We start from the raw sequence: 71903 nt of genomic DNA, 5'->3' as shown, positions 1-71903 counted from the left end.
TAAGATCTACCGAAATGAACTTCATGAGGAGCTCCCACATTTATGTTACGGTAAAAGTTGCCGATACCTTCTCTCTGGATATGTACAAACAGCTAAAAAATTGTTAAGCGCCAGAAAGAGCTCCAGAAAGACATTGCGGGACAAACGATTTTCATAAAAACGCCATCGAAGCAAAACAGCGCACTTATCCACAGAATACCCCCCTGGGAGCAATATACTTGCGTAAAATAAAAGGGAAGGAAAGCGAGAACGAAGCCCTCCCTCCGTCTTTTCTTTATTTTTTGGTCAGTGTTGCCACCATGTTGGACGTCTTAAAAAAAATGAATCTGTCTGAATACATTACAGGAGCATAGGTGCCTTTTCAAATTTATATTATTTGTAGCGTAACAATAGTTTTTATTTGAAAAAGTATTGTTTTGCCATGTTTGCACTCGATGATCTTGTTCCACGTTTACATGAAAAAAAAAAAACACTCAATTTGAAAAAGTGGTAGCAACCACAGTGTTGCGCAGCCGCGGTTTTTCGTTTCTTTTCTGTGTTCCACCATTTTGTGTAGGTGTTTTATAGTTCCACTGTGTGCTCTGTGGATTCGTGCGGCAGTACTAAAGTATTCGCAACTTCCAGGTACCGTGGCGCCGCCGAGCGGTGGCCGCCGGAAGCTCTGTTGAGATTATTGAAATGTTGGACCCGCTTGAGTCAGCGAATGTTGTCACTTGTCTTGTCTCGTTTGGGGTCGTTTTGCGACGGTGTGCACGGTCTCGATACGTGACACTTTCGGTTCCTCAATGTGAACGGAAAATAAAAGAAAAAGGCAACTGATTTTACTGCGGGCCTCGGTGCTCACAGCGTACAGCGGGAGACAAAGCCAAAGCCTCCCCTTCAGATTAGCGCCTCGAAAAGCCGTGAGTGGTTAAGCGGGTTAAACTTCGCAAGCAAATAACCAAGGCCCATGAATGTATGCAGAATCCCATTTTGTGTTTGAGTATATGTCTACTACCTCATATCACCTTTCTCGCGCTTCGTTCCTCCGCTCGACATAGTCGCTATGCAGACAGTACCAGAACTGATAAGGAATGCGTTCCGCCTCTAGAATATAATGAAAAGTCCGCTTTCAAAGCGTCCATTGCACCATTCCACGTCTGAAGCGGCTGTGAAGTGCCTCCGTGACCTTCACATCTCCAGCTCTTTTTGTTCTGTATTACTTGCTGATGGCGCTGTTTTTTCGTCCCTGTCCCGTACGATGTTACTTATTGCACTTCTCATAAACACCGAAAGCGTAGGATGATAACAGAAACGTCCCTTCTTAAACGTGAAAATTGCGTCTTGCGCTGGTTTCATTCGCTGCTTGTCGACTCATTGTGGCATTCCGCTGGTTTTTTTTTTTCTCTTTTTTACCAAGAAAGCGCAATAAAATCGTATTTCCGATAATCGCACATGCCTCAAGTGGTTCTTGTGCTTCGGTCTCGAAGGGCAACGCATTTTTTTTCGTTTACTTACATTACTTCGTGCTTTGAAGGAAGCTGAGCTAGCTACGCGGCAGAATGCAATGCAAGCAAAAATGAGATAAAGCATGTCTCCGAGAACGTCTCTGATATTACTGAGACATCTTTACTGAGTCTTTTACTACCATATCGTGCTAACAACACAGCGGGGGTTGCAACGCGCGATTAAGCGCCGCAAGCAACGCGACCAGTGTGTTTGCTTTATTTACAATTGTGTGCATATTTATCTTCCTAATGAGGTTCCAATCACGTACCCGACATTCGTTTACTTATTATAATATGTCACCGCAACCCTGCTTTCACTAAAACATAAATCGGAGTGCAGCCGAAGCGCAAAGAACTGAACTCTTTCGCCAAACATGTACGTTCCTAAATCGTCTGCAGCGGGCCGATAATCTCAACGACCGCCATGTTGGATGTACAGTCGCGCCACCTATAGGCCGTGAAAGTTGCGAATACAAGTCAAGCTCGGAGGCTTGTTCCATGTTTACATGAAAAAAAAAAACACTCAATTTGAAAAAGTGGTAGCAACCACAGTGTTGCGCAGCCGCGGTTTTTCGTTTCGTTTCTGTGTTCCACCATTTTGTGTAGGTGTTCTGCATGTGGTTCCACTGTGTGCTCTGTGGATTCGTGCGGCAGCACTGAAGTACACTCGTCAAGCTCGGAGGATTTGTGTGGGTTTTCATCGCTACAAAAGGTATGTACGTCCATCTCGATGCGACGAAGTTGCGATCGGATATTTGTGCTGTGCGTGAAATCTCCTTTGAAATGTCGCAAATATGCTTGACAACCACCCGTCTCTCCCCTCTACTAAGAGAAAAAAAACTGCACTGCCCAGGGAGCCTTTGTATTCTCGAGCAACTTTTCAGAAAAGAGGTGCCTCCTCTCTCTCATGGAAAGGTAGAACCACTGGTAGAACTATTTACGATAGAGCGATTAGACGCTGAACCATGCAGTAGGAAGGGTTGCAGGAATAGTGGTTCTGTTTCTGAACCAACCATATAATGGCAGTTCGCTTGTGCAGTGACTTATTGGAGAATGTTTATTACTGGCCCCGAACACCGGCATTGTTAGGTCGCGCAGAAGAACCGGACGGCGACGCCAGAGTGCCTTTGTATGCTCCCGGACCACGTGCACATGCATACAAAAATTGCAGTTGTTCGCGCACCTGCGAGTTTTATTGCAAGAAGTCTTGGAATTCGCGCTTTTTATCTTACGAGGACGGACTGAATACACCACAAACACAGTCCGTCCTCGTGCGATAAAAAGCGCGAATCCAAAGATGCAACGCCAACTAGCCCCTGTAACTGCTCTTATTTTCAAGAAACCTTCATGGCGTTTAGTACGTTGACTACAATGAGCAGAGGTACCAGACGGTACGACACTTTGAGAGAGAAACACATTTCAAGCACTTGCATGCGGACCTCGTGGAGCTTTACACGGGAAACGCAGTAAATGGATTTCAGGAACTTGCCTTAAGATGCTCTAGGCAAAATTCCGCTTAAATGCCACTGGGCAAAAATGCGCAAAGCCTTTGGTGCAGGTGTGAGAAAACTACAAAGGACGAAAGAGAGAGAACACGACAAAGGGTAATGGCAGAGAATAGGGGGCCAAACCAACTGCTGCTTCAAGAATGCGTATGCTAAGCCGCGCATGCCCTCAGCGATCACCTGCCCAGTCGCACACAAAAGCACTCTTTGCTTCTCCCACCACGGCCACCTGGATCGGGGCGCGCGACGCCCCGATCCAGGTGGCCGTGCTCCCACTCAATGAACAAAAGCTTGACGATGCCGGGGGGCGCCACTGTGCTGCGTCCTAGTCGATGTCACGAGTAGCACATCCTTGCCCTCGTCAGTTTGTCTTGTCTGTGGATGAGGGAAGCAGTCCCAGCTAGCTGCGTCGATCGATCGCCTCGTCAAAGCATCTGACCGTGTGTAACAGGAGACCTCTGGTTGTTCCCGAGGAAAACCAAGCACATTGTCGGCAAACATGAACGTGGAGAAAAGTTTGTCCTCTGGCTCCTGCATCGACTACCGCGCCCCATGTACGAGAAAGGAGGGTCGTCTGTGCGACATCTTTAGACACCTTCCTGTGTGGAACGAATTCTTCTGGCAGGCGCAGCTCGAACTCCAGGAGCTTTCCCCGGGTGAACTTTCCCTCGTCAATACATACAACAAGCGCATTGGATACCCCGGCTTCCATATGACGCAACAGGTGCACGAAAAGACGGCCACACTCCTCTGCCACTTGTTGACACATCATCACTGCATCGTTTCGGTGGACCTGACGAGGTACATATTGAAGACCAACATCGAGGTTATATGCCACGCGTTATGCAAGTCCGCGAGCCTCAGAAAGCTCAAGTTGAGCCTTTGGCACTTTACGACGAACTTGTCGCTGAGCTTCACCGCAGCACTTTCGCAATTGAACCAACTGCAAGTGTTCGACTGCAGCGACGTGTTATTTGACCATACATTCTCGGAGGGCCTATCGAAGTTCTTGGCAAGCACCCGGTCTCTGACGACGCTCTACATGAGCAAATATGATATCAAGCACAAGGACGCAGCACTCATCATTCAGGGACTCAAGCGGAATGAGACAATCACGACGCTGGCCATCACCGGATCTCTGATCACAGACACGCCGGAGTGCAGCGTAATGTTATCAGAGTACTTGCGCTGCAACCAGACGCTGCGCGTCCTCAGCGTATATTGGGCTTCATCGCATAACAAGCTTCATCCGATAATCGGGGCTCTATGTCACAACGGTACCATCTTCGAGCTGAACCTCATCAGCTGTGGTCTGTATATCGAGTACTTTAAGCTCATCGCCGGAATGCTGAGGCAGAACCAGACCCTGAGAAGTTTCCACATGATCGACTGCACATTTTACGAGCATGATTCCGACCCGCACTGCTGGAAGCCTGAATTCAGGAGTGAGTCAAGCCTGATCTCTCTATGGTTGATGACGCTTGCGGAGAACAAGGCGCTGAAGGAGCTGACCTTGGATCTGCGGTGGATCCAACCTGATGAATGCGGTTCCCTTTTCAAGGCGCTCGCGTCCAACACGTCTCTGGAGAAGGTCACCATCGACACCTTCAACAACATGGACGTGGTCCACATATGTCAGGCCCTGCGGGACACCGGCGTGCCGGAGCGCTTCTTCGTCGGCAAACACCACCTCTTGGAGGACACCGCTGCAGCGCTCCCAGAGTGCAAGGAGCTTTCCTGTATTTGCGTGGATTATTGGTTTCCTCTCGAATTAGAGCCGCTGCACACCACACTGTGTGTGCTTCCAACGTGCGATCACGTGAAATCCCTGTCTCTTAAGATGGACGCGGTGATGTTCAAAGAAAACGCGGGCTCCTTGGTTGCCAAGTACATCACCAACACGACGGCGCTAAGGGAGCTGCGTCTGACAATCATCTTCGAAACACTACACGGTGATGACCACCCCGTGTGTGACTGGTACGCCGTCGACAGGCCAGAACGAACACTGCTGCAAGCGCTGTCCCTCAACAAGGGCATACGTAGGCTGTCACTTAAGGGTCTCTGCATCACCGAAGCCGAGGCACAGATGCTGGTGGACACTTTACAGTCCAGCCGTACGATTTGCCACTTCTCCTTCTATCCGAAACGTGAATGCCTCACATCGGTCATCCCGCTGATCCGGAAGCTGTCGGGTAACGTCTCAAGCAACTACATGCTGCTCGGCATGCGCACTTTGTGGCACAAGCAGCACTGCGGCGACACGTTCACCGTCGCTGACGTTGTGCGTCGCAACAACTCGCTGGTAACGCGGGCGGCGGACTTCGTGATGGGGACGAGGCACAGATACTGCGGGGCTGCTGCCGAGCTGGTGCAGTTCAACCCCGGTCTTGTGGAGAAAGTGCAGGAACTCGCATCGGTCGATGAAACCGTTGCAGCGTCGCGAATCGAGAGCAGCCTGAAGAGCTTCACCGAGTTGGACGACTTCATGTGCCTGGCAGGTGTCGTCAAATACAGTGTGACTTGTCCCAGGCGAGAAGATTGTCAGAAGCAGTTAGTCGACCTCAATCGCGACTGCTGGCTGTACATACGGCAGTTCCTGAAGGTGGGCGACATCTTGGATCCAAAGTAAGCGCAGAATCTTGTTGCTTTGTCATTTCTACTGCGATCAACGATGGGACGATACGTACGCAACTTTCTGTGCGTGTCTGCAACATTTGCTTATGACTTCTTCGGGGACGGGGGGGGGGGGGGAGCGGTGACATTTGGGAAGTTTTCCAACAATGGTTGCCTATAAAATTGTCATTTCGTCACTTTTTTCTGTTATATTCTTTCAGAGTTTTCGAATCAGTAGCTTGGCTTTCAACGAGCGAGTGAGTAGTGGGAGAAGAAATATAATGAACGAGCGTTTCGAAACTTTTTGTCCATTATTGAAGTAATGCATGTGTTCATGTTGAGTATAGATTATTAACTTTCGCGAGTTGATATATTACAGTCATGTGACCATCTTGCGCGTTGATAATTAGATCAGTCTCTCGAGAACTTTGTAGCTGGCACAATTTTCGCAAATTTCCACGAATTGTTGCACTGGATTTTCGCGTTGTTTCATCTCGAAGAAGCATTGCCTTCCGCGCAGTATTGTCGTGAATTAGCTCTCTAAATGTAGGCATTCGATTGTCTAGAGATTTCTTGACTCTGACTGCTATTTTAATCTGGCCGTCCGAATATGCATACTCACACACATACACACGCGCACGTTGACACAGACGAGAATTTGGATGGCTTGCACGTGACGTCACAGACAGGTTCTCCGCGCTTGTTCACAAACATGGCGGCCACCGTGACTTTTTTTATCTCATTAGAGTGTCATTTCAGCCGCGCGGACACCCAGTCGTTCCCTCCACGCGCGTTCTCTTGTGCTCTCCCCGCTTTCTTCTGTTCGCCAGCTGCGACAAGGGGGAACACAAAGGATTGGAGGGGGCAGCGGAACTAATCTGATGGCACCGTTTCTTGCTCCGCGCGTTCGAACAAGGTTTCACCCTGCGTCTCAACCAGTTTCACGGCCGGTTTGGAGGCGCGCGCCTCTAGACCGGCCGTGCCAGTTTGTTCACAAAGATGGCGGCCACGGTGACGTCAATGCAAGCTATGTAATGCCGCAAATCTGAATATGCAGCTTACGCTGAATTGTTGCTAATTGTCCTAATATTTTGCCAAAGTGCGACTCGTAGATCGTGGATTAGTGTAGTACCTTAAAGTGTCTGTTTTTCTTTAACGGCTTGGTAAAGGTCAGCTCCCCAGAGTTGTACACCATGTTCCCCTGTTATAATGATGCTTTAAAGTGGGAGTTCAATTGTTCAGTGTTACAAGTTATTTTTGTAAAAAATGCATTCTATGAATATTCTACTTACTTTCAAATGGCGTTCTGTTTGTGAGCCTGTGCTAGTTGTAATGATCTTTCTGTTAACTTACTTGTGCGCACTGAGCCTTTTGCTACGAAATGTCTGTAATGATTTCATGCTGTACCGTGTTACATAATTAAAAAGAACAAAGAACAAACATGCTGATTGAATGTGTAACCTCTCCATCCTGCAGTGCACCAAGCAACCTTGTTCGAAGAAACCTTTATTGCTCCGAATGGTGTCGCTTGTTTTCGTCTCCCTTCTAGCTGGTACTGAAGCTCATTGACCTTGTCCACTGCGGCTTTAGGTGACCAAGCTTGATGCATTCTGTGGCTTTATCTGGTACAACAACCTGTTTTTCAGTAGATTGCTTTTCGCTTCTTTAAGGATTTCGGCAGGGGCATAAAAAAAGTGTGCCGTTCAGAGGCATCCGAAAGATGTTTGGAGGTGCAATACACACCTTGCACGTCACGTGCAAGGTGTGTATTGTCTCTGAACCTGTCCCTGTGCCCCAGCGCAGAGACAGGTTCTGTCTCTGGGTCCCCAGCTTGGCGGCCACAGTGACTGTTTTATCCGCGCGAAACAGACGGTACGATTTTGTCTCCGATCCGGCGTGCGGCGTCGGATGCCCGGCATGCGGCGTACGACGATTCAGCACACACGGGGCGAACGAGCAATCAGCCGTAGGCTCCGCCCACATACGGCGCCTCGGCATGCACACTCGAAGGACTTCGTATCATCGCAATGAAGCACAAAACAAACAACTTTGCACAGCCACGCTTTGTTCTAATTGAAAATAATCACTAAAACTACGCCTTCGCGAACGACAAGCACATCGCAACAGCTCGCCGTCACTCACGACCACGAGAGCTAGACCTATCATGGCGGACGCCGGCCGTCATCTACGCCGTTCGCGATCACACGTGAGCTAGTCATAGAGCGCTTGTTTTTGCCAACACGATTAAGCTTTGTACTCGCATGTAACGCGTTAGCATACGCTATTAACTTTCTCGACGTCATCGATGTGAAGAGCAAAGGTGGAGGCGAAGCGAGCCGGCTCGCCGAGACGACGGTGTCGCTGTGTTTACCTGCGAAATGGCCTTCCATCGCTGCTCGCGATCTCACTAGTGGTTTGGAAACGGGCACTGTCTTGCAGAAATGGCACACTTCAAACATCACTTTATTCAATCAGGAATTACTTCACGTCACAAACAAAATGTACTCGATGTTTATCACGCCGCCGCGAGCGGCGATGTCGGCAAATGCTCCGAGGCTCGACCAGCTCGACTCCACCGACGCGCCTTGGCCACGGCAATGCCTCCTCTAGAAAGATGCCTGCGACGTGAGCCGAAGAGCTGGTTCCCGGCCCTCTCCTGTTCTCTCCTCCTCCGCTCCCCCAAACAGTGTCGGCTGCGAGCGCTCGCTGCGGCAGCCACTTTAAACCTTGCAGCCTCTGAGATTAAAGCATTGCCTACGGTCATCCCGGAGGCAATGCTTGCTGAAGGGGCCAAGCGGTCGTGTCGCCGGCTGCGATAGCGTCACTTCCGAATCCAGCGGAAGTAGTAGTGTCAGCTGCGAGCGCTCCTTGCGGAAAACGCACTGAACTACGAGGAACCTCCCGTCCCCATGGGAAATCGTGCGACGTCGCAGGCATCTTTCTAGAGGAGGCGCTGGCCACGGTGACCGGAGCGGCGACATGGAGAGGGCGCCATCAGCGGAGTGACGACACACGTCTTCCGAGCTGTCATTGGCTGCGGCCTTCCGACGGTCCGATGCGGCGGCGAAAATATCTACCCGGTTGCATACACGCCGGACATGCGATGCGGCGATCCGATGCGATGAAACGTCACCATTCCGGCTGCCGCATCGCCGCGCCGGACGCCGCATCGGATGGAAAACCGTACCGTCTGTATCGGCCTTTAGAGTTTGTCAGTGCAGAGGAGGACACCCAGTGGTTCGGTCCCCGCGTTCTTTCTTGCACTCCCCGCTTTCTTCTGTTCGCCAGCCGCGCAAAGGGGGAACACAAAGGTACGCGAGGGTATGGGTGTTAAATATGCTTGGGGGCACCGGCACTAATTTGATTGGGAGCCCTCACCGTTTTTTTGCTCGGCGCGTTCGAGCAAAAACTCACGTAGCGTCTCAACCGCTGTTACTCCAAGATGCCCGCCATGGTGACGTCAATGCAAGCTATGTATACATAGAACTGATAGAACATTAAACGAAAACAGGTACATGTTCTCGAAACAGGGAAGAAGTGAAAAAAAAAGTTTCAGGAGACCAGACATGGTATAAATGAAATTACAGTAATATGAATACTTTCTGCTGGAATAACTAATGTGCTGAATTACTTTGTGCTGAATAACTAATGCTAACTAACGAAAGCGCCGACAACTGTCCAGAACGTGTGATTAGATTCTGGAGGAAATGAAAAGACTGTGAATTGTAGATACAGATTCAAACGTGCTTTGCCCGATTTGAGTGGGATTATGTCTTTACTTACCAGGGCTGGTAATTTAGTAATGTAAGAAATTTAAAACACGCAAAAAAAAAGAATAAAATAGTTTCAGCGGAGCAGATATGGTAGTAATGAGATGACAGTAATTCATATACTTTCTGCTGTAATCGCTAAACTAAAGAATTACATTTATTGGCTGGTAATTCAGTAATGCAATAAATTATTTCGAACGGGCAACTTAAGAAACCTACTTATTGCTTCCCATTATCCTTGACCAAAATATAACACGTGCACTTCCCTGATGGCATTAAAACTGACACAAAAAAGGTAAGAGAAATAACAAAAGCATGTTAATCTAAGGATCAAACCTCAATCGCGTGATGTTAATCAAAGGTCTCCGTGATTTCAATGTATATATGTGCTCTAAGTTACGCGCACATGAGCTATGGCATGAATAGCGAGCTTATGGTAAAGTCATTGCGAAGTAATTTTACTACGTCCCGAAAGTAGCATCAATGCAGTGTCATTTCTTCTGGGCAGCCGTAGTAGGTATTCTACTTTAGTTGCATCTAAATTTTCAGGCTACTTAGCAACAACAACAAAAAAAAAACTTTCAGGAGTGATTTTGCCATCTCTGAAGGGTATCAATCTCTACAGTGAAACGTAGAAAACAAAATCATTTTAATCGTCTACACTGAAAGCGCCGACAACTGTCCAAAACGTGAGATTAGATTCTGGTGCAAATGAAAAGACTGAATTGTAGATACAGATTCAAACGTGCTTTGCCCGATTTGAGTGGGGTTATGCCTTTACTTACCAGAGATATTTTCTTAACTTGGAATGTAGGGATGTTTTTAAGCAGGAATGTACTAATGCATTTTTATGTTGCCACATGTTTCGTAGATCACTGTGCGTCATTATTTGTTAAAGATTTTTTTTACTGCCACATACTGAGTGTAGTGCGGATATTATAATCCCCGCTAGACTTGCCAAAATATATTTGTAAATAAATGCTAAGAAATAATTTCATTATTTTGCAGATATGTTACGTGTCGGTAATGTAATTCAATCGTTGAAATCATGTGAACACCTGTAGCAACTTCCGAGAAATACGTATCAACAGATAAGACACAAGTGCGCGGAGGTCATGTCCGTAACCGCTAGCTAGTACCTCTACTGTGGCAACATCATATGCTGTAATTGTGACTGTCTAATGGACAGTTTCGGCAAACAACAATTGTCTTCATTGTGCGAAATAACAGTTCGGCGCTACTTCATGATGAAGTAGCGCAGAGTCCGTGACGCATGTGTGAAGAAAGTAAAATATCTGAAATATTGGTCGAGGACATGACACATTGCCCTGAATTCGATGGCTACTCGCCCGTAGATTTGCTACTGCAATGTAGGCCCCTCCCTTGCCTTGAAGTTCTTGTTGGGGTAGACGTGGTGTGTGTAGAAACCTTATTATTCTTTGTCTGGCTGCATGTGGGTTCCCGTTTATGGTTTTGACAGCGAAAGCTGTTATGAGATCATTTCACCGGCCGTTTTTGGCGCCGTATTTGTCCGCCGCCGCCGCCGCCGGTGTCCGTAATCAGTATCGCTCGAAATAAGAAAAAAAAAACAAAATAGAGAAAATTCTAGGATGGAACGAGGTTCGAACCTGGGCCCTCTGCGTGGGAGCCCAGTATTCAACCTCTGAGCCATGCCTGTGCTTGAAACTGCTTTGCAAAAAGGTCCTATACAGGCTTCATATCGGGAAGGAACCACATTAGCATTAGCAATATAGCGTGGTAGAAGAGTAAAATAAGCACCAAGCGTCGCACAACGCGAATTCTGTAACCAGGCGTCAAACAATGCGAATTGCGCAACGAGTAGGTTGTTGAATGCTTCCAACCCATTACAAAGGGATCTGCCATAATTCTTGATCGTCATCAGGCACAGCATCAACAAAGTGCGCATAATGCCTTATATGCGTTTAGCGGGTACCACGGCTCTCTGTAGAATGACGAAAATTGGCACAGTGCCTGCTGCCCTACTTCTCAAAAGTTAGAATGATTTATAGCGTAGTGGGTTCTTCGCAAGTGCACTTGTATTGGTTGCCAAGGAAGCCCATAAGCGCATGATCCATTTTCTCGGGGTCTCAGTAAAGTTCTTCGCCCCCCCCCCCCCGTCTCTCTCCCACGTCAACGTATGTTATACAGCATGACGGGAGAGGGAAATAGCGACCGGGCTTCACCCAATGCAAATTACATAACTGGTGGGCCGTTTAAAGCTTCCAACCCATTACAAAGGTCTGCGCCATAATCCTTCATCGTCATCAGTCGTCGCGTCAACAAAGTGCACATAATGCCTTGTAGACGTGTAGCTGGTGCCTCGCTTCTCCGCCGAATGACGAATAATGGCGTAGTAGGTGCTTCCCAACTTCACAAAAGTTGTGATTTATGGCGTAGTGGGTACCTTTCTAGTGTACTTGTAGCCCCAAGAGAGCTTACAACGTGCTCTAGAAACCCCGCTCTTCCAGCTTTCGCTGTGACTGTGCTGCGGTTTCAGCGCAGGCCTGGCGTTTTTTTTCTTGCCTTCACGTACATTTTCAGCTGAACATGTCACTGTGACGCGCATTTACCAGGCTAATTGCATGTAATAATTCGCGATGATTAGTGCTAGCAAATAATGCCTCGTGATTTCGTTTTGTCCTAATTTCCATCTGGCGCTTTTGAAATAGAATCGACTTTATATGGCAGTGCGCAGGACAAGTATCTACCAAAAGGACACATATAAAGCAAACAAGAATGACGCGCACCATTTCGCCACGCATGCCGCCATGAATGCTTGCAGAGACAAGAAAAAAGAGCAATGGCCGATCTCCTAGAGTAGCAGCTACTCAGCGTGGGGATAGGAAAAAATATGCTGGGCACAATTATCGCTAGAGAAGATGTACACTAAGCAGGCATTCGCCTAGACGTTAATCTGTTTGCGCCAAAAAGAAAACACTGTCAAAGCTAGCAGGCACAGTGTCAATCTCGTCGGCGGGTGCGAGGATGCCGAGTCGCCGATGATCGCTATCTCAAGTTGAGGAAGTGTGAAGGTTTCTAGATTTATCTAGCCAGACAACTGTATTGTTTTCTCGACATTTTTATCGTGTCGGCAATTTTAGGCGGTGTTTTCTTTTTCGCACGAACGGAATGTCATGTAGAGAACTGCATGCTTAGCATTAAGTGACGTACTTTAAGACACAGAGCTGTGTTCGGCAGTTTCTTCGCAGCAGTGGCTTGCTGGGACATTCAGTTAATATTTTTGCCAAGGGCTGCGTTTGCTTTAAGAGTGCTCTAGGAATTAGGGGTCATGTATCAGAGCGACAGTTACCATGGTGAGGATCTATAGTTTTACGCTACACCTTTTCTGCCAAATAAAGTTATCGAAAATTTGACGAGATGGAATGTTACGCGAATTGGTCCGGAGCGTAACACTATACTGAAAATGTTGTCAGGGATTTGTTTTGTTCCAATATACAGGGTGTTTCAGCTAAAAAGCACCAAGTAATAAAAAATTAAGCATAGGCGCTACGCGTCTGCAATTAGCGCACTATTGTTCTGAGCCATATAGAACACGTCAGATTATCTTTTTCAATCCGCCAAGCTCGGCAATTAACAAACATTGCTTAATGAACTTTTTAAATAATAACTCTAGAGAACAGTTTTCAATACAGAAGTTGTACCGCTTGTTCAGAAACATCGAATATTTCAATCTGTGTTAAAATAACTGCCCTGCTTAATTTTTTTCTGGAGTTTCTTTAAAGCGCGCGAATTTTAAAAAAATACCACGTAACTGCCACCAAACGCGCGGCGCTTTCAGTGTCCTCAAATGTAAGTTGAACGACTTATCAAAGGATGCTTTTACTTGACATTCGAGAATCATCGAACCGCATTGTAAGGCTGCCACCAGAAAAGGACACGCAGATTTTTTAGCTCGGCGACTTTTTTGTTTTAAACACTTCGCAGCGCAGAAAAAACAGACACAAAGAAAACGACACCAGACAACATACGAGCGCTCGTATGTTGTCTGGTGTCGTTTTCTTTGTGTCTGTTATTCCTGCACTGCGAAGTGTTTAAAGGGACACTAAAGGAAAATAACAATTTATGTCAGAGTGAAAGCCCAATGTATGACAACTTCTAAAACGGCAGTATTATCAACAGCAGTGCCCTACTTACCGAGAAATTGGGCTAAATGTATCACATGATGAGCGCCACGAGTGGGACATTTTCGAAGTGATCCCGATGACGTATGGAAGTCGGCCTACAATAAATCACTAGTAATCAAACTAGCAGCAGTAAAAAAAGAACATTCCGAGCATCAAAAGACGTAATAAAATGCTGTTCGTTCGTTTCCGCCTGATTCATGGAAAACAAAACCTCCGTGGCGTTGCCATGGGGAACGGCGCGCGTGGTTCAAAGGTTCCGTTTTCGCCGAACTGCGCCTCGCCCGTCTCAGTGGTAGTTTCGGGATCGCGTACTGCCGTGCGTGTTTTGCGCGCTCGTGAAAGTCGCCCTGACAGAAAGTTCGACAATATGCCGCATGCGTGTGATATTGCCGGATGCCCGAATGGTGCACAACGCCAGTGCTGCAGCAAGGAAACCGGTGTGTCTTTTCACTGGGTGCCGCGGAATGAACCCTTACGCTCGAAGTGGCTTAGTGTCATGCCATTGCGCCAGTGTGCTAAACAGTCAAAACCTCTGCGTGTGTGCTCGCTGCACTTTCGTACTGAGGATTACGAGACCAACCGCAACTTGGTGAAGGCTTTGAATGTGCCCATCCGAGCAAGTCTTTGCCGCAGCGCCGTTGTTGCTGCTGTGGGTCCCGCTACTTCCGCTCGGCTGCTACTAGTGTCGGCGGCCGCGCAGTAAAAGCGGGCAACATTGTGCACGGCAGCAGTGACGTACGAAAGTCGTATTTTCAGGCGGGAGATTTGAAGCGCGCTAACGCGATGCGGATCACTAAAAACGTGATTTTATTTCAAAATAAGCACTTCGTTGGCACAAAAGCAGCACTACGAGGTTTCTGGGCCGCTATTTCAACAAGCAACGTCGACTTAATATTTGCCTTTAGTGTCCCTTAAGATGACCAACCAACAGGCCCAATTCGCCACAATTCTGACTTTTTTGTTTGGCCAACTCGAATGTAGCTTTTGTGTGTGTGTGGGGGGGGGGGGGGGGCTGCGTACTTGGGTTGGTTCTGCTGCACGTCCCCGTGGCCTTGTCGGCATAGGGAAAAGTGCGGTTCCGGAAAAAACGTCCCCGGAATAAATGTCCCCGGAAGATACGTCCCCGGAATAAACGACCCTGGAACAAATGTCCCTGGAAAAAATGTCCCCATTTGCGTTGTCGGAAAAAACATCCGGGGGCCCTCAAACTTTGCGCCTTCAAGACGCCAGTTCTTTATTTGCCACTGCAATAAAAAAGATCCGCGCGAAGATAGTAGTTTACTGAAATTCAAGTTTACTGCTATGTGGAAGGCCTACTCGGCCACTGTTCATGGAGGACGCAGGACGAACAATCATGGGCAGGCCTGAAACACAAGGCTGGGAAGCATCGCGGCCTTGCGCTCTGAAGAAGCTACCGTGACACTGAAGATGGCCCAGTCTCGAGTCGGTGCACCCCTAAAGAAGAGGCGCAAATCAACGGTCAAGGCCATGCAGCAGTGTGTTCACAACCTGTGTGAGAACTATGCTGCCGGGACGACGAAAATTGAAGATTTCCTGAAGGTTATCGGACATGCGATTCGGTTTTACCTTCATTCTTTTTTTAACACAATGTGGCCGAACATTTGCGAAGGGTCGAATACAGAATGCAGTGTTTTGTCAAGTGAATTCGCACATGATTCTTTTTGCGGTTATTTTTCACTTGGGGACTTTTTCTCCTAGAGAGCCATGCCAGCGGGGACCTTTCTTCCGGGGACGTTTATTCAGGGGACGTATCTTCCGGGGACGTTTTTTCCTACACCCGGAAAAGTGGGGAGCCGACTTACCGTGGTCGAGGCGCCTACGCGTGGTTCCGCGGAGTTTTCGAACGGCGTGAATCATCGTCGCGAATCTGGTGTTTGACGCAAATGGGACAGAGGGGCCAATCACAACGACAGAGGCCGCAGAAAATGAGTGAAGCACCGACGTGCCAATCACCGAAATCCTGTGCGGTGGCCTCCCACTGTGCATGATTGGTCTTACGGCCCCAACATAACGGTGGCGAAGTTACACATTGGTTCCAACCATTGGGAGCGAGCGCGATGAGCGCCTTGCCGCGTGCAGCGTCCTCTTCCGACGTTTTATTGGTTTTATGTTCGCGCGCTGCCGACTGCGAAGCTTCGGCCCAGTTCCTGGGAATGTTTCTCCCGTCGCGTAGTCTTTAGCGGCTGGCTCGTTCGTCCATTTAGTATCTTGTGCATGCCGCCTTTAGCTATCGACAAATCTCTCTTTCGACACCCGGTTGCGTGGATTCATTTTATCTATATATAACCTACTGCCGGCGATGACAAACTCTCAAAATATATGTAGCTAAATGTTAGCTTTAAATTGCTCCCTTTATTTCGCATCAGGGTTATCCGGCACTATATTTTGATTAAAAATTACGTCACTACAGCAGATCTGGTGTGACGTCACTACAACTTTCGTTGCCGCTCCTATAGATCTACGTCAGAGTTGGCGCGCTAGCGATGCGTTTCGATCGGGAGAATGGGCATTTAGGTACACTTTGGAAGTGAAATAAAACATATTCTAAACGTTAGTTATGTCCGACCCTTCGTGTGGAGCGTCCTTGCATACAGAGGAAACCCACAACAGGCTTGTTATAGCCTCGAAATTTGATGACACCACCCCTTTAAGGTTGCGCTAGGGCAACCTTCATGCCTCCTTGCCTCGCTTCTCGCACTGAAGGGGTGCTTCTCTGTAGTGCTTATCAGTGACACTGTATCCGATTTCTCATTTTCAATCGATGCCTTGTACTTGTGCACAAGCTTCTTTTCGTGGTCGCTGAATAATTGCTTGCCAGGCATGTTTTCGAACGTGAGGCTTTTTAACGGCTGTCAAAATTTTCTCGTTAAGATGACGCAGCGCGAAGGGCACAAGGTACACAGCGACGATCAATGCGGAACGCTCGCTGCCAACTCAAGCTTTATTCTTTTCTACAGGTGTTTTATATGAAGAGAGCAAAAGCAATGTAGGGACACAAGGCACGCGAAAGGCCCATTCATCGCCCACCGTTCGTGCTGGTGTCTTCCGGGAATGACAGTTCTCGCTTGGACAAGGCTAACGATGGTTTCTTGCCCTGTTCACATGTAATGAGAGCTGCTTCCAGGATGGTGCAGGTGCGGTCATATGTGCAGGAGAAAATAACCTTGGTCCGAGCGATCGTTCCCACATCTGCCACTTTGGGTCAAACAACGAAACGTTCCTTTCCTCAGTAAGGAAGCCTTCATTTTGGTGAGGCCGCCTTATGTCACTCTGAAAGCTTCCTCACTAAGGAGCCCTCGGTGAAGGCTTCCTTGGCGCTTTCTCAGCTTAAGGTTGCCTTGGGGGGGCTACCTTCGTGCGCCCTTAGGTCCGCTCCTGGTCCTGAACGAGCGCTTCACCTCACAGCTAGCCCACGTGATGAACTAGCCCACGTGATGCTTGTTTTCGAGGCAACCCTCCCACCCCGCCTCTGCTGGGAGACGCGAGCGTGCGTGCACGGTGAAGTGTGACTCTGTAGTGTGACTGACAGCGTTTAAAGAGGCGGGCGTTTCAGTGTTGCTAGAACGCACCACGTTTTGCGCTCGACTACGGTGGCTTTTCACATTTAGTAATCGCAGTTCGAAGAAAGCGTACACGCGTTTTATATTAACACTTCAATTTGGAAATGATGTAGTGACCCAACTTTTTTTACAGAATAAACGCTTGTGAGCAAAGCTTATATTTGATAATCTCGAACGCAGGAGCGCGGCAACCATTCCTCCCGCGAGGACGGGTGAAGGGAGCTTTCAAAGTACGCTTGCTTCCTCCGTCGGTACTTGGCTCTAAGAAGGCCTTACGTAAGGTGAGGGCGCGGTCGAAGGAAAGGAACGTTTCGTTGTTTGGCCCTTTGACTTACGTGGCAAGCACCACAGCTCAAGGGGATCCTGTACACCAAGCCCCTCGCACATGCCACAAATCATTTACCGTAGTTCACGTCACAATGAGATTCTTGTTTCCTTGTATATGGAATGTTTCTCCTCGAAAGAAAAAAAAAAACGAAGCTTGTGTGGGCAGAAAAAAGTACATTTACCCCGACCCGCCGACATATTTAAGTCAATGGGCAACTTAATGCTTCTACGGAATCACCGTGACCTTTCGGTTCTTTTGCGCCGTCTGCTTTCAGTTGACCGTAGCCTCACTGCTACCCTTCCTTTCTTTTCTGCGGATTATCTCAGCCACTGAGATTAGTAATCCGTCGTGATGCAGGAGAGTGAGCTGTGCGTGAAAGCCGGCGCCGACTCTGTGGCAGCAGGACTGGTTTAATGCGTTGAAGAAGCAAGACTGAACAATATGCTTTCTTTGAAGTTGACTGCGCGCAGGTGAGGACAGTAGGATTAGCCTGTTCGCGCGTGGTTCCGCAAACATGATCACTGATGAAACCTCACGGAATCCTTGTATGGAATATCATACGATATACTAGGGGAGATAAAATTTCTTCAAATATTACGACCATTTTGACAACTCAGAATGCAACCCCGAGGCACCACACTACGACTAAGTAGTGATATCTCAAAACTCTCAGGACTTGGATTCCTCGCAACGTCTGCTGTAAGACTGTCTCGTTCTTCTAGAAATAGGTCTCTCTACAAAGGCGCGATGCACGACCCGATAGGCATGCCCTTGTTTTGAACGCAAACATAATCATTTGCTTGTACATAAGCCGATTCGAGATGAAATTGCGCGAAAGCGAGGGCATTTCACAAGCTTAACACTGCTTGGTTATGAACATCAATCTGATCTATACATCTTCAATTCTTTAGGCGATCTTTATTACTCGCTCCCACATAACAGGCCGTTGAAAGGCATCAATGAGCGCAACGAGCCCCAAGGTTGCTCGACCATCCTGTTTTGCCTGCTGCAACAGGCGAAAGTTAAGTAAACTGAAAAGGCTGTGCGCCTACATCGCGAAAATGCAGTCTACACAATACTATTCCTGGTTATCAAAAAAAAAATATTACTTATTCTTGCTTGAAAACGGACGTTTTAGTCAGTATTTGACACGTACTCTCGATCCCACACTTATGAAACACGCGCCTTAAAGTAGTACTGACACGAATTATAAATTTTCTCGGACTTTTGCTCTACATAAAAATACTGGTGTCGAGAAACCTAAAAGGAGCAATGTGGTGCCTGGAAATGCATCGCATATATTTTATTTACCACTGCCTTAAAAAGACACTTTCGGTTTCGATATCGAGGGCGCAGCTTCTCAGTGACGTTTCATAGCAGTGTGACGTCACGGGGATACAGAAACTCGCTACGTACTAGCGGCAAAATCCGCCATCTGCTCGTGGTGCACATAAACAACGATGAGTGAATTGTCGTCCAATGACCCTGACAATGATTTCTACAATTTAGGCTGCTTGCAGGACGCAGAACTCACAAACTCGGGGGAACTGTCTTGACTCGTCGGGATAATGTCCATTGCAGTGAGGCTCGCGTGCTGATGCTCAGCGACAAAAACTTCAAAGTCAAACTAAAATATTTTATACGTGTTCTCCGACTCCTGTGTCTGGACAGCATTGACGCTGCATACTATGGAAACGAAAAATGTCCCTTTTGCGATGTCTATTGCTTCTATAATATACAGAATATTTCACGGTAATCTCAACTTACTGTCGGGGTGTCTTCGTCTGTCACCTCGAGTTAACGAGTGTTTTTCACACTGCCAACTTTTATTACCTAAAATAAATTCTAATTATGGTCTCGTCAAACTTTGGAATTGAGAGGAAGTGTAATTTGGAGTTGCCTTACTACTAACCTGAAGACAGCCCTGTCCCTCCAGTCTTTCCTAGCACAACTAAAAAATTCACTCCATATCAATTCGTCCTGTCATAATAATTTGTAGTCAATATTTTCACGTTTTCGGATTCACACCTATACATATCACACAATAAACTCCTTCTGTTTTACTTACATCAAATTATAGCGTCATTTATGTTTTTATTGTTTCATAACAGTGACCATTTGCTGTCAAACTATATTAGGTGTTAATATCTCTGTTTACTTGTGCTTTTGATAACAATTCTTAATTGTTCTCCTCCCATGTTGTCGCCATTTAGTGTTTTTAATCTTCTAATGCGGATAGGGACCCTTTCACAATTTTGTTGGGTTCCTAAAAGTGTAAATACATGTACTTCATAAAAAGAGAAGAACAAACTTCAACTTCAACTTCAAAACCGGAAGTAAGCGCTCGACCGGAAGTCCTTGGAAGAGAGACAAGAGTGTCGCTCGTTGCTCACGTTATTAAAAAAAGATGGGAAACAAAGAAACTATCCAATTACGAGACGTAAACAACTCAAATTGCTTTATTGACGAGTGATTTCAGCTGCGAGGCGAGAGAACAGAAAACGTGCGATTGAGTTCAGCCATGTGGGGAGTTGAAAGTGCAGCTCGCTGCTGGAATGGAAACGATAAACGACGATGGCACTTCAAGAGACATACCAAAACGGACGTTGATTCACGTTCTTTTGTTCATCCCTTAAGCTTTTTCCAGTTTCAGCCAGATACCTTCCTTGGGATAGCCCAGTAACGTCGTTGCAGCATATTTTGGCGGCTCCTTAAGAAAAACGAAGATAAAAAGAAGAAATGAAGTAAATATTTTGCAAACGTTGATATTCATACAAGAATAGACGTTTTCCTTATGAGACATCGTAAGAGCTAGGGAAATATTGTAATTTTGTCATGGAATGCTTTAGTCTTTGTAGATAGCGGCACGGGATGGTGCTAGGAATTTATGTGAAAATGTTATTCCTGACTTTCAATTCATCCGTGACTTTTAACATTGAAGCAATCGGTTGTTACGTTAAGCGTGTACGACCGCATTGCAAGAGAAATCCGAAGTAGCTGTTGCAAACTATTGGTGACATACTATGCGCATGCGAAAAATTATCAGACTTATTTTTACGACGATTTCTCGAAAGCTAAGACACTGTCAAGTAGAGCTTTACGGAAAGAAATTGAGTGATGTCTCAGTTGTACAGCAGCCAGAGAAAGTTGCTCGGCGTCTATTGATGCGGTGATCTTGCATGCACCAAACGTGTGAATACTGAGGTGATTGCTTTACATTTCTCGTGGGGAGTTCTAGCATGAAATCCACAAATAAGCGCTCCGATCTATCCCTTATAAAAGTGTTTAGAAGCAAACTGCACCTTTTCTGCCTTCTAGCATAGTGCAGAACAGTAAGCGCTGACGTGCTGGAGACATGAAAATTAGAGTGCTGAAGTAGACAGTGAAATTTGTTATTCCTATTCTTTTACTTATCTACTATACGCTCACAAAATCTCCCATGAACGATAAATAAGCCCCTGACGCAAGGTAAAGGCAGAAGCGTTTCCAAATGCGTGCGCTTCGCTATAGTTCATAAGGAGCGGATATGTGGTTCCCCGAGGACGACGTCTTTTGTGGTGGCTCCTTTCAATTTGAAGATGAGCTTAAGCTATGAGTCGACGCTGATCTTCTGCTTCGAGTACGCGTGCAACGAAGAAATACTTGTTTCAGACAACCAATGAGCCAATTTGAGTAAAATTTGTCGAACTTGAGAAAAACCGCCAAGCCCGAGACGAAGAAGGGAGCATAATTTAAATTGTGGATTTAAGAAAAAAAAAGATTTTCCACGAAACGTGAGCTTCAACTAAAGATAAACACATATTTTTTCTTTAAATACGTAGCCCCACATATATAAGAGGTCACATCATTCTGAGATGTTCTTGTTAACTGACAAAAGTTTTGAATTTGAGTTCTTGAAATTAGGAAACTGTGAAGTGCTTGTACATTGAACATCTCTTCTTCATGTGCGCCACAGCACATGACATGACTGCACTAACGCGGAGTGTCCGCTGCGCGCCATAGCTTTGATAAAGGCTGCTATGTACCTTCATAATATAGAAGGCCTGGCAGTCTCTGTATATATGTCAAGGGCCCTGCAACACTTTTTGAACACAGTCACAATTGTTGCCGCAGTGTAGTAAAGGCTCCCATGTACATGTAAATCGAACGTTATATCAATGCATGCAAGAGAGTGACAGTGGCCGCAGATTGGTTTGTTTTGAAGATTGGTACTCACGTCTTTGTACTTGCCGCTGGGCAGTAACCTGTACCTCGTCACAAGAAGGGCCATTGCGAGAGCGATCACCACTTGCGACAGTGCCGACGCTAGGCACTTCCGCGGTCCGAATCCGTAGGGTAAGTACGACATTGGATGTATGTTAGCCTTGTTGGCCTTGCTGAATCTGCGACACCGTATAGAGCCGAGAGTAAAAAAAAAAGATTAGCATTGCATAGCGAATTGACATATAAACGTCGACTCCGCGAGACCTGAAAGTCTATACAATATATTTTTTGCAGCCTTGTGTGTGTTTACTGCGGTCCAGCCACGCGAAGTTTGTCGAATGATCTCTTGTGGGGCTGTAGAACGAACGTCGCGCTTTCGAAGCACAGATCGAAGCACGCCGGCGTTGGCATTGTACGCTGTTGGCACACTCTACTGGCACAATCTACAACATGATGAATGAGAGGTGTAAACATGTGCGAAACGCAATTTAGAGCGCAATTTAAATTGGAAACGCGAATTCAGAGTATCCTGAACGAATACGACTTGAAAATATTTAAAATACATAACGTACGTTCTTACATAGCAGTCTATAACTTTCGTGTGCTCATACTACCTTATGACAGCTGTCGTAAACGAGTCTTGCAAATGGCTGGTGCAAGCTAATATTTTTGTCATCTGTATTGAATGACTCTCAAAGTAACATTTTCTTGTCTGTAGGGCGGAAGCCCAGATTATGCAAGTAATTCGGTTTAATATCAAAAGAAAAGGTACTACTGTCCTGGTAGATTTATTATTTTTAGCATGTTAACAGAATCAGCTGCTTCATTAGACCATTAACACCAATATTTAATTTGAGAGATATGATCATACGATGCAGTGCACCAAAATTTTGCGAAGTCACGAAGTCACATTGTTGCGAAGTCACGATTGTCTCCCAGTTGCAGACTGTCTTGGGGAGATTCTCAGTGCTAAGCACCGACTTAACATAAATGCTGAACCCAGCCCAATGACGGCCTCATATAGGCTAGAGACGAACACTTATATAAACACCTCGCAAACACGGCGGTTTACTTATGCCCGGCTGCCTCAATGGCAACCACTCATGGGGCGATCCAGGTGCTCTCTGTTTAACGGCATGATGTAACAGAGAAGTAGGCACGTTTAGAAGGGACCAGGAATCCATGCTCGCATTCGTAACAAACAAAAACTCCCATATGCCCGAAGAACATCGATTACATTGAAGCAACCGGAACAGGAGATCCTGCAGACTAGTCCATGGCACCACTAAAATGCACATGCACAATTGTACAAGGTAAATACAAAGACTAGTAATTGCCATATGAAAGTCCACACTTTTGCATGCCAGAGGGCGAAATGAAAGTGCGCCGGCGTTACATATACGCAAATATGTACAACGTAAGCTGAGACAGCGCCTCCTGGCTGAGATATGCGTAACGCAAATATCCACTGTATATATAGCCTCGTGACGTTTACGTGAAAGGGATTTAAAGTTTATTATCAAGATATCTTGCATTAGATAACTATGAAGTGCTGCTGCGTTTTCAGTCTTCTACGAAAAAAATTCCAGACGATTGTATTATGCATACATCAAAATAGCTGTTCGACAATATTTTTGCGCTCTACGTCTCCGGTAATGGACAGACGGGCGTCGCGTATAATATATTGCTTTTCTGTCAGCATTTCGTTCTTATTCTTGAAGCGTACTGTTTTCAAATCTACTCCGTGCGTGTAGCGCACGGATCTCAGTAAAATCCAGGTGATAGCGCACGTCTTCTTCACGTATACAGTGCCATATCATAGGCATTGTTCGTAGCGTTGAGAAAGGAAGATATAATAAAACGATGGTTGATCCCTCTGTCATAGGAATCGGTATAACAAGAAAGTGAAATGTGTCGCCACAGAAGTAGTTGATTGCTTTAGTGCATTGGTATATGAGAGCTTGTATAATGTCTATTGTTGTTTGGCAGATGTAGCACCGCCTGATGTGGACGCGCTCACGTTGACGCCTAGTGGCACACCTCCGTACCGACGACTGATGCCCATGATCATGATTTAGCCATTGCGGTAGCTGAAGTTCTTAACATATACGTGGACACCGTAAATGGTGAATCCCGCGCAAATATCTCATCGACAAGCACATAATAAACACTGATATTCGATACACACTCCTTCAAAGCGTCGTGAAACGCGAAGATAAAACATTACGCGCGTCGTGTCTTCCCTGTAGACTGGCCGTACTTCCAGTTCCCACAGGGCGAGCGGGGAACGCGGTGCGAGAGCCAGGCGAGCGTCGGAGAGCTATTTTATGATATGGATGGATGCTATGAGAGGGTTGTTCTAATAAACATCTATTGGAAACGCGCTGAATGGGATGGCCGTAGTAACGGCGCGTTTTTTTGTTCTTTTTTCGAGCCTGGCGGCACAGATGTCACCGCCCCATTATAAAGGGGCGCTCATAGCATCCATCCGTCCATCCATCCATGCAAGAGCGCTGTGAGAGGAAAGTGTGAAATGTAAAAGGCGTGTTCATGTAGCCTCCGTTATGTGTTTTGCGGTAGCTCAACAACAAAGGAAGAAAAAACGTTTGGTGATAGCTCAGTGGGCTAAACGCCCGCCAGCCATCATCGCGGACCATGAGGTCATGGGTTCGACTCCTGTCAATTGACCTTTTCTTATAGTTTTTTTCTTTGCCATTTGATGGCGTTCATTTTGCTGATGTATTTCCGTGACGGAAATACGTCATGAAAATCTTGGTGGACCCCGGCATAAAACACTTTCGTGTTAAAAAATCTTTATTTGGGATAACGCGGTAGTTCTAGTTTACTACAGGTGCTTACTCTAGTCTTAGGGCTGAGAAATTATCGCTTCGTTACCGTTCAGGGTCAAACTTTTTGGGTTCTGGCCACAGTGCGGGATCGTAGTGTACATCCAGGGTGGGAACAGAAACATTCATGCCTTTGAGGATGCGAACCCCGTTGTACTCGTAGTCTTGATCACATATCCTGCGCACCGATCTGCAAAGGCACAGTTATTGACACAGATACTCATGGCACGTTGAATGGAAGGTAAAAAAAAAGTTACCGACTACCAAGGCAGGTATAGCCACTAAGAATAACGTCAACCAATGAAACCAACAGACAGTTAGGCCAAGGAAAGGATAGGGGACGTTATTTGTGTTTTATTAGCGATCCCAAGGTACTTTGAGCGTTTTTATCTATCTATCTATCTATCTATCTATCTATCTATCTATCTATCTATCTATCTATCTATCTATCTATCTATCTATCTATCTATCTATCTATCTATCTATCTATCTATCTATCTATCTATCTATCTATCTATCTATCTATCTATCTATCTATCTATCTATCTATCTATCTATCTATCTAGCTGCCTACGTCTGGGTGCTCCCACTGTCACCTCCCTAATTTGGTGGACCAAATTTCGCATGGGAGGGTAAGAGGATTTGTCGAATATGACTTTCTGGTCATGACATGAATAACGTGAAAATCCTGTCGCGCAGGTCGTCAATCCCTTTCCTCCAGACACGTGTGGCACATACCCGTTTACCACAGGCCGCGTTGTACGGGTATGCGCCACATGTGATTGACAGTTAATATCTACCCAGGAAGGGCCAAGGAGGTTTAATTTTAACCTCCCTGGGGAGGCCGATAACAGACATTGGTAATTTAAATGCCAGAGCGTTAAGAAAAACCGACACCGTCAGCGCTGACTCGACGAATGCAAAGAATAAAAATTAGGATCCCAGCAAGAATTGAACCCAAGCATCCTGCGTGACAGTCAGGTATTCTACCACAGAGCTACGCCAGGTTTAGAAACTGCCTTGGAGAACCGCCCTATGCAGGCGTAATATCGGTGTAACGTCAATTGTGGTTTCGATGCTAGCTATCTAGTTTTATAGCAAAGCAATCAACACTACACATGTACTCCTATGATACAGGCGTCATATCAGATTAACGTGTGTGGTTGCAGTGTTAGCTCTACTTTTATAGCAGTTTAATAAACATTACATTTGTATTCCCATGATTCATCAAGGTATATTCAAGGCTACGGAAAATTACGTATGATGTTCACGTCATCGCACCGTAAAGTGCACTTAGCCGCGATAATACTGACGTATGTGTTCTAACGTGAGTGCTACGTTACGTCAGACCATAAGGTACCGTTTCAACGCCAGTATTGTCGACGTGCCTGGTGAGACCACGATGTGTACACAGCTCCTGCACTTACAAAAACACGTCGATCCACCTCGTAACACTTGGCTCAAAGCCAAAAAATGCAGCATAAAACTACTCGCTGAGTGCTTCGCATGAAACCGATTCCCACAAGGCGTGGGATCTGCCAAACTTTTTTTTCACTGTAGTGTCACGAGCTTGATCTAAACTGAAAGCGAACAGGATTTATGCAATCCTTGCGCTTTATAGGGAATGCAAGACTATTGTTCCTTACATATACAAAAGAACAATGCCGTGTTGTGTTTGGATGGCATGTTTAACGGGGACAGCAACACCAACACTAAAACGACCTGGGCGGCAACTTGAACCTATTTAAATCAGGGCCAATATGCAGAGTGAAATAGACAAAAGATACCACATGCAGAGGAAGCAACGTCATGGTCTTAAATACAGGTCATTTAACAGGATACAACCTTAAGTTAAATAAAAACGTCTTCCTTCCCATTGAATGACTGCCCGTCGGAGCCGCATATCAAGAAGTTTTCGGTAGCAGCAAACATATCACGCAGCGAAAACCACATAGCCCAACTTCACATTGTGGCGCAATTTTTTTCCTTTGAATATTTCCTCTGTCCTAAATGTATCGAAACAATGCGAAGACAACTAATTCTGGTTTCTGGAAACAAAAGCTTTGCGGGGCGAAAATGTGTCTAGGTTGAATGATTATACCTGGGAAGACTCTTTCTCTCTTGAATCAGCTATCAGAACCTGATATTGAATGAAGTGATCTAAGTGAACACACAGGTGGTAGAGCGGGAGTGAATTGTTCAAGAGGTTCAAGGTCTACAATGTTAATTAAACACGTGACTGCTGCACAGATTTCAACGACAAAGAAAGTTAGTTTTACAAAAAGCAGTTCTTTTCATGTCTGTGACCATCGTTGATTTGACTTTCCGTGACAATTAGCCGGAACCATGTGAATGCGCCGAGATTTTCGCAATATCATATAATAAAAAATGTTGGCCATATGGTAAGTGTGGCCCAGATACAACACAGGGACCCCGTAAAGATTTTCAGGTGGAAACCATGTGGTAATCGCTGTCTTGTTTTTAAAGAGCATTACATACCTGCTTTAACGGCGCTCTGTAATCGCACTTAGCACATAATGAAAGACGAAAGTGATCAGTGAGAGTGGGCGATCGTGTTAAATAGAGGGGGACACGTACAAGTGTGTGTGCAGGTATATTTTTAGCCTTCTTTTGCACCTAGCTTAGCGAGCAACATTAGTTGCAATTGTTTAGCTAGATTTCACTGCTGTTTTGGCATTGTCTAAATAATTGACGCGTAATGTGACCTCGTTAATTAGGAGGGCACAAAAATTAAAGACAGGACTATTTGAAGCAGTAGCGAAATGATTTTCTGTGGGTAAATTGCCCTGTATAGCTAACTTTAGGTGGAACGCATCAACGCAAAACAAAACACCTTTTACGGACGAGTGTTAAAACTTTGTAACCTCCAATCTGCTACAGTGCCTTTGTTTATGGTGTTTGCTGTAGGACAAGAGATGCACCCCATAGTCGCCTAAAGGTTGATCTCAGTACCGTCCAATACATCTTGCCATTAAAAATTACAAGAACAGATCCTAATGAAGCTAGCAGACAATGGAGACAAGGTAGGCATAATGATTACTCTTATAGTTTTTAAGTATAAATGTGAAATTACGACATAAATGGAACGGCATTAATGTGAACAAAAAAAAAAACAGTTGCTTTCGGTAGAGACCGAATTTACAACCTTCGGATAAACCGTCCGATGCTCAATTACGGAGGCGGTCGTCCTCCCGTCCACTCTATTGGGTATTTCCGTGCACGGGAACTTGAGAGTGTTAGACAGCGCCACTCGCAGCCCTGGCGGCGAGTGTGGAATACACTTCTTTTCTGCCAACAGCTGGTGTCATGTAGCTCTTGATGTATTTACGATTGTGACACTCCTGCGTGTGTGTGTGTGTGTGTGTGTGTGTGTGTTCGTGCTTCCCTCCCTCCCTATCCCATTCCTCTCTTTCTTACTTTTCTGTCTCCCCTTGCTCCTTCCCCAGTGCAAGGTAGGAAACCAGATATGTTTTCTGGTTAAGCTCCCTGCCTTTCCGCATTACATTTCTCTCTCTCTGTCTACGAGCTGGCAGCTGACCTATAAACAATCGCTATGAGACCCTCTCTATAAAAGAACGAAAGGAGAATGGATCAAGGGCTCGTTTCATTGTTAGACACAATCTGATAGGCGCGCCAATGGCGTCAGGGGCTGGCGGTAGCCATGCCCTCCCCCCCTCCCGACCTGTTCATCGAAAAGGGGCGCTAATTCGTCCCCATATCTTTACTCAGTCCGACCTTCTACGTCACCTTTTGATGCGCAGGGTTGTGGCTACGGATGTTTCTTGTCGAGAATGGTGACCAAGGACACCTGACGTTAAAAGGACTGTTCATTTCCGAAGTCTAGCTCGTAAAGCAGGGGACCAACGGCAGGCTGTTGCAAGATGCACGACATCGCTTCATTTTCATTTTTGCATCCATTGCAGAGCTCGTTTTCTTTCGGACTCCACAACGATAGGGGGGGGGGAGGTGCTTCTATGAGACTTGCCTCCCCCCCCCCCTAATGGAGAACCATACACACGCCATCGCACATTATAATGAAGCCAACTAACAAAAAATATAATAAAGCCCTGAAAAACGTCATTTTTGAAGCTTTTAACTGTAGTGTTGAAATTGTGGCATAAATAAAAATGAATTAGGCTGGGCGAAAAAAAAAACAAATAGCCGTCGGCGGGGCCGAACCGGTAACATTATGATAACGCGTCCGATGCTCTACCCTTGGTCCAGCTTAAAACTACAAAAAGATAACGTCTCTTATACCTACCTTGAATTCACTATCTGTTACCTTCATTACGTTGTGTCTAACAAAGAAAAGCCCTTGATGCATTCCCCCTTTTTTTCACTTTTACAGGTGTATACGCAGCACAGGAATCAGGTCAAGGCTCACGCAAAACAAAAATGCAATGTAGCACTTTACCCTGGAAGCGCAGGATAGAGTCTCAACGATTCTGACATCACTTGGCTCAAGTACGTGAGTTCACCGAGGTTGTCGTAAGTGAGCTTCCCCTACACAGTGAACAGTGGCATGTAACAAATACACTATTAGGAACAACGTCAGAGTGAATGCGCAATAAAGTCAGCCAGCTGCTCGTCAGAGAAAGAGAGGGAATAGAATGACAGCAGCACAGATAAAATTAGTTTCATTGAGATCGGGAGAGTCGAGCAATTAGATTAAAAGTTAATCAGGCAAACATGCTTGCTTTTAGGGGAACTTTCATCTTAATTCCTCATGCAGTTCCACAGGAATGTCTAACGTGCTACTCCAGACAGATTAAGGAAGGAACTTATATACTGGTGTAGCAAAAACGCCAGTAAAAAGCTCGTAATGAGCACCATCACCACCACACACACATTTACTGCCACCTTCCTTGACACAGAATAAAGTTTCATTCCTCTCTATTTCTCTTCCCCCCCCCCTCCTCACCTCTACAACAACAACAGCAACGACAGCAACGACAACACTAGAAGCAACAACAAAAAACGCCAGGCCTGCGCGGAAAGCGCAGCAAAGTCACAGCGAAAGCTCGAAGAGCGGCATTTCTAGAGCCCGTTGTAAACTCTCTTGTGGCTACTAATGCAAGTACACTAGCAACGTACCCACTACGCCACAAATCATAATTTTTGTGAAGTTGGGAAGCACCCACGACGACATTACTCGACATTCTGCGGAGAAGCGAGGTACCATCTGTAAGGCGCTATGAACAGTTTCTCGATGCGATGGCTGATGACGATGAAGAATTATGACTGAGCCTTTTGTAATTGGTTGGAAGCTTTAAAGGACCCACTAGTTACTTAATTCGCATTGTGTGACGCCCGGTCTTTATGTCACTCTCCCACCACGCTTTATAACATAAGCTAACGTGAGAAAGAGACAGAGAGAGGGAATTAACTTTATTGAGACCTTGAGGAAATGGATCATGGGAGCCTTATGGGCTTCCTTGGCAACCAACAGAAGTCCACTTGCGAGGAACCCACTACGCTATAAATCATCATAATTTTTGTGAAGTAGGGAAGCAGCCACTATGCAATTTTTCGTCATTGTGCGGAGAACCCTGATACCTGCTAAACACTTGTAGGGCATTATGTGCACCTTGTTGATGCTGTGGCTGATGACGCTGAAGAATTATGGAAGAGCCCTTTGTAATGGGTTGGAAGCATTCAACAAGCCACTCGTCGCGCAATTCGCATTGTGTGACGCGTGGTTACAGAATTCGCGTTGCGTGACGCTTGGTTGTTATTTCACTCTTCTACCACGCTACATTACATATGTGGTTCCTTCTCGACATGAAGCCTGTATAGGGTCTTTTTGCAAAGCAGTTTGAAGCACCGGCATGGCTCTGAGGTATAACACGGGCTCCCACGCAGAGGCACCAGGTTCAAACCTCATTCCATCCTGGAGTTTTTTTTGTTATTTCGTTTTTTTTCTTATTTCGAGCGATAGTGGTTACAGACACCGGCGGCGGCTGCGGCGGACAACTACGGTGCCAAAAACGGCCCTTGTTAGATCATAACAGCTTTCGCTGTAAAACAGCAGCAGCAGCAACAAGAATAACAACAACAACAAGAACAGTAATGTCAGTAGTAATGTCAAGCATTGGGCTAGTTGTCGGTATCTTACTAAACTGTAGTAGTCATAGTAATAGGGAAACAGCGGGCCTTCTTCAGACGTGGACAAAAGCAAAGGGAACGGCAACGGCAAGCGTTTGTCCGTGTCGTTCCCTTTGGTTTTGTCCCCGCCTGAAGAAGCAGCGCTGTTTCCTTATTACTGTGTTTTACAGCGAAAGCTGTTATGAGATCATTTCAGCGGCCGTTTTTGGCGCCGTAGTTGTCTGCCGCCGCCGCCGCCGCTGCCCGTAACCACTATCGCTCGAAATAAGAAAAAAATTCAGGATGGAACGAGGTTCGAACCTCGGCCCTCTGTATGGGAGCCCAGTATTCAACCTCTGAGCCATGCCGGTTTTTTTTCTTTATTTCCGGTTGTACATCACACAAACGGGGACAACAGTTCTACATGTTTGTGGTGTCTTGTAACATAACTCTGAGCCATGCCGGTGCTTGAAATTGCTTTGCGAAAAGGTCTTATACAGGCTCCATGTCGGGAAGGAACCACATTAACATATGCAATATAACGTGGTAGAAGAGCAAAATAAGCGCCAAGCGTCGCACAACGCGAATGCTGTAACCAGACATCACACAATGCGAATTGCGCAACGAGTAGGTTGTTGAATGCTTCCAACCCATTACAAAGGGCTCCGCCATAATTCTTCATCGTCATCAGGCACAGCATCAACAAAGCGCATAATGCCTTACATGCGTTTAGCAGGTACCAACGCTCTCTGTAGAATGACGAATAATGGTATAGTGCCTGCTTTACTTCTCAAATATTGCAATGATTTATAGCGTAGTGGGTTCTTCGCAAGTGCACTTGTATTGGTTGCCAAGGAAGCCCATAAGCGCATGATCCCTTTCCTCAGGGTCCTAATAAAGGTCTTCGCCCTCCCCCCCCCTCTCTCTCTCTCTCTCTGACGTCAACGTATGTTATACAGCATGGCGGGAGAGGGAAATAGCGACCGGGCGTCACCCAATGCAAATTACATAACTGGTGGGCCGTTTAAAGCTTCCAACCCATTACAAAGGGCCGAGCCATAATTCTTCATCGTCATCAGTCGTCGCGTCAACAAAGTACACATAATGCCTTACAGACGTGTAGCTGGTGCCTCGCTTCCCCGTAGAATGACGAATGGCTTAGTAGGTGCTTCCCAATTTCACAAAAATTGTGATTTATGGCGTCGTGGGTATCTTGCTAGTGTACTTGTATTAGTAGCCCCAAGATAGCTTACAACGGGATCTAGAAACGCCGCTCTTCCAGCTTTCGCTGCGACTGTGCTACGGTTTCAGCGCAGGCCTGGAGTTTTTTTTTCTTACTAAACTATTATGGCCGGTAGGATGCACTTGCCTCTTTTTCGAGTAGCGCTTTAACTTCAGCTCGAACCTTGTCTTGTATATACTGGTGTTCCGATAGAAGGTACGATGCGAAGGCGAGCGATGAAGCTATGGTGTCGATTCTGCACGCCAGAGGGGATGCATGCAAAAAGTGCGTTCAACGTATCTGTCATACTTAGCGAGCTGCGTCAGGACGAACAGTCGTGGGATGTATAGCTATCTTTAAAGAGGCGCCCTAACTCCCTTTCGCAAAGTCGTGCGTCCCACGACTCTCCTAAAGAGAGTCAACGTGCTTCTCGAAAGAGAGTTATACGCGTGAGAGTCACATGTGAAGCAAAGAAGAGTCAAAGGACACCTTTTTCTTCTTAGAGTGTATGGCTCGTAAATGGGTGCAAGCCGCTGTGCCGCAATGTAATGTAACTGTAGAAAAAGAGGGCAACAGGAATAAAGAGGCTGAATTCTGCCTTCTCTTGTTTATCCTAAAGTTATCGTAGATTGCGCTACGTTATGTCGTTAAGCTGTGCACCAACAACTCGCCCAACGTAATATTCCGCTAAATAATAAGATAGATGAAAGCGGTGAACTGAATGTAAATGCGTCGAGTAAATGCCCCATTCTGCAGCGCCGTTTCTCAAAGTGAATAATTTTGACCTAGCTATTTGTCAGCAGTGGTGCCCTAGTCCGCGCTGGTTGAGAAGAATTTTTATAGTGAAGGGCGTCTAGGACTCGTGCGCAAATTGCAGCGGGTTATGTATTGAATTTCCCGCAATAGTCGGTAGTGGTGCAAAGAGGGAAGCCATTCTCTCTCTCTCTCTCTCTCTCTCACACACACACACACACACACCACACACACACACACACACACACACACACACACACACACACACACACACACACACACACACACACACACTGAGAGAGAGAGAGAGAGACAGAGAGAGAGAGAGAGAGAGAGAGAGAGAGAGAGAGAGAGAGAGAGATACAGAAGAACACATGCGCGCACGAACTTCCGTGAAAGGAGGACTAAAAAAAATTCATGCTTATGTTGTTACGCTTCTGTAGCGTGCGCGCACGCACGCGCACGCACGCACGCACGCAAGTGCGCGCACGCACGCTCGTACATAAATACACAAACGCGCACAGATAAACACACACACACGCACGCACGCGCGAGCACACACACACACAGGTACGTTCTCTGACTGTGCTGCATGTGCTCTTCAATTAAGTTTACCTCGACATAACAGCGTGCTTGTCTTCCTTTCATCATTCGTGTTCAGTTTGCGTTGCGGTATTCGCCAAAAGAAAACAGATTTGCACTCAGCTTGGCCAATAATTTTTCTGGAATATACTTACCCAGCAATAATGAAGATGCAGGTGTTCGAAGACGTTATCAGTTCAAGCGGGTGTGACGTCAGAGTGCGTGAGAGTTGCCGGCCTGCAGTATGGATGGTGGATCTTGTAAATAATTGAAGTTTAAGTAATTCGCGCCTCAAGTTAAGTGCAATTAGAACGCGATCTAACGAAACCCGACTTCAGAAGTTCCCGATCTAACGAAGAAATTTCCATTCCCCGGCTGGTACCCGTAGGGTTCAGTTTTATCATCGACACGATCTAGCGGCACTAACCAAACGCGACATCACGAACTTTTGACCGAAATAAATGACTAATATAAGCGGTGACTTCTGCCTAATTTCGGCATAGACTGTTTTTTCTTAAAGGGCGCTCTTTAACGGTATCACGTTAAAACATCTAGATGGCCTAGTCACGGCCTTAGCTTTGTTCTTATGAGGCAGCGCGCATACACGGAACAACGGGCTGATCGGTTGGTAGCGCTCTTATGTAGCACATGGAGCTGGGGATCGTAATGGTTGCTTTGGTAATTTCATCACAATGCACAATCACTGCATTCGTTCTCGGTGTCTTTGCACGTCGGCACACTGGAATAGCTTTACGTGACCGTCTAGGTGACTTGCACCTACCGGACACTGAGTCCACCATGTCCGGATGGTATGGGAAGCTCCATGTCCGGGCCACCCAGGCGGATGTTTGCACGTATGACATGGGTTAGAAGCATTTTCAACAGCGCGGGAGCTTTCGCGTTTCTCTACGGTACACTTTAAATTTCGGAGGACCGAAAAATATTTTGTTTCTCGATTTTACTAACTTACCAATTTTAGGAAATAATTCGAGCGTGGTTATCACTTCGGTAAATCGTGTTTCGACTAAACATAAGCAGGTAAATAGACGCACACGCTCTATTACAGAAAGCTTGCAGCACTTGCCTTCGGCTTTTGCTTTGTTGTTCATATCTTGTTTTTCGGAGTTGAGCAGCAACTGAAGTATATCCTCCCGGTCGGGCTGTTGACACAAGTGAAGAGGAAAACATTTAAAGAGCTCAAAGAAGTTTTCAGTACTTGTATACTAGAGCGTTGTATTCGAGAACATGTCGAAGGTACTGCATCCGAAGAAATAAAAAAAAAGTTCAGCAGAAACAACCGATGATGATGATGGTAATGAGGGTGTTGTAGGCTGGCGAGATTTGCAGGCAACTTTCCTGCCCGGTTTCCTCCGTTTTTCTATACGCGATAAAGCATGATTAAACTATGAACAAATGTATATTATAAACTATGAATGAGCGCGAATATTTACACGCTGTCACACTTTAGTTGTAATGGTCCCATTTCGATTATCACTTTTTGGAATGTAACGCACTCTCGGTGTGTGAACTGTAAATTAAAACAAAAATCACCGCATCTCCACGAAGTGAATGATGATGAGTGGACGAAGCACTGGTGTCGTTCGGTGTAACCGTAAATCACCCGTGACATTGCCCACTCACGCATGTAAATGAGTGACAAAGCGGTGTACAGTTATATACAATGTAGCTTGTTGACGGCGTTGTCGCTTGGCCGCTGCTTCCCGCGCTCTCATCTCCAGGTCCGCTTGGCGTTTTTGTCGCTGAGACGCCACTTGCCGAGCCCTCAACTCCGGGGTAGCAGCTTGTTGTCGGCATTGCCGTTTTGCCGCTGCTTCCCGAGCTCTCGCCTCCAGGGTAGCTTGCTGTCTGCGTCGACATTGCCTTTCACGGGCGAGAGCGCGTTAACGTTCGTTCCCATCCATGGCAGAAAGAGAATGTGTGGTCTGGAACGCGCTTATATACCCATGTTTACTGCAGCGCCCTCTCGTGTATTTTTTTCACTGCTGCGTGCATTGTGCTGTCACAAGCTTGATTGATGGGCGCGTAATGTCGGTGTTCCTGCGGTGTTTTTGTAATTTTATTTTGTGCTTGTTCACCTTATGTTAAACGTTTTCCCAGAAGTTTGGGTTTTCGATTGTACACGAACTTTTTCACAGGTGTTTTCGGTTTCGATTGTACACGATGTTGTGCCGTGACGGACAGACATACGGCGGACGGACAAGCTTCGGCCTTAAATTGCTTCGCCCCTAATAAAAAATAGAGCCCTTCTACTACTGGGAAGGTGGGAGCCAGTGACTGCGGCTGGACGCAGTGCGGCACAGGTTTCACGTCGCTTCTGCGCCCACTCGCGCTTCTATGGGCGTTGGCGCTACCTCGATTCCCTCTCTTCTTCCTCCGGGCGAACGGCACACGTCCGCCCCATGCATAGCGAGCCCAAAGGGCAACCGATGATAACCGCGCTAGCGCGCGATCTCTGCGGCACGAGACAAAGGGGCACAACGCTTGGTGGAAAGTGCCGCCGCCGAGTATCGCGACACTTGTGAAAGAGGCTTCGGCGGTGGCGAGGGGCGCCGCAAATTGTTGTTCTACGCTTCGTTTCCTCCACGGACGCGATCCGCCAGAACCTAGAGGTATACGACTTGGCTGTAAAAACAACACCAACAAACACATTCCGTTGATGACATGCAGTGAATAATACAATTGCCTTAAAATCGAACGAGATGTGGCTGTCGACACGACAAAGACGAAAAGTATCATGCATAATCTGTAAGAATTGCTGCGCCCATTATCTACTGCAGTAAAAATGTAAACGTTGAATGCGCTGCTAGGCGTTCTAAAAAGAAAGGTCTGAGAACTTCATTGCGTAATATATACCATGTGATTTCTACCGAAGGACATCGTACATATAGAGTTTCTTCCACTCGCAGGGATTGGAGAAGCTTCTGGTAGTTTATATTTGTTTCTATTTATATTGTTTTAGTAGATGTTTTTATTGTGTGCGCCTGGGAGCGTGGTGTGTTTAGCTGAGATTTAGCCTAGGCTCGTCAGCAACCAAACTTCCTTCATTGTCAGTTTTACGGCTGCTGCCATTTTCACTGTTTCCATTGAGAAGTTTTCCATGTTGTGTCTGAATTTGGAACTCTGTTTGTTGGCCGGACATCCGATTGTGGAACAACTGCACGAACTGTCCGCTTTTATGAAACCATTTCCACAGGCGCTTGCCCATCATTGGTCGGAAGTACTGAAACCGACTCGTTAAAATGGTTGCTTTCTGGAATAATCAACCATTATTTGAATCGGTAATGACGTTCATAAGACACGCCTATACCACGGGCACTCAGAAATGCTTCAGAACGAAAGATAATTGAAGATTCCGTTATCCTTGCATACGCGCATAGATTTAGCGATAATAAATTTATCATACGTCAGGGGCACGGGAGTAGATTGAATATAATAAAGGTGACGACATGAACCATGTTTTGACTGCTTGCGCAATTTTTTCGAACCACGGACGTTGTTTTTATTCCGTGCAATGAAGCTTCTGGATCATTAAAGCGTTAATGCTTTACGTTATGCATGCATTGTTGTCGCGACGCATCTGAATGGTTAGCGGGCTAAGCGATGCATAAGTAACATTGTCTTAAACGAATTCGCACGCAGGTCCAACGTCATCATTGAATACCTGACGTGAGTGCACGCACAGTGCGAAAAGATATAGTTGGTGGCTGTCAAGTCCGGTATAAAACTTCGCAGCATCTGGCATCACGTGTCCATGTAACACGGGGCCATAATACTGGTGACGTCATTTCAGTTTTCACGCTCGCGTACTTTGCCAGTGGCCTCACTTTCTTTTAAATATTGTCACGTGGTCGTGACGTCAACGAACACAGCAGTCGGCGTTTGTAGGATGAAACTGTTTATTTGGCCGAACTTGTGGCCGGAAAATGAGAACTAGAACTACAGCAATGCACGCTGTACAATGATAGCGGCGAACAGGGCGTCGTCCGTCGATCAACTGACAAGCGATCAAGCGCGTCGGCTTTTATACAGGCGCTATCGAACTTTCCAGCAATATCGCTGGTGGCGGCGTTATCTCTAGACAAAACTGGAACATTCGCGTGCGGGATGCAATCTTAACAAACCGATCTACTACAATCGCGACGCTTCTAGAACACTACTTCGCGGGCAGCGTCGAGCGTTGATAAACGTCCCTGCCGGTCAAACCCGAATACATCAAAACTAGACAAGAAGTGGGCGTGGCATTGCCCCCCTCTGAAAAAGCACCGTCCCGATGCTTATGAAAGAACATAGAAGAGAAAAAAAAAACAAAACAAAACAAGTGCATACACAAATAAATTACAATAACGAAGGAAAAAAATAGAGTCCCCAGGCTCGCTAACGCGCAAAAAACGGCTTAAGGCGCACGACATGGACGACTTCAGGTCGCGCACGGCGCCGCTGAGAGTTCGTAATGCCGTCAGGGGCAACCTCATAGTCGAGTGCGCCGAGGCGTCGAAGTACCCTGTACGGTCCGAAGTATCGTCGAAGAAGCTTCTCACTAAGTCCTCGTCGGCGTATTGGCGTCCATACCCATACACGGTCACCGGGTTGGTATTCCATGTGGCGTCGTCGAAGGTTGTAGCGGCGGCTGTCAGTCGTCTGCTGGTTCTTGATCCGTAGGCGGGCGAGCTGTCGTGCTTCTTCGGCGCGCTGTAGGTAGGTGGTCACGTCGATGTTTTCCTCGTCGGTCACGTTTGGTAGCATGGCGTCGAGCGTCGTTGCCGGGCTCCGTCCGTAGACCAACTTGTATGGCGTCATCTGCGTCGTTTCCTGTACGGCCGTGTTGTACGCGAAGGTTACGTACGGAAGGATGGCGTCCCACGTCTTGTGTTCGACGTCGACGTACATGGCCAGCATGTCGGCGATGGTCTTATTTAGACGCTCGGTGAGGCCGTTGGTCTGTGGGTGGTACGCGGTGGTGCGGCGATGGCTTGTGTGGCTGTATTCCAAGATCGCCTGAGTTAGGTCAGCCGTGAACGCCGTACCTCTGTCGGTGATGAGAACCTCTGGGGCGCCGTGTCGAAGGACGATGCTCTCAACGAAGAACTTGGCTACCTCAGCGGCACTGCCTTTGGGCAGGGCTTTTGTTTCGGCGTAGCGGGTGAGGTAGTCGGTAGCCACGACGATCCATTTATTTCCGCAAGTCGACGTTGGTAACGGCCCCAGGAGGTCCATCCCGATCTGCTGGAATGGTCGCCGAGGAGGCTCGATCGGCTGAAGGAAGCCTGCTGGTCTTGTGGGCGGTGTCTTCCGTCGCTGACAGTCTCGGCACGTCCTTACGTAGCGAGTGACGTCGGCGGCAAGGCGCGGCCGTACTTTTCGTGTACTCGTGCGAGCGTTCGGGAAAGTCCGAGGTGTCCAGCCGTCGGGTCGTCGTGCAGGGCATGCAAAATTTCTGGTCGCAGTCCCGAAGGTACAACGATAAGGTAGCTGGCTCGGGCCGGAGAGAAGTTCTTCTTTACTAGGACGTTGTTTTTCAAAGAAAATGATGCCAATCCTCGCCTGAATACTTTTGGGACAACGATGGTCCTGCCCTCTAGGTATTCCACTAAACCCTTCAGTTCAGGGTCGGCTCGCTGTCGTTCGGCGAAGTCTTCGGTACTTATGGCTCCCAAGAAGCTGTCATCATCCTGGTCGTCGGGCGTTGGTGGGTCGACGGGGGCACGAGACAAGCAGTCGGCGTCGGAGTGTTTCCTTCCGGACTTGTACACGACAGTAATGTCAAATTCTTGAAGTCTCAGGCTCCACCGTGCGAGGCGACCTGAAGGGTCCTTCAAGTTAGCTAGCCAACACAAGGCGTGATGGTCGCTCACAACTTTGAAGGGCCTGCCGTAGAGATAGGGGCGAAACTTTGACGTAGCCCAGATGATGGCGAGGCACTCCTTTTCTGTTGTGGAATAGTTGACCTCTGCTTTAGACAGCGACCGGCTAGTATAACTGATAACCCTTTCCAGTCCGCCCGCCCGCTGCACAAGGACGGCGCCGAGTCCTATGCTGCTTGCATCGGTGTGAATCTCCGTATCGGCGTATTCGTCGAAATGCGCAAGTATCGGAGGTGTCTGCAGGCGTCGTTTCAGTTCATGAAATGCTTCGACTTGCGCTGTTTGCCACCTGAATTCGACGTCGCTCTTCGTGAGCTGCGTTAGTGGCTCGGCGATCCGTGAAAAGTCTTTGACAAAGCGTCTGTAATAGGCGCACAAGCCGAGAAATCGGCGCACGGCCTTCTTGTCGGTGGGTGGCGGGAAAGCGGCGATGGCAGCTGTTTTCTGCGGGTCTGGGAGCACTCCAGTCTTGCTGATCACGTGACCCAGAAACAAGAGCTCCTCGTACGCGAAGCGGCACTTTTCTGGCTTCAGGGTGAGCCCGGAGTTCTTGATTGCTTGAAGTACGGATTGAAGTCGCTGGAGGTGTTCGTCGAAGTTCGAGGAATACACAACGACGTCGTCCAAGTAAACAAGGCAAGTCTGCCACTTCAAGCCAGCTAATACAGTATCCATGACTCGTTGGAAAGTCGCAGGTGCCGAGCAAAGACCGAAGGGCATGACCTTGAACTCGAACAGGCCATCCGGCGTTATAAAGGCGGTCTTTTCTCGGTCTCTCTCGTCGACTTCAATTTGCCAGTAGCCGGTCTTGAGGTCCATCGACGAAAAGTAATTTGCGTTGTGGAGCCGATCCAGGGTGTCGTCTATCCGTGGGAGAGGGTATACGTCCTTCTTTGTGATTTTGTTCAGGCGACGATAATCGACGCAGAAACGTAGGGTCCCATCCTTCTTCTTCACTAACACCACGGGAGACGCCCACGGGCTGTTGGACGGCTGGATGATGTCGTCGCGTAGCATTTCATCGACTTGTTTCTTAACGGCCTCCCGTTCCCGCGTCGAAACCCGGTAGGGACTCTGACGGAGTGGTCGAGCATTTTCTTCTGTTATGATGCGGTGCTTAGCAAGGGGCGTTTGTCGGACCCGCGACGACGACGAGAAACAGTCCCTGTATTCCTGCAGAAGGCGTCGAAGCTGTTGCTGTTGGCGAGCGGGAAGACTTGGGTTTACGTCGAAGGGTGGCTCAGGGATCGTCGTCGTAGCTTCGTCAGAATCTGAAAAGGCAAACGCATCGCTGACGGCCAAGATTTCTTCGATGTATGCAATCGTCGTGCCCCTGCTCAGGTGTCTGTATTCCTGGCTGAAATTCGTTAGCATCACGCTTCCTTTCCCTTCATACAGCCGAGCAATGCCTCTTGCGACGCAAATGTCACGGTCTAGCAGCAAACCCTGATCGCTCTCGATGACACCTTCGATGCATTCAGCAGTTTCGGTGCCGACGGGAATTATGATGCTGGATCTAGGAGGAATGGTGACTTGATCCTCGAGCACGTTCAGGGCATGTTGACATGGGTTCGTATCCGGTGGTGTCGCTTTCTCCGACGATAGGGTTATCGACTTGGTTCTTAAGTCGATGACGGCGCCGTGGTCACTTAGGAAGTCCATTCCAAGTATCACATCCCTGGAGCAGTTTTGTAGGATTACAAAGCTCGCAGGATAAGTCCGGTTGTTGATAGTGACTCTCGCCGTGCAGACACCAATCGGCGTTATTAGATGGCCTCCAGCGGTACGGATCTCGGGGCCTTCCCAAGCAGTCCTAACTTTCTTCAGCTTTGCTGCGAACGGCCCACTGATGACGGAATAGTCGGCTCCAGTATCTACGAGAGCGGTGACGTTGTGGCCGTCGATCAGAACGTCGAGGTCGCTAGTCCGCCGTCTTGCGTTGCGGTTACGTCGCGGCGTCGGGTCACGGCTACGTCGGTTTGCACCGCTGCTTCCGCGTTGCGTCGTCAGGTCTGCTTCCGGTCGCAAAGTTTCGTCTTCGGGACGTCGACGTCGTTCGGCGTGCGGCGGGGGCTCGGAACTTCGTCGCGGTGTCGTCGTCGACGGCGGAGGATCTTCAGCATTTCGTCGTTCAGCAACCGCACCTCCATCGGTTGCTGCCCTTAGTTTTCCGGATACGGGCTAGGCGACAGGCCCCGGTTTGGGCCAGTGTACTGCCGGCGGTGCGGTGACATGTAGCGGCCGGGCGACGGTGAGCGGGAAGGTCGTGGTTCTTGCCACTGTGTGCCTGTGAGGTAGTCGTCGATGTCGCGAGGCCGTTCGCCTGGCTGCGGGCGCGGCGCGTTGACGGGGAATCCGCGTAGCCCCATCTGACGGTACTGGCAGCGGCGGTACGTGTGGCCGGCCTCCCCGCAGTGGTAGCAGAGCGGGCGGTTGTCAGGGGCACGCCAGACATCGGTCTTCCTCGGGGTGTAGCGCTGGCCGACAGGTGGGCGGTAGGGCGTCGGTGGCGGCGGCGGCGTCTGGCCGACAGGTGGACGGTAGGGCGTCGCTGGCGGCGTCTGGCGACGGTACTGCGGCGGTGTGTCGTCTTGGCGTGGGCGTGGAGGAGGAGCATGACGGCGGGCTGCAGCAGCATAGCTCATAGCTTGCGGCTGCGGCTCTGCTAGCTGAGGCGCACCGAGTGAATGCTGGATCTCCTGGCGCACGACGTCGGCGATGGAATCCACTTGAGGTTGCGACGAAGGTAGAATTTTTCGCAGCTCCTCTTGCACGATCGCTCGAATCGTCTCACGCAGGTCGGCGGATCCTAGTGCTTGAACGTCGGCGTAGCTTGTGGTCGAGAAGCTGCGGTTGTATTGCCGTGTTCGCATCTCAAGCGTTTTCTCGATTGTTGTTGCTTCGGAGACAAATTCTTCGACGGTATTCGGCGGATTCCTCATAAGTCCAGCGAAGAGCTGTTCCTTTACTCCTCGCATGAGGAAGCGGACTTTCTTGTCCTCGGGCATGGCAGGGTCAGCGTGGCGAAATAGCCGGGTCATTTCCTCTGCAAAGATGGCCACGCTTTCATTTGGAAGTTGGACCCGTGTCTCCAGCAAGGCTGCGGCCCTTTCCTTTCGGACGATGCTTGTGAACGTCTCCAGGAAAGCGCTGCGAAAGGCGTCCCAGGTTCGAAGAGTGGACTCCCGATTCTCGAACCAGGTCCTTGCTGCATCTTCCAGGTAAAAGTAGACGTGGCACAGCTTGTCCTCGGAGTCTCAGTTGTTGAACGCTGAGACCCTTTCGAAGGTCTCGAGCCAGGTTTCCGGGTCTTCGAATGACGACCCGCGGAAAGTTGGCGGCTCCTTGGGCTGCCGGAGAAGTATCGGCGCAGGCTGCACGGGGTCGGTCATCGTCGCAGCGGTCGGTGTTGGGACCTGGGTTTGCCTGGTGTTTTCGGGAAGGAGCCCGTACTCTGGCTGCAGTCCCTTCTGCCTGCGGCTTGTTCGACGATCCGGGTTTTCTTTGCCGTCGTCCTCGTCGCGGCTTGGGCTTGGGTCAGCGCTTCGCGGGGGCGTCCGGATCATGGAAGAAGCAGCACCTCCACCAGATGTCACGTGGTCGTGACGTCGACGAACACAGCAGTCGGCGTTGGTAGGATGAAACTGTTTATTTGGCCGAACTGGTGGCCGGAAAATGAGAACTAGAACTACAGCAATGCACGCTGAACAATGATAGCGGCGAACAGGGCGTCGTCCGTCGATCAACTGACAAGCGATCAAGCGCGTCGGCTTTTATACAGGCGCTATCGAACTTTCCAGCAATATCGCTGGTGGCGGCGTTATCTCTAGACAAAACTGGAACATTCGCGTGCGGGACGCAATCTTAACAAACCGATCTACTACAATCGCGACGCTTCTAGAACACTACTTCGCGGGCAGCGTCGAGCGTTGATAAACGTCCCTGCCGGTCAAACCCGAATACATCAAAACTAGACAAGAAGTGGGCGTGGCAATATGACGAGAAATAAGTGCAGCTGTGTGAGCAACCCCTGAGAAGGTTTACTTGTATGATATATCTGAACAGAATAGACAACATACCTCGGGATTCGCTCTTCTGTGATTGATGATGGGAATCATCCGGTCAAGCATCTCGTCAGATGGCAACTGAATGAATATCGAGCGCAGTCTGCAGAGAAGCTTGTGCATTTTTGGACTGTCGGGGAGAAGGTCTGAAAATGACAAAAGAAAAAAAGAATTGCCGTGGCTTGCTCGGCTATGCGAGAATATACGTAGCGTTAGCAAAAGTTGAGCAGATTATTCTGAGCTTTCCAGATTGTCTAGGATTATTAGCCTTCTTCTGTTCATTCTTCGTACGCTGAACCGCTAATTGCCAGGCAACTACTTCGGGATCCGATGAGATAAGCTTCTCGGCTCTTCTGCGCCGTTGAGCAGCATTTGCGCTCTCCTTCTCCACGGCGTTACCCACCTGCAAACGCCAGTCAGAGGCGCTAACAAGCGGCTCCAGCGCAGTGCCAGAGGGCGACTGCAAAGCGAAGGCGAATAGCTGCGCGCGCGCCGGCGCCAGTATGTCTGCCATGGCTACGACGTCACTCCTCTCGAGTGCGCAGACCAGCAGCGGCGAGTCGCGCGCGGCGGTGGCGGAGTCCGCGCGCGCGCCGGCGCCAGTGTGCCTGCGCATGTGTTGTCCCGCCATTTTCTGTGTCCTTATTTCTTATACCGCAGTGTACCTTTGAAGAATGCCAGTGTCTGCCATGGCTACGACGCCACTCTTCCCGAACGCGCAGACCCGCAGCGGCGAGCCGCGCGCGGCGGTGGTGGAGAGCGCGTGAGATGCCGGCTCCGGTGAGTCAGCTGTGTGACATCACTGATCCTCGCGCATGCGCAGCACGGCTCATGATGATCCACGCGAAATCGGCTCCGGCTAGGCAAGTGTAGCTAACGCTACAAAAATCAAAGATGAAGTGCTGGCGCTCTTTAAAACTTTTTTGTGAGAGTTCCGCAGGTTACACTGTTCCCATCTCAACCAAGTCAGTATTGGTTATTATATGTTGCAGATTAATACATAATAATAATTGTTAGGGTCTAACGTCCCAAAACCACTATATGATTATGAGAGACACCGTAGTGGAGGGCTCCGGAAATTTCGACCACCAGGGGTTCTTTAACGTGCACCTAAATCTAAGTACACGGGCCTCAAACGTTTTCGCCTCCACCGAAAATGCAGCCGTTGCGGCCGGGATTTAATCCCACGACCTTCGGGTCAGCGGTAGAGCACGATAACCACTAGACAACCGTGGCGGGTGATGTTGCAGAATAGTCAGCAAGACGATTGAATGTAAGGAAAGATGAATACGTAAGCGGTTTGATTCATTGGTGTTCACCTTTTTATCCGTTTGAAAAGCAAAGAAAAGTTGAAAGAGTAACGCTCGATTAAACAAGCCGCTTACTCACCACTGAAGAAGCAGTTTTGAAGCGTAGCATATATACACGTATATATTGGTCACGTCCTCATGACGTCACGTAACGTGACGTTACAGGATGACGTGATCATACCGCATCGTCGCTTGTTCAAACGTGGCCCGATCACGGAGGCAGCGCAAAACAAGGCGGGTGCAGAAGGATTGCGATGACTCCGATCTTGGAGGCAGTGAAAAACCGCGTTAGTTGCAGATAACTATCCGAGGGGGGGGGAGGGAAGCGGGGAAGGATCAAAACATCGAGTGAGAAGGAAAAGAAGATGGCTTTCACCTTCGAGTCGTCTTATGCGATTGCATAAGGGAGCCTGTGAGTTTTTGGTAACTATAGGTACGACTGAGTAGCCGCTCACGTGAGTGCATGCGAGAGCATAGCCAGCGAATGCTTTGGTCACTGGGTACAATTTTGTAGGTTCTCGTTCTACATATAGCTACAAATGTACTCCTAATATAATCCTATGAAAGATGTAAACTACGTATCTTGAAAAGCCGTTTCTTGTGCCCTACTGACATGCTACCCTGATTCCGATGCGAGCGCAGGCGGTTTGGCTTGTATAACTATGCGTTTCCTATCGCTGTCTTCGGTAAAAACTGCGGTTTCTTGCACGAGAGAAAGTTAAATACGCCACATTATTTCATGCCGCATTACTTGGTATCTATTGCTTCTTCGTCAAGATGGGTGGCGGAAACAAGACAGAAGAAGAATGTTGACAACCCAGGCGCTGTCCTGTGTCGTCTAGTTGTAGGCCTTCATTTGATGTAACCAGGGAGGGGGGGTATGAGTGGGGTTGAAACCCGCGAAATTTTTCTATTTTGCTTGTACATATATAAAACGCACGTATTCGCAATGCCCACGAACTATAGGCGGCGCGCCGTGCGATTCAGGATGGCGCCCGGAGGAGGGTCAACCCGTTCGTTAGCATAGGAACAGATAGGACGTGCGGACGTGTCACCTTCACTGGATGAAGTCATCAGCTGCACTGAAATGGATATGAGACCAAAATACTTTCCCAAACCATGGAAAGTGCTAAGTGCTCACCATCTAATTATTTGCTGCGGTGTGAAAGGTTATATTTCAGCTCCATTACCGTGCATCAACGATGCTTTGCGAAATCCTGTGCGTGCTACAGAAAACTGCATGAAATAGAATTGACGTATAAACTTAACGGCACTCCGATGGAGTACGTACCGAGCCTGCCTGACGGATTTGCCGCAGTAGTAGGCCACCAGCGAGTACAGCCATCGCTGCTACACGGGACCGCATGTTACGCCGTCGTCATTACTTGTGCAATGAGGAACGCGGAGTTATGTTTTCAACGGAACACAAGCATTCAACATCCCATTCAGTGGTGCTTGTGTCACAGCCATGATCAGACTCTAGCCGTGTTCAATTCACTTCACTCGCATGTTGCAGGTTCGAGCAGCATGATCGAAACATGAATATCGAAAAGAATGCACACGTATGCTTTCCGCAACGTCGAAGTGCGAAAAATTCGTCGAACAACAATGTCGTTCGGAAGGTACCGGTGAAGTACAGGAGAAGTTAGCCGAGAGGTGTGGATTCTGGCCGTGACTGCACGTTTCATCGCTCTAACCATTTCGCTTCGCTCGTCGAGTTCGAGCGTGTTGGCGGCATGCGGTGCTCATAATTGCGCGACATGCACTGCATAAGAAAAACTATGCTCTTATTTTGATCTCGCTCAATGATATTATACATTAATACAATCAAAGTGACTTACGAGCGTGAAAGCTTATTAACTCACGAGGGGACGTGAAGTGCAACTCGCTCCTCGTCAGTTAGCAGCTGATGGTTCATCGTCGCTGTCACTCTCATTGCTTTCACAGCCTTCTACGCCCAGCGAAATATCCTCGTCGTCAAGATGGTTTCTTTCAACATCACTGCTGAAAGCAATCTGAAGAATTTCCTCCGCCGAACGACCACTCCGCGTCACCACGGTTACATTTAAGATATAGGGTGCCTTGATGCGAGTTTTGTTGCGCGTTTTGTCCAGGGTGAGGACATCTGCGGCGTCTACTGCGGCGCGGCTGCCATATTTTAGCCCGCGGCTTCTTACCGGCGTCTCACCCCTCTACGGCAGCTGCGCTGAGAGGCACGAGACGCGGGGCAAAAAATGGCATCGTGGCGGCATCAGCCCCTTCAAAGAATGGCAACACCCAAGAATGGCAACACCATAAGGGGGGCGCACACATCGAGGCACACTAATTTAAGAAAGACGTCTGGGCGCGGAGAACATTCTGTCCTCAAACCGGTCAACAAGCAAATCGCTTGCAGTGTGCTGCCACTGCTGCCACCTATCAACAAACGTACAAAAACAAGCGGCGCAGCGCTGGCTAGAGCTACAGTACACTGTACTAGAGCTGTGCACGGGCCGTATTTCCGAGCCCAAGCCCGGCCCGGGCCAGCTGACTTTGTCGAAGGCCCGCTCGAGCCCGACGGCACAGAGCTGCGAGCCCGCCCGGCCCGGCCCGACGTACGAAAACACAATCCCGGGCCCGGCCCGGCCCGGCTTTTTGAAGGTTCGCTGCGAAAAGAAAACATCGTTTTCCGGTAATTTGGCATTTTATTGAGCATATCAGATATGATCAAACGACACACGACGAACAGTCTATATTACACAGATTACAAATTACAAGTAGACGGCCTCATGCCAGCAACACTGGTGTTCGCTCGCCAAAGCCCAAAGCCGTCACGCGTATGCCCATGCAAGCGTCAGCTTACACAAAGGCGACCTACGTCGGGTCTCTGTCGCGTGCATTTTCACTCATATGGGATTTGGCCTTAAATCTAACGCGAACAGTCGCGTGGCGCCGCTCAGGTGGTGTTACTTGTCTGTTTGTCGGAGTGCAACAGAGGCAGTGCTTTACCTGCTCCCCTTTTGTTTAAAGCAGCGAATGGAAAGGAAAAACGGTAAAGGGCGGTCGCGGAAAAGGCGCTGTATGCGTGCTGGAAAACAATTCCCGCTCATTCTCTATATTTCGGGCTTGAGTCGGGCTTTGCGCCGGGCCCGAGGTGCAAATACGTCGGCGAGCCCGAGCCCGGCCCGCTGGCCGGATTGGGCTCGGGCTTTCGGGCTGCCCGGAGCCCGTGCAAACCTCTAGCGCTGGCTATGAAATAAACACGCTGTTGAAGGACGGCGTTGAGAGCGTTCGCTCCAAGAAAGGCGTGGAGCGGACGCGTCCTCGAATGACTGAAACGTCACTCGCACGATTCATAACGCGCTTTCCTGACAAAGGATAGAGGCCCTATTTTAATGTATCGCCAACTTCAGATTGCTCAGTCATAGAAAAGCACATCGCGAGCCCGCGCGACCTCCCGCGTACAATGTTATGGGATTCATGTACTACAATAAACACTAACTAATGGTATATGCAAGTAAAACAGGGTGAGTTTCAACTGAAAATGTCAGACGATAATATTTAACTAACCTACACGGTTACAGAAGACCTCGCGAAGCTGATATGTGTACGCTGTGCGCTATCATTGAAAGCGCGAGTTGCCACGTATATTCACGAAAACTTCGCGCCTCGCAAAAACGAATCAATTTTCTCGTGTCACGGATGCCCTGGTTTGTTCACTGATGCAGGGAACATGCAATGTCGTAGTGTTCCTTTCTTGTCAAAGCGTTAACACTGAGTCTAGCACAGCCGTAGTGCTGCAATTTTGTCGTCTACTAACCCTCCTCGAGAGGATGCTCCTGAATTCCGCTTGTCGGCGCGAAAGTCTATGGGCATTGCGAATAAAACGCCCGCAAGAACATACATAAAGTGTGGTTGAACCCCAACCCCCTCAAAAAAAAATTCTGGCCACCCACTGTGTACCTTGTTTGCGCTGGCAACCATGGGTATACTCCAACTCCCCAGATTTGCTACCTTATTACAGCTTCTTCGTGTTTTAAATCCGAATGCATTTCTTAGTCGGGCTATGTAAGGCATCCGGCGTTGTCCACGCGCCGGCAGGTGTTATCTCTCCGCTCTCACTCCCTCTCCCATAGCAACAGCTGCGTGCGCGCGCGCTTATCCTCGCCCCTAGCAACCGGAGCATGTGGAGCGAGAGAGTGTAGGAGAGAGTAGGTGCAGTGCTTCGCCGCTCCTTCTCTCGCCGTTCGCTCTCTCTCCTCCCTGCGCCCCACTCTCCCGTCCGCTCGCGCCTCACTCTCGACCGTTCGCTGGCTGGGCGCCTCTCAAGAACATCCGGAAATGTGTGCTCGAGACGCCGCTGTGAAACGCCAACGGCGACCACAAGGCTGAGATTATGGCCGTCAGGTACAATGACAACACAAACAGGTGCTGATGAATGTGTAAATAAATGGTTACGGTACAAATCCTCGTCTCATCAATAATTTACGCCATTAAAATTACTACGCCGTGTACTCTCGGCGCAAGAAATGCATTCGCAATTCCTCACGATTCCCTTCGGGGAGGTGGGGGCATTTTTTTCTGTTCTTGCCTTCCTGATAAGTGTTTGTTTCATTCTCCACTAGCTAATGCCAAACGCTGCACAAGAGAGTTAACTGACCATTCTACTTATCGCGATGCTAAGTCTCTTACGAATGGCTCTTCGAAAGGAACACTCACTGAGAAAGAAGAGCCCGGCGCTGCCGAACTGGCCGACGCTTTGGCGAGCCGCCTTGCACAGGGCCAGGGCGGCCTCGTTGTCCATCTGTATATCCGTGCGAGCGCCGGCAAAGAACTGCAGACCGAAATCGCAGGCCAGGTTGCAGAACGGCTGAAACCCCTCGACACAGCCGTCGGAGCCCGCGATCTTCGAGTCCAACACGCGCAAGCACTCTTCGACGCACTCGTGCATGATAGCGAAAGCCTGCAAATGACGCATCCAGAACATAAGTTAGCGTTGTTGCTCACTAAGTTATGCACTTTACTAAACGGTCCTCTAAGTACTCCGTGCTAATTTTTGTTTGCAAAAAAAACTTCCTTCTACCACTCCTTTTCGTATGGCTTACACACTTGAAGAGCCTGAATGTGACGCACATAACCTAAACAAATAAATGATGCAAGCTTTGATGAGATTAAGCCTGACCACCAGGTCCTCTGATTTCACAGGAAGCCCGAAAATAACCTATAGAGCGAGATACCTATAAAAGAAAATGAAAAACAATAAACAAATAGTAAATGCCGAAAGGACAAAAACACTGAGGGACTGTATAGGGACTGTATAGTTTCATAGTGTCACGGGGTATTGACGGGGACGAAGGCAGCAGTCGGCGTGCCCAAGAAGAAACTCTTTATTTGGCCGAACTTGTGGCCGGGAAACGGAAAGTAAAACTACAGCGATACACACTGTACACTGACAGCGGCGTCGGCCGTCGTAAATCTGGTGATCGCTGGGACCGCGCCGTCTTTTATACATCATGCATCGAACTTTCCAGCCTTACCACTGGTGGTCGTGCAAGCTCTGGAATAATCTTGACTATTCGCGTCATGTGCGCAATCTTTACAAAATGATCTACTACAATCGCGAAGCTTCTCGAACACTGCGGCGCGGTCAGCGTCGAGCGTTGCTAACCGTCCTTGCGGGCCAAGCCCGGATACATCAAAATAAAACAAGAAGCGGGCGTGGCAATAGAAACATTTTGCTTAATATGCACATAGTAGAAGAACCCGCCGTGTGCGAAATAAGCAAACGACTCACTATAGTAGGAGACTACGGTTACGTCTGTGTAGTCATGGGAGGTAAAATCATGACTCTGTAGCAAAGATACACGAACCAGAGAAAACAAACAAACGAAACACACTGCGCAGGCAAGCGGTAGCATAATCGTCTGCTCAATACAGTAAAGATATCGATGGCACAGTTGATGCCCTGGAGAAGACAAGACCGTAGGCGTTACCACGAGAGGGCCAGAGGTTGCACGTACACAGTGCAACAATTTTTCATCACTTCAAAGCTCAAGCCCCTTAACTTGTGTCGTGCTCGTACGAGAGAGAGTGAGAAACAAAGAAACTTGTAGACGCTTGAGCTTCGCCTTCAAGAGTTAGAACGCGATAGCGTGATCGGCCCCGTGCGCACCGCCTTCTCGATTGCTAGCCTCGCTTCGGTTCTCGGTGCATGCCTCAACCGTGCCGTAAGGAAACGAACGTCTGTGCGCGTAACATTGGCTGTTTCAAAATATGCCAGAATGCCTACAGCAAGTGCAGGTGCGAAGTGCCCACTACTCCATAATACCTTTTGCGATTCAGCGAAGGGCCCACTACGCAGTCCGTAAGGCAACACGCGAACCTACGTAGCTGCTCACTTTGTTGATGCTTTTGCTGATGTATGATTAAATATGTCTGAGCGCTTTGTAATGGGTGGGCCTTTAAAGCACCCGCTCGATGCGTAGTGCACATGTTTTGACGCCTGGCGTCATTGTACGCTTCTGCCACGCAACATTACATACGTTAAGGAGGCTCCTCGCAATACATGACATTTACATAGTGTTCTTTTTTTCGAAGCAGTTTCAAACCATGGCGTGGCTCTGTGGTAGAACACATGCTTGCCACGCAGAAGGGCTGGGTTCTATTCTCACTCGAACCGAAGATTTTTTTATTTATCTTATTTGCATCTTTCTTGATTTTTCGTTGACAACCAAATACGCCGGCATCGACACCGACACCGACACCGAAATTTCTGCGAAACGAGCCCTTTAACCCGATAGCGTTAAAAGGCAAGGCAGGGAGGTTAATAAGCGCCTACTCATTCGGCCACCCTACACGTGGGGAAAAGGAAACGGGCGGGCATTACATGAGACACAGGGAAAACAATTCCTGCACATTCCCCGCACTGTGGGAATCAATTCAGTGCGTACAGTCAGGCAGTAGCAGCCTATGCCGGATTTTTCGATTTCAGACAAGCGTAGGAGGTGGTTCGAGGGCTTCGTGCAAACTGAGTATTCGAGCCCATATCTTGTGCTTATCAGGCACGCCGAGTACATTGGCTTGGAAAGTGTAGCTTATGGTCCGATGTGGCGTCGGCTCTCCCGTTCGAGCATAGACGTCAGTTTCATCGCCACGAAGTGCACTTTACGGCGTGATGATGCGCGTATCATACGCAGCGGTCGCAGGGGTATTCACGCTACGCTTGACTATAGCTTGAACAGTCATAGATACGTAATGTGTGTTACACTGAGCGTTGCTGCTCGGGCGTTGTCACGATGCGCAAGTCCACCCACGCTTGCCACACACGACCGCGCCGTCGCAACGCCTAGACGAACGAGTGGCAAAACACGCGCGAAAGGCGCACCACTCCATTGAAGCGTTCTGCCCCTCTCTTGGGGGCGCTGCCTGTAGGATCGGGCAGCTATTGATTCATGCACGCTGTCAGTCGGTGACGTCACATGATGACGCTATTTCGTGACACCGTGATGACGTCACGTGATGACGCCATTATGTGACGTCACATAATGACACAACAAAGTTCAAATTAATGAAAATCACGGGTAAGGTACCCCATCACACGTAAAGTCCATTAACACATATATTTTCCCTCAAAAAAGCGAATTGCAGAGCACGTAATCAGATATTAAGGCTTTCGCCTTAATACGTGAATAACCAAATGCTTCGACCCACCTTCTTGATATTGTTTGTCTTGAAGGCAGGAACCACGATGTTTTTCAGATAGCGCCAATCGTCTCCGGACACCCTGCTGAGTCGAACTTCATTGACAGGAAGGTTTTTAGACACAAGGGCCATGATCTGCCGAAGGGAGAAACGCCAGGATGAATTAGTGCCCAAATCCGTAGCTCTCAAACATTTGTGGTAGTACACACGCGAAAAGCGATTGCAATATCTGACGACAGTCGCTAAAACGCGCAACACCATTCGCAGCAGTATCTCTTAGCGCAATGGTTGTCGTATTTGTAGTGTTGACGGCTGAATTATTTAACGTCGCATTCCGCGTGTGTTTCTCCTCAGAAAATGCTAAAGAGAACTTTCAAAGCAACACTGCTTCGCCGTTGCGATAGCAACACATTGTAATCTTACCCCAGCGCCGCCGAGGTGTCGCTTATACGAAGTAAGGCTATCAGCTAACGCTTTTGGATCCGATCTCGCGTAACTCTGCGAAACGCTGGTGTAAGGGAATACGGCCGCTCCAGGGAGAGAAGCGGCTTTCGTTGTCTGTTGTCTCAACGCGAAGCGGTGAGAACACAGCACGTAAAAGGGTATACGAGCCACTTGCTGATGGCTGCCGAGATAGTACGTGCGCCCGCGCTCGCAACCGCGCACTTATGATCAAGGTTGGCAGTTGCTGCTCGAGCAACGCAACCCCACCCCCCACCCTCCACTGGCGTCCCCTCATGCTCCTTACAAAAGACGAACGGGGCGTTTCCTCTCAGCTTGAGGAGCTATCGATAGCAGGCCTCGCACGCGGGTTGATGTTGTCGCTTGATGTTATTGATTTGGAACTTATACAGAACATGACAGCGACGGCGACGGCAAAAACTCGTCGAGAGTGCCTATATAATTGCTATTGCAATAAAAATATTGTATGGAGATTTTTGAGCCCTTAATTCCAACTCATCTCACCTGTCGTCCCGTGAAATACTGGAAGTCATTGATGAAGATACGCTTAATCAGTTCACGATCGCGCAGTACGATGCCAGGCATGGCGCCATTGTAGTATCTGTGAAGAAAAAGAACAGAGGCGAACCACGCCTAAGAAAAATTTACGGAGACACTTCAGCCCTTGCGTGGATTGAATACTAATGCATTGGGTGCGGGCTCATCTTAACTGTATCGAAGTCCGTACTATTTGAAAGCGATGCCACGATGCATTGTGACCTGAAGAGCCCACGTGGTCTTGTAACCTGGTCATTTATGGTTATTACTTGGTCACATGTCTATATCACGTAACGTGGTCACTTGGTCATGTGCTCGAGTCGGGCGATGTACACTTTTAGGGTGGGCCATGTCAATTATTTGACATGGCCCACCCTATGACATGGCCATGTCAATTAGTTGTTATGGTGCTCGACTGCTGACCCGAAGGTCGCGGCATCAAATCCCGAGAGCGGTGGCCACATTTTCGATGGAGACGAAAATGCTAGAGGCCCGTGTACCGAGATTTAGGCGCACGTTAAAAAACAAAAGTTGTCCAAATTTCCGGAGCCCTCCACTATGGCGTCCCTCATAATCGTATTATTGGGACGCAAAATCCCAAGAATTACATGTTAATTTTTTGGAGCGGTCCAGGTCTGCTTTGAGCGAGGGTCAAGGCAGTTCGGGAATTGGGTGCTTAACTAAGCCCACGTGGCGTCATTGCTTAGTCATGTGAGTTTTCTTGCCATCCGATGTTAACGCCGACTCGCGTTTCCATATCCTAAAGAGCGCAATGGCGCTACTTCGTCGCCACCGCCAGCCCATGAGGGAGATTCACGTGATCTGGGCAAGAACGTCACGTGTGACGTCAGTGGTGGAGCTACGCATCGCTGTGGACTCTGGTTCTGACAGTAGCGATGCTGGCACAAGAGTGGAACCGCCAAACGGCAGGGCGTAGCTTACTAGCCTCTTAATAGAGTGGGCCAACCAATGACTCTGGAAAAATACCGATACTCATGCAGCTCCAGGGTGAACCTTGCCTCTCGTTCAAATATTACGGCGGCGGTTTGACGTCGTTCGTGACGTTTCTACTCTATCCACGTGACGGCCACTAGAAGTTCCGCTACTGCGTTCCTCAGAATATATACGGAAAGACAAACGCCGACGCTCGCCGGACGCTCGCCGTATGCTCCGCTTCATGGGGCGCATAATGCTTCACAGTAAATGAAGTGTGAGGGTTGGCTATTTTACGCCTGTTCAATGTTGTAGTTGTGGCAGATGCGCCCACAGAAAAAAAAAAAAACGTAATGTTAATGCTTTGAAAAGGAATGATATTTAGCCTCCCATGCAGAAGGCATTTGTGTGTTTGACACTTGAACCGTCTCAATTTCTGAGTGACTGTGTAGCGTTCGCTGTGCATCACAATGTGGCTGATCGGATTTTCGGCCACCCACGAGGCCTCCGCGAGCGCGAAATGAGCGCCATGTTTCGAAAGCTGCGTAAACTGGGATAAGGTGACCCTGGCTAGCCGAAATTCGGAGAGGTGGACCTGTTATAGCTCCACCTACCCTACCCCTACCCTAACCTAACCTAACCTAACCTAACCTAACCTAACCTAACCTAACCATAACCAATAATTTATTCACCGAAACATCGATAAACCTGCCTTAGGCACTGCGCCCCTTGTTCGATAAACATTTATTTCAAATAATATTCACTAGACATTTTTTGCATTTGCATTCACCAATGTACCATACCCACCAAGTTTCTGATCGGTGCGTTTGTTTACAATCGCACATATTCGTGTTCCGTTCATAAGAACACTCGCTATTTTTATTCGTCATCGTGATCGCAACGTATTTATGAAAATTAAAGAAAAAAGGTATACGCCGTAATATTATTAAACTTTAACAATGACAACGCAAAGCAAGGCATAAGGAGTGAAAAGTCTTGGTGGTTTATCCCATTTCTGAAGCAGATGCATAGGTAATCTAATCAGTGAGTGAACGCATTCGCTAACTATTTTGAATGCTTACGACACAACTGCCTAATCTGTAGAAAAACGAAACATTTTGAACTTTGAGGAGAACTTCTTCTTGGCCTAGTTGGTATTGCTTACTCTGTGGAATTTTGCCGCTAGTAAAGACAACACATACAAGAAAGACACGAACACGACGACAAGGGTGGCACTTCGAACTGATTTATTTCAAGCATGAAACAGGGCGTGCATATAGATGTGACACACGCATGCGCAGAATAGCCAACAACACTGCCTAACGTATCCAACTCTCAAACAACCTAATTTCTGAAGAACGCAGCTGTATCGACGTGTCACTGGTACATTGACCACCTAACGTTTTAATGTTAACGGCTTCGAATATTTCACGTGCCCTTTGATGCTCTCTCTTATCCAGAATCCTGATCTCATGAAATCGAGGTTCACATTTGCAGACCTTGCAGTGCGCAGGAAGATGCGTAAGTTAATTTTCTTTAGATTTCAGTCATGTTCCCTGGCTTGTATATTCAGACAGCGGCCAGTCTGTCCAACATAACACTTGCCGCACGTCAGTGGGATTTGATACACAACTCCTGTCTCACATTTGGTGTAAGCAGTAGCATGTTTTACACCACAGCCTGCGGTTCCCTCACCGGAGGTGCGAGGGCAGAGGTGAGACAGCCTTCACAGAGGGCCAAGGAAACCATAGGAGCATCATACATGCCTGCCACCTTTTTGAGGTTGTGTGTTACCTTGTGGATGTAAGGAACCACCGCATGTCTTAGGGATTCGTAGCCGTGCTTGTCACCGTCGGTTTCCTGCTGCCTTTAATCTTCTGCAGGAGGGTCTCCAGCAATGACGTGAACAACGAACCAGGGAAGCCTGCCATAATGCGTCGCCTAACTTGTCTATCAAAGGCAGCATGTTCTGCCTGGATTCCGCGCTAATGAAATCATGCGTTCACTAGGTGCCTTGTCTTTACTAGCAGCAAAATGTCATACATATTGCAGGTTAACGCATACCCATGTCATGTTTCGATAAACATCTGGGGTATGCCAAAGTGTCTAGCCATTAGCCGGAGAAATGGTCTTGTTTTACTTTAAAACCACCCGCTTGCTTTACGAACGTACGTGTCGCAGTTTTTATGCTGGCTGAAACATCTGCCATTCCTTCAAGGACTGCTTGCGAGGTTAAAACTGCAACGCCTATCTCACGCAAAGTTTTGCAGGAAGCAGAATGCCGCCAGCAATGATTGATCCGTTTCCGGTAGTGCGTTGAGGGCGTAAAACTGTAGAATAACAGGCTGCTCAGTGAACAATAAAAACACGCGTGAAACCTTGCACATAAAAGCTTGCAGTCAAGTACACATCTGTAGAGAGCATTGCCACTGCAGCTGGCAGTTTTCATGACTTTTTTCAGCAATGAAAAAGCGCCTCCTTTTGATGTCTGATGTGCTATTCTTGTTTTTATCGGTGTTTCATGCTGATCGAAGTTCATAAGTCTGTACAAATAAAAAAAATATTTTTAGATTATCAAACACGTAAGCTAGGGCAAAGAAAGACGGAAATATGTTTTATAATGTGCAGGGATTCCAGCATAATAAAGAACACAGAAATAGCAGGCAAGATAAAATCTAGTGATAACAGGTTGGCTAGGGTGAAGACGTGCAAATAGCAACTAACTAAATTAATCGCTAAAATGGGCGAACCGAGGCGTTTTCAGGGTAAAAATCGAGCAATTTAGAATTGCACTCGAAAATAAGTAGAATGTCTTATAACAAGATGACAATGAAGACAAAGAGTGCATGAACGAAACCTTAACTAGGCTAATTTCTAAAGCAGCAGTGGAAATTGGAGGTGAAGCACCAGGACAAGGATTAAGCAAGCTCTACCAAGCTCGCTCGAAAATAAGGCACGCTGGCGCTCCCCCTTGTTACTTCTTTTGGTCCTTATCTCATTTACAGTAGTAATCATATTCTATTACGCCCTTGACTCCATTCTTGATCGGTGTGCATCGGAGATCGGTGAGGACTCGTTGGCCCAACTTACCCCACGACGTCTCCGTACTGCTTCAACCATTTGCTTGAGCACGGACCCATGCCCTGAAAGGATAGCTCACTCTCAGTCATCCTTGTCTCACTGCAACTATTCGATGCACAAAAATATGGGGCTAACTGACGGTACTCTCAATGCAACTATTAAGAATTGTTCGTTAAGAGTGAGAAGAAAAGTCGCTCCTTATGAATAGAGTGATTGAAAATTGACTGATGGTGAATTCCATCGGCAGATTCGGAGCACTTCCGGTAGCAGTTTTTCTGCTCCATTCGGAGCAAGTCTGTTCCATTGGCGGATTGAGAGTGCTCCCTGTATGTTTCATTGGCAGATCTGGAGCAGCTCCGGCGCCAGATCCACTCCACGGAGCAGCTCTCTCTACTCCGCGAAAAGCGGCGGATTCGACCGGAAGTCGCAAGCACCCCGCGCGTGCGCAGAGCGTGGCGTACCGCGTGTGTGATGAAATGTGCTGTCCGACCGCGCCCGTTCTCTCCGCTGGCGCCCGTGAAGGCCAAAACGGCGCGAACCGCGAGAAATGCTGGGCGCTTGCGAAGCAGATGTGCGCTGGCGCCCCCTACCGTTTGCTCTGGCGAGGGCACTTGTGTTCCATTGGCAGATTTCCTTCGGATCCTCTCCACGGAGTGGAGTGCTCCGGCGAAGAGTTCGTCGGCCACTCCGAATCCGCCAATGGAATTCACCATAAGGTGCTAAGTCCACGAGGGTACCATATAGCAGTTGTGTCCCTGAACTGTTTGCACATATCTTCGTGGCATCTCGGCATAGTCATAACGCTATCGATCGTTCTGCAAAAGCTTCCGTGCTTTCCGATATGATTAAAGAAATCAAACCCACTGGTGTATTGCCGGGGTCTACGTGACCTTGGACTACCGCAATACAGTCTGTATGTGCCGACCAGACTTGACATTCGACGAGCGCGCGTACGTGTTGGCCTTGGTGAGATTTTGTCACGTCGCTCCGCCCCACTCAGGTTCGGAGGAAACGTCACGACCGTCGCCGAGTTAGCAGGATGTACTCTCAGAGACATGTCAGTACACGTAGGGGATTGTGAGTGCTTTTACTTAGAAGCACTAAGGTGAAGAGAGCGCCGGTCTATCTGAAGTACGGAAGGAGATGGAAACATTGCATTGTGTATTGGAACATTGTCAAAGCATGTGCTTTGCTTGAGGAATGCTTGTCATAGCGTCTGTGTTATACAGTGGTAATTACGGAAACGGTCTGTATTGCAGTGGCATGTTTTGTAATTGCCAGTGAACGCACGCGCGAGATGTTAAAAGCGGCTAAAGCCATCAGTGTGAGCCCTGAAAATTGGACAGGTGATGTTGATGAACAGGCATGTTCCCAGCCATAGGGTCATGTTATGTTTTATTCTATTTCTTTTGAAATAAGGCAAATGAAATTCAGTTCAATACATTTCAATACGTGAGGCTTGTATTACAGTAGTTGATGACGTTTTGTATTTTCGTTTGTTTTTTCTGACAGAGTGGGAAGCAGTTATTTTTTACGAAAAAATGTTCTAGTTGTCAAACAGCGAGACTAGCAGTTATTAGTAGTTATAATTCAGGGGACAACCGACAGAATGTCAATTCTGTAAGTTTGATAACACATTGTCCTGTGTCTGTGTGAGATAATTGCGTATGGCGTGTTCAGTCCCAGGAGTCTCGATGGAGCACATTTATATGTCGTAGCTGGCATCATACAGACGCGATTTAATCTCTTCCCATCATCCCATCCACGAGTTGACGTGATCGATACACTCCAATCGACGGCTCAGTAACTTGAGGATCAGGCCAATTTTACTAACGCCAATAAGAAGGCCAGTATTTATTTATTTATTTATATATATATATATTTATTTATTTACATACTGCCGGCCTTCTAGGAAGGCCTTAGGCAGGAGTGGGGCATAAATACACAACCCAGCAACACAGCACAAGTTCGAAGTATTGAATAGCGTTACACATTAGGAAGAAAAAAGAAATACATGAGGTAACATTCTGTGAAGCAATGACATTGGTAGAATATGCAAAACAACGAAAGGGAACAAATTACACGGCAGTCAGACTCGCATAGCACAAGGGACTCACATTTGAAGTATTTACATAGCATAAATTACTCACAGGTACTGACATTGTATTCACATAGCACAAGAAGTCCAAGAAAAAAAAATGAAAAAGAAAATTTTACCATTTATTTGAACGCAGCAAAGTGAAATCGATAGCAAGTGAGTACGTGACGTTACATGACGCTTCAAGCGTAGTGGCGCTTACGGAGCTTCATTTCTGATAGCCTGCAGTATCAACCGAACCACGCGTTCCCGAGAGAAGTAACAGATGCACAATGCTTAGGCACAATATTATGTGACGTCACAGTCGGGATGAGAAAGGTTCGCAACCTGTTTCAAGATTAATTGAACGACTGCCTTGTCTCCAAGAAGCTTTAGCATGCATGTATGCGTCTTACATCTTTCCAGATTTCAACTAGGTTGCCGAAAAGGAGGCTAGGCTCCGGCCCAGGAATGCCGAGTTCCTTGAAAACAGAAAATGTCCTTTTCCTCCATCTGTATAAACTGAACATATGAACACAAGAACTGCATTAACATCTCTGTAGACTGAACAATGAGTAGAAAACTCTGAAATGAAAGCAAAATATTGGCAGCATATTTATTGGTTCATTCTCACGAGAGATATTTAATGGAAAGGGTGCTAAACGACATTTCAATATTGTGGGAGCGACGTGTACCTGGCTCTAGAGATGGCGCGTCGTGTTGAGCCGTGGCGGTATATGCGTGGCCCATTTCTGCAGTATAAAATGGGCAGCCTGATGGCTACCTGGAGGAGCCTAGTGTACTGGCCGGACAAGAGTGGGGTGGCCGCTTCATTGTGTTGGAATATGGAACTATTGGAATGGCATACGGAACGTTTAAATAGGGGCTTACTATGGAGTACCATATCGTTCTTCCTCCCAAAAATCGCCCAGATATGAAAGCTGACGAACTTTGATGATGAGGCTGGTGATGAGTTAGGTCAGCCCTTTGTGATGGTTGGCAAGTTTCAAATATCCACGTCGCTTCTGCCCTGGTTGTTTTAAGTTGTGGCGTGGCTCTGTAGTGGAATGCTTTACTGCCACGCAGGATACTTGTGTTGGATTCCAGACGGAACCCAGACGTTTAAGTAAATTTTTAATAAACTCGCTAAGGTCATGCCTTTTTGTACCGCACGCCCGTTTCTCAAGGCCAGCATCTAATGAGGCCCTTAAGGCTTTCGTCTTTAGGGTGGCACTGCTTTCGAAGCGATCCTGCTAGCCAACATTTCATGGTTAATGACAGCTGTCATCATCAACCAAGCACTATCAGCTGAGACAGTGAGTAAGGTTCGAGCCCTGACCCTCGCTTTCCAAAGTGAACCTGAGTGGCAGATGCCACCGATGGCGGTTGCCACTCGCCACCTCCACAGCCGATGGTGAGAAGCACTCTGTGATCATGGTTCTGGCGATAGTGCTGGTGCTTTGGGGCCATATATGTTTGTTACTGTTGGCCTACGCTTTCTGGAGAAGACGACGAAGACGACGATATGAAACACTCTTATTCTTTCTTTCTCTCTCTCTTTTATCTTTTTGTCATAGCGGCTGTCATAAACGATCTCCGGCATTCTAACTGCTTTCACGTATCTATCATATGTAGAGCGTTCTAACCTATATTCGAATACCCGCCGCGTAGGTCTAGTGGTTATGGTGCTCGACTGCTGACCCGAAAGTCGCGGGGTCGAATCCCGGCAGCGGAGGCCGCACTTCTGATGGAGGCGAAAATGCTCGAGGCTCGTCGTGTACTTAGATTTAGGTGCACGTTAAAGAACCGCAGGTGGTCGAAATTTCCGGAGCCCTCCACTACGGCGTTTCTCATAATCATATCGTGGTTTAGGGACGTTAATTCTCAACAATTATGATTAACCTATATTGTAGCGGACCAAGTGCCGCTCGATGAAGGGATCGACGAAGTGATTACAGCGTGACAAAGGCTAGAGAGAGAGAGAGAGAGAGAGAGAGAACGAAAATGATTGAAGTGTGTTGTACCGTGTGTTCGCCAGTGCGCATCTTGCCGAGACGCGCTTTGTACTTTACGTTTGGTCGAAATATACTGTGTGGTGGACAACACGGACAAAACGAGGACAGGGACAAGCGCAGGCTAACACCTGATGGTTTATTTTTTCACAGGCTACATATATAGGAATGAAACTGAAAAAAGAGAAAAGTTAGCAGATAGCATACAATAGAAAAAACAGAATTTGTACACTCGATGCACGAGGCAGGAAGTAGACTCATTGGCCATGCGCGCCATTGGCCAGGAACTGTAGCTCTTTATCTAGGAGAGCAACCGACGGTTTGCTAACGCATCCAGCATCGAGCGTACAAATGATATTGTTCTATTGTATGTTATCTGCTAACGTTTCTCTTTTTTCTGTTTCGTTCTTCACTATGTAGCATGTGAAAAAATAAAACTTCAGTTGATAGTCTGCGCTTGTCCCCGTCTTCTTGCTGTCCGTGTTGTCCATCGCGCAGTACACTTCGATCATGAATCACCAACTGGCCCAATCTTCCGCTTTGCTTAGTTACGTTTGGTGGCAGCGGTGACATAAGAAGAGGCGACGTACTGAATGAAGAAATAACGAGTGCAATGAAGGAGGCACTGGAGGAACTAGACCGTAGGCAGCAAGCAGGGTTCCAAGAGGTGTTTCCCGAATAGATGTGGAGAAACGGACACAAGCACGCTGGAGTTGACGGCTGTCAGAGGGTGGAGCCTTGAGAGCGAACTATTGGAGAACAGGTTGCCTGGCAAAGTGAGCAAAAGGACACTGAGCCTATGGCAAAGGGCCGATGTATAGGACAGCATGGAGGCAGAGCGGCGTCGAAGCTCTACAGATGCGATGTCTCATAAGCAACGTTTCGGGCGCTTAGCACAAATTTTATTGCCGCGTTTATAAGTGCAAACATACATGCAGAAGCGGCAGTGTTTACCGCTACATGTGAATCATCTCTATAGAAAGCAAATTTTTATCTGGACGAGGCTTGATAAAAATACGTGTTGTCGCTCTCAATCTCTCGTGAGCTGTAGAAACATTGTTTTTGGCCACGTGCTGTCACCCTATCTTTAAAGCGATTTACTCCTCCCTCCAGTATATTTGCGGAGCACGTTGCTGAGAGTATCGGCTATCTCGAAGAACCGAGAATCGTTGTAGCACCTATGTCACTTTGTGTGTTTGAAACGTTTTTGTTACTAATGTCGTAACCGCCATTACTATCTTTTACTTCAGGTTTGGTTTGCCTTCAGATTCATGGACAGGATAACATTTGTGGTTAAATTCTAGTTAAAATTTCCGTTTGACTGCGGTTCTCGGTACGGGTTCAATTCCAAACCAGCACGCCACGCATACTTATATCGTACAAATACCGTGGCTTCTTTCTTTTTTTTACATACGGATAACATCCTACACTGGTCCTTTATATGCATACAGTGCAGCCGGCATACATCCGCTATAACGCCGTACAGGGGTGATGAATATGGAGATGCGACTAGTACTGCGAATCTCTCAAGGTTGCCATCAATAAAAAATGTGAGCCCATTTTAAACGTTACTTACGCTAAAAAGTACACAATCACGTCTTTCCTAAAACCCACACCCGCTGCCTTCACCAATATTTTCTTTTACTGCCGCAGTCCCACGTTAACATAGGGCCTTCAGGTTTGCATATCGGTAGTATGCTATCAACTCGTCTAAGCGCATCCTTAAACAATTTCGCCGGATGTACGTGTCATTCAGAAAAAAAGTTCTTTTCTTGATTCACTTCGTACCGCCGCTTTAGTGTACACGTGTAGGAAGTCAGGTATCGCTTGCGGTAGCGTAAATACATTTTATTGCCTAGCGTGCTTCCGCTAAGCCATGGTGCTTGACGGAGGATTGATTCTAGCGCTCGTATTTTCCCGTAACAAATGAAATGAGCAAAGATCACGATATCTTGAAAGCTCAAAGGGCTATCATGAACACTCTAAAATTTCTCACACGGGTCAAATACCGGATATCAACGCTACCAAATGCACGCCTAACGTTTGGACTGCCCTTACGAAACAATCTCACAATGAGACCGAGGTGTACGCGAAGGTGAGGCCAGGAGGACTAAAAAAACAAAAATGTGCCAGGAAACGATTGTCAATAGTAATAATGTAATTGAAAATAAAAATGATTCCAGAACATTATTGACTTTATTAAAAGGCCGATGAGCTTGACAGCGCTTATTTCTTGCAGCCAGAATACTTAGTTGGCGTTAGTGTGTTTCAATACGCAAGTGTTTCAGCAGACAGAGCGGTTAATCTGCGCACTTGTAGCGGTGACGGGACACTCTCCCGCCCTCGCCACAACAAGGCGATTGGTTCGTTTATGGAGTTTGACAGCCCAAAGCACCTCATGCTATTCTAAGCGCCATAGTGAAGGGCTAATGCATGTATAATTTCGGCCACCTGGTGAACTAACGTGCACTGACATCGCAGATGTATTATTTGTGTACAGAAGGAGTGTGCGGCTTTCCTGCAGTCGAGAGTAGACGTAAGCAGAAATAGCTATCGGCAAAGCAGATTGGTTGGATATGATACTAGCCACAATCTTAAAATTGGCATAGTGCATGTTCTCAAGCGCAACCCCCCCCCCCCCTCCAGCCCACCTCACCTCACCCCGCAACACCACACCACACCAAACTGTGCTCTGGCGCACGTCAGCGCAGTTGTTTCCATGGGCGCAGAAGCTTCAGCTCAAGGTTGCGCAATCCAAACACACGGGAGCAGAGAGATAATATATCTCGCCAATTACTGAACCTAATTTTACGAGATAGTTCGGACTCCAAAGAATAAGTTAGAATCTAGTAACTTCGTAGCATGCATTTTCACCCATGTTGTTTTCCACTGTACAATGTCCGATAACTACAGAAAAAAAAAATTTGTGCAGATTGCACTAAATCGCGCTTGGCTGGGTCACAGCTGGTCCTGGTTTGTCTAGCCTTTTACCCTCTCACCTCTCTCTTTCCCACCCCTTGCTATGATATACTATACATGGCTATGCTTGCTCAGTTTTTATTTTTTTGTCTCTGTTTATTTCTATGTCTTCTTTTTTTTTCTTGCAGCGTCGGCTGATGCGGCGGGCACATGGAGAGGCGCGAGCTAATGGTGCCCTGAACTAAGGGCGCTACACTACGTGCAAGATCTCCTATGGTTCTATGAGTAAAAGCTTTCCTCTCATACTCTTTACTTCCATCTTTTCTGTTTTCTCTATCTTTATCTCCTTCTTTCTTTCTTGCTCTCTATCTGTACTCTTTCTCTCGCCCATCAGAGTTATCGCATTCCACTCCGGACAAATCGACGCACGCGTTCTGGAAGCTTGGAAGAAGAAGAGGACGAAGATGAAGAGGAGGACGAAGAGAGCGCGTGCTGGTTCATGATGATGATAGCTTTCTTTATCAGACACATGGAAAACCTGCAGCATAACGGCTCAGCTGCAAAAGGAAAGTGATAGAGACTGCAATAGATCGCTCGTGTGTGTGTCTTTCTTTATGCGTGAACGAACGTCTTCCTTTGTGCGCAGCGTCATGAATATGTTACTGCCTGTCTCAATGATCGGGCGAGGCATGCGAGCCACTCTTCTAGGCAAGTGCTTGTGGCTTGCGAGAAGTGTTTTTACGAAGCAACCAACCACTGTCAAAAGAATGTGAAAGAATGTCAAAAAGAATGGCTGACCGGGTGGCAGTGTCCAGCATATTATTGCGATAGCAATTATATGGACAGTCTCGGCTGGATTTTGCCGTCGCCGTCGCCGCCGTCACGCACCATATATGCATTAGTGTGTATGTATGTATGTATGTATATATATATATTATATATATATATATATATATATATATATATATATATATATGTGTATATATATATATATGTATATATATATATCATAATCATCATCATCATCAGCCTGTCTACGCCCACTGCAGGGCAAAGGCCTCTCCCATGTTCCGCCAATCAACCCGGTCCTGTGCTTTCTGCTGCCACGTAATACCTGCAAACTTCTTAATCTCATCTACCCACCTAATTTTCTGTCTCCCCCTCACGCGTTTGCCATCTCTTGGAATCCAGTCAGTTGCCCTTAATGACCACCGGTTATCCTGCCGACGTGCTACGTGCCCGGCCCATATCCATTTCTTCTTCTTGATTTCAACTATGATGTCATTAACCCCCGTTTGTTCCCTGACCCACTCTGCTCTCTTCCTGTCTCTTAAGGTTACACCTATCATTTTCCTTTCCATCGCTCGCTGCGTCGTCCTCAATTTAAGTTGAACCCTCTTTGTAAGTCTCCAGGTTTCTGCTCCGTAGGTAAGTACCGGTAAGATGCAGCTGTTATATACCTTCCTCTTGAGGGATAGTGGTAGATTACCATTCATGATTTCATAATGCTTGCCGAATGAGCCCCAACCCATCCTTATTCTTCTAGTTATTTCACTCTCATGGTTCGGCTCCGCGGTTACTACCTGTCCTAAGTAGACGTACTCCTTTACAACTTCCAGTGTCTCAGCCACCTATCGCAAAGCGCTGTTCTCTACCAAGATTGTTCCACATTACTTTAGTTTTATGCATATTAATTTTCAGACCTACTCTTCTACTTTCCGTATCCAGTTCAGTAATCATGAGCTGCAATTCGTCTCCCGCGTTACTCATCAATGCAATGTCATCAGCGAATCGTAGGTTACTGAGATACTCTCCATTAACTCTTATCCCTAGCTCTTCCCAATCTAGGGCCCTGAAAACCTCCTGTAAACACGCGGTGAATAACATTGGAGAGATCGTGTCTCCCTGCCGTACGCCCTTCTTTATTGGGATTCTGTCGCTTTCTTTATGGAGGACTATAGTGGCTGTGGATCCGCTGTAGATTTCTTCCATTATGTTTATATAGGCTTCGTCGATGCCTTGATTCCGCAGTGCCTGCATGACTGCTGATGTTGATGCTGATATATATATATATATATATATATATATATATATATTATATATATATATATATATATATATATATATATATATATATACATATCAAAGTCCCAAAGAATAATAATTCAGAAAAAAGCTTGCGAAGCGCGGAACCGAACCAGCGACCTCTCGTTCCTCAGCGCGGGGCGCTAACCACTACGCCAGAAAGCGCAGATCCTTCAGCTAGCTAACGGTGAGCGTTACGTACACACCCTTTACTGCTGGCAGGACTCAGAGACGGCAGGCGCTTCTAAGCGTTTCTTCATTACCAGCGCGAGGAGCGCGACGGCCCATAAAAGTCGTCGGCGAGCTCGCTCGCTTCTTCTTATATTTGCGCAGAGAGAACCTTGCCCTTCCGCTGTCTGCTCGCGCGGTTTTCTCGTGGTGAGGGGAAGAGGGATGTTTCGAGCTTTGACCGTGATGTCCGCGCTGATGTTACGGAGCGTACGAAAGTCACTCGAGCTCAAGGGACGCCGCTAAACGAACAAACAGAAGATGAGCGCGAACTAACAAGTGTCACAGCTCGACACTTGAAGCACGCTAGTTTCCTTCGCTGCTTCGGCCGCCTTTGCAACAGGAGCGCTGTTCAAACTGAGAGTATCCATTGGCGAGCCTCCCTTCGTATAGCATTAGTTTCTTGCTATGGCATTCATTGCTTCGCCCTCGCGGCGAAACTGTGACTTTTTTGAAGTGTAAGGCGCGACGACGACAACGGACAGATGGAGACACATGTGAGTAGAGTCCAAATTTCCGCACCTGCTCTTTCATCGCCAGAAGCCACGATAAATGGGTGATATTGGTCATCGAAGATAAGAGAATCATCGAAGGAGGCGATAAGTGTGTCAGCGGGGCATCGATTTCATTGGATCTCCGTGTGTACGTACTTATCTGCCTCTGTTAGTAGTCATAGTACCACCTTACAGTTAAAAAAAAGAAAATTGGAGGAAGTTTTGAGCTTCGCCTTCAAGATTAGAACATGATTGCGTAATCGGGCCCAGTACGCATCGCCTTCTCATTTGCTAACCTGGCTTCGGTTCTCGGTGGATGGGTCAACCGTGCCGTAAGGAAACGAACGTCTGTGCGCGTAACATTGGCCGTTTCAAACTATGCTAGAATGCCTGCTGCAAGTACAGTTGTTAAGTGCCCACTACGCCACAATTCTTCCTTCTGCGAATCAGCGAAGGCCCCACTTTGCGTCCGTAAGGCAACACGCGAAATTACGCAGCTGCTCACTTGGTTGATGCGTTTGCTGCTGCTGATGGTTAAATATGTCTGAGCGCTTTGTAATGTGTGGGCGTTTAAAACACCCCGTCGTTGCGCAATTCACATGCTTTGACATCTAGCGCGATTCGATGCTTCTGCCTCGCGATATTATATGCGTTAAGTAGAATGCTTCCGCTACGTGACATTCATATAGTGTTTTTTATTCGAAGCACTTTCATGCAATGGCGGGCTTTGTGGTAGAACACCTGCTCGCCACGCAGACGGCCTGGTTACGTTTCTCGCTCGAGCCGCAGATTTTTACTGTTTATATTATTTTAATCTTTCTGGATTTTTCGCTCACGCACAACGCTTATTTTCGCTCACAACCAAAGCCGACGCCGACGCCGGAATTCCTGTGAAACGAGCTCTTTAACTCTATCGCGTTAATATGCCAAAAGAAATTCGTCTGACAAGAGTCGGTGCCTTGTTGCTGTGTCTACTTGTTGCCGCGCGAAATCGTGTCAAGCTGACAGAGGAGAGGAAAACAGCGAAGCACCAACGCTGTCGCCTCTCTCATCTGTCCCAATTTCACAACACGCATTTCCCTCCGGCAACATGTATACACAGTAAATCTAAGCCCAGCAATTGAACTGCGTGTAATTGTTTGAGTAAAGCGGCGAACGGCCTAAACAATGCGTGATGAAATTATAAAGCCTATTATTATGTAACGCACTGGGTATAAAGCTTACCAGAGGGCAGTAGCGTAGCCAGAAGTTCTTTTTTTCTTTTTGGAAGGGGAGAGGTTAGTGTGTGTTTGTATCTGTGAGTGTATAATATGCGCATGAAAAATGGAAAATTTTCGAGGGTAGAGAGGTTTGAACCCCACCAACCCCTCCCCGTGGTGGTGCCAGTGCCAGAGGGAGTAGTTGTCGCCTTACTGATGTATACATGCGCACTTCTATGCATAGAGTTTCCTAAAATGAGCTAGAGGGAACTCTGGCGCTGCGATCGTTCAGCCACCATGGGATTGATGGGTAGTACACGGATTTGCCTAGTCTTCGTGCTTGTGGGCTTCGAACGCACTTGTGGCTTTGTTTATTGCTATGTTTTGGTTTTCTTTCGGATAAAAGAATGGATCGTTGTGAACTTCGTGACCAGATTTGAATCGGTGAGCCTAAAGAAGTTAAAGTGGTGAAGTGAAACTGCTGATTTTTGCTGAACTTCGTTTCGTGTCAAAGCGGATGCAGGCGACGCGGAGCCAAACGGAGCCGAAAGAACGAAGTTTAGACTAATCCGTGTACTACCCATGATTCCCATGCTGGCTGAAGCGCGATGCATTGCAGCTCCCATAGACACTAGCGCCAGAGTTCCCTCTAGTTATTATTGTAGGCAACTCTATGCTTCTATAGAATTTAGAGAGCATATGGTAAAACAATTGCAGCATCATCTAAATACTGTATTCTGTATAGTAAATCTTCCAGGACTCTGGCCGTGTGCATTGGCTTATGCTGGAATATGCATAAATCTCCGATGTTTATTTCGATTGTCTTGTTTAGTTGCTCACAGTTCAGAAGTAGGCTCTTCCTTTTAACAACTATCAGACGGCATGATTTTCTGCCAACCCACGTAGATACTGCTGTATTCGGTAAAGAATGATATTTCGCTGAAATAATGAAGGACGCTGAATTCTTGCGACATGTTACGCGTCAGTTTGCGGAATTTTATGCTCGGTTAAAGGAAAATAACGCCCGGTTTTGTTAGACCATAGTGTATAGACAATGCTTCGTTGGAATACTGCTTCAAAAACATAATATGTTCACCCCTGAGGGATGTGGATAGGTGTAAATTGCCTACGAAAAATAAACAAACACACAAAGAACAATAATAATGGTAAAATGGCACCCTGAATATTAGAATGGGACGTTGTATTGTACAATCTTTGCTGGTTTAGAAAACAATCGGGCGCTTGGACGTGGGCAAACCGTGAATTAAAAAAGTTGCCTTGCTCTAGTAGACAGCATAGAAAAATGGGGTGTTTAAATCTCCGTGCAACCTTCAAAATTCTCCCGGTAAGTCTTTACTAGCTGTCCCATTAAAGCTTTAAGGTTGAGCAGGCTGAATACGGAGATCCAGAAATTAATTGTACAGCAGAGTATCATGGGTACAGTGACACAGTACCTGTAGAGAAGCGTCGTGAGTGCTGCCAGGCACACCTCTGCGAACATCGTCGTACTCGCTCCGACGGGGAAATGTGCGCCGTTGATCGCAATTGCTGCAAAACACCAGGCTCCCGCCGTTCTCCTCTCAGCTGCAGCGTTCTTCGAACTTCAGCGCGAGCGTCCGGTTAACCTGAATGGCCGGACGTCTATTGCTATACTTAAATGGAATGCTTCCGGGGCCTATGCGACAGCTGCGTGGCTTCCTATAGAACGGAGCACCGGTTTACCAGCACCTCCTGCCTGTAAAACAGGACGCGTGGGCACATGTTCGCTCAGAGTCTGTGTGTCGGTGTTTCACCGTGTGCGTATACCATGTAAACACCCATGACTCGGCGCTTCATCTAAAAATGGCTAGGCCTTCCTGTCGTAAAAAACAAAAACAGAAATAAAAACAAAAACCTGCTGCCAACACGCCCAGCGAAGTGTGCGGTAATACAGCCGGCGGCAGGGGCAACAGCTGGGCTGTTTTGGACGGTTAACTTTTAGAGTAATAATAACTGTTGGGGTTTTACGCACCAAAACCACGATATGATCATAAGAGACGCCATATTAGAGGGCTCCAGAAATTTCGACCACCTGGGGTTCGCGCCTAAATATCAGCACACGGGCCTCTAGCATTTTGCCTCCATCGAATTGCGGCCGCCGCGGCCGGGATTCGATCTGGCGACCTTGGAGTCAGCATTCGAGCACCATAACCCCTAGACAGCCGCGCCGGGTCAGTTACATTTTAGAGTGAATGACCGCAAGACAACGCAGACGGACTTAGACTTACATTAACTTCATATTTGTTGGCGTTGCTGCACAATAAAACACGACCTGCGTGCAGGCGGCTAAATTCATTGTTTTGGAGGCGACTGCATTAGCGCAAAAGTAGCGACACCAACGTTGCGGAAAAGTTTGTTTGGAACACGCTGTTGGTGATCTAATGTATCAGTCATTCAGAGAGAGAGAGAGAGAGAGAGAGAGAGAGAGAGAGAGGTTCATTTACAGAAAGGCAGAGATGTCGGTCTGAGTGATAGCACGCTCTAGCCTGCTACTCTACACCGGGGGAGGGGAAAGGGGAGGAAAAAGAGTAATATGGATGACGATGGTAAGTAAAGGAGGTGAGTATGTACAACCCCGTCAAGATGGGGCAGTGCTATAGCCGCGCATCCAGTCCAGTGGCTTGTAGGAAAGCTGTGACCGCTCTTATGAGCACAGTTGTACTGCTGGCGTCTGGCCAAGGGCCCAACACAACCTCATCAGTTAATGGCCTAATATGCAATCCTTCAGTAGAGGAAATCAATTTGTGTCGTTCACGTGCATATGTTGGGCAGGTACAAAATATGTGCTCGAGTGTTTCTGGCACTGGCAGTGATCACAGTTGGGACCGGTGTCACTGCAGCCGATGATATGTGCATAACGTCTTGTGAAGGCCACACCAAGACGAATTCGGTGAATTATACTTGCGTTGTGTCCTTTTAACTTGCGAGGCATGCAGAACCTCATTTCCGGATCCCATTTGTGCAATCGCCGGTGTCGTCGCTCCGGTTTGGTCCAGTGCTCAAGTGTGAGCTTGCGCATTACATACCAAAGCAGGGCGTTTGTGTCTGGCCGTGAAGGCTCCTTTAGCTTCGGCGTCTGCCTCTTCGTTTCCCATTATGCCGCAGTGGGCAGGAATCTACTGGAAGGTGACGACGTGGCCATTTGCTGAAGCAACGTGAAGAAGCTCCACAATTTCTATGGCGAAAATATAATGTGGACCTTGTCTAATGACGCAATTATTGGTTTTCAAAGCGGGCTTGGCATCGCAGAATATCGTCCATGTACGAGGTTGCTCTCCAGAAATGAATCTTATTGCCTCCCGGATAGCAACATGCTATGCGGCAGCTGATATGGTCTTGTGGTCTACTTTGAACCGGCGAGCTATAACCATTTGTGGCATGACAAAGGCTGCAGCGAAGGTACATAGCATGGTGGGACTATCGGTGTACACGTGCACGGTACACCGATGTGAGACTACGCATGAATTAGCATTACCCGAAGTGAAGCGGCAGCAGTTTTATTTCCTTATTTTATCCTCCCTCCTTCGATTTCTTTTGTTGCTAGTAGAAAAAAAAAACTGAGCATACTCGTTTAAAACAGTTTATTAGTCGGCGGAACACATGCGCCCTACTTTTCCTTCTGCGTAACAGTGCCTCTCCCACATCACTCTTCGCAATGCGCCAACGTTCAGATGCTGCTGTCTAAAGTTCCTTATTTTACAGAGCACTCAGTCAGCAAGAGAAGTTAAAACCAACAATCA

General features: G+C 47.6%; 2 protein-coding genes across 2 annotated transcripts; both read right to left on the bottom strand.

The window, feature by feature from the left end:
• Positions 1-19892: 19892 nt before the first annotated feature.
• Positions 19893-29019, bottom strand: LOC125759328 (cytochrome P450 3A19-like). Its single transcript, XM_049417799.1, has 4 exons — positions 28935-29019; positions 24549-24689; positions 21667-21832; positions 19893-20160 (listed from the first exon to the last, which is right to left on the bottom strand). Exons 1-4 carry the CDS (start codon positions 28970-28972, stop codon positions 20083-20085), a joined length of 423 nt encoding a protein of 140 aa, XP_049273756.1. The 5' UTR covers positions 28973-29019; the 3' UTR covers positions 19893-20082.
• Positions 29020-33798: 4779 nt separating this feature from the next.
• LOC119399630 (cytochrome P450 9b2) lies at positions 33799-69852 on the bottom strand. Its single transcript, XM_049417453.1, has 9 exons — positions 69579-69852; positions 59604-59709; positions 57120-57172; positions 53064-53160; positions 52107-52232; positions 49116-49359; positions 43123-43253; positions 34246-34321; positions 33799-33815 (listed from the first exon to the last, which is right to left on the bottom strand). The coding sequence occupies exons 1-9, from the start codon at positions 69623-69625 to the stop codon at positions 33799-33801; spliced, it is 897 nt and encodes a 298-aa protein (XP_049273410.1). The 5' UTR covers positions 69626-69852.
• Positions 69853-71903: the final 2051 nt, after the last annotated feature.

Source organism: Rhipicephalus sanguineus, chromosome 7 (assembly GCF_013339695.2).
Source record: "Rhipicephalus sanguineus isolate Rsan-2018 chromosome 7, BIME_Rsan_1.4, whole genome shotgun sequence".
Classification (NCBI taxonomy): Eukaryota; Metazoa; Arthropoda; class Arachnida; order Ixodida; family Ixodidae; genus Rhipicephalus; species Rhipicephalus sanguineus.
Note: the sequence above shows the minus strand (reverse complement) of the source record. Positions and strands in the feature narration are given on the sequence as shown.

Bases quoted from the DNA above. Each gene is read 5' to 3' on its own strand.
- LOC119399630 (XM_049417453.1), bottom strand. From the start codon at position 69,625: ATGTTCGCAGAGGTGTGCCTGGCAGCACTCACGACGCTTCTCTACAG. The intron at 57,173-59,603 runs GTAAGACGCATA...CTATCCTTTCAG, and splicing joins TAGTTGAAATCTGGAAAGAT to GGCATGGGTCCGTGCTCAAG. The intron at 43,254-49,115 runs GTGAGTGTTCCT...TGTCATTTTCAG, and splicing joins CGCCGGGCTCTTCTTTCTCA to ACCTTCTCCCCGACAGTCCA.
- LOC125759328 (XM_049417799.1), bottom strand. From the start codon at position 28,972: ATGTCAGAATCGTTGAGACTCTATCCTGCGCTTCCAGG. The intron at 24,690-28,934 runs GTAAAGTGCTAC...GTGCCTTTGCAG, and splicing joins CTCTATCCTGCGCTTCCAGG to ATCGGTGCGCAGGATATGTG. The intron at 21,833-24,548 runs GTAACGAAGCGA...ACGGTGTCGCAG, and splicing joins AAAAAGTTTGACCCTGAACG to ATTCAGCAAGGCCAACAAGG.